Here is a 71678-nt window from a genome sequence, read left to right as displayed (position 1 = left end):
CACAAATTTCACCCACCAGTTAAACATATTCAGCAATTGGTTAGGATAAAGTTCAAGTAATATAATATAGAAGGTCAAAAAGAATGATTTTTTTTTGGAGATTCACTTTTATACCCAATATAGGGGCCCAAATTATAAATTTTTTAAAAAAACCTATATAAAATAGACTTTAGAAACACACCCAAAACTCATGTACAACATAACAAAGAGGCTTTTAACTTCTTATAAATTACAAAACTGCCATCAATTTCTTAAAATAAGCCCGACCCCAAAACCTCATAAAAATACCCAAAACACTCACTAGGGCATCACAATAACTTAATAATCAAAATTAAATTCATTAGGGCCAACTGTCATTTTTTGGGTTTATTTATAGAAATTAAATGGTGTAGGGTTTATTTATATTATTAGTGCTAAGAATGGATATATGATTAAATATCTCTTATCTTTTCATATAGAAAAAAAATTAAATGTAAAGTGTTGTATACAAATAATTCTAGCTAAGTTAGGCCATGGGATGTCTCCTTCTCATCTTTGGGAATTTGGTCTCCCTTTTTTCGTCGCTTCTGCTTTTTATTTCGACATCTCTTGGGCATTCGTGTTTTAGAGATTTTGGTTTGCAATCTTATTTTTCATTAAAAAAAAAATCATAAAAGTATACTAAATTAGTCAATTAACATTTGATCTTGTCGTAGGAGATCTTGAATTTAAATTCCATAAAGTCACAAGTAGTATGTCATATTATTGAGAGATTATGTGAATACAATGATGGATTCTTCTAAAAATCGCACATTTTGGGTTTTTTTGACAACCATGCTTGTTAGTATATATCCTCGACTGTGTGCTTATTTTTGGGCTCTGATTGTATTAAAGGGCCGTTGCAATTCAAATATCCCTCTTTTTTCAAAAAAATAAAATTATAATATGAAAAAGGGTTCTTTCTTCACCTATTAAATTGTTTTTTGGACAGCTCTTTTTTTATGTTGTGTGTTTACTTTTGGAATAAAATTAAATTTAAGGAATTTCAATTTTTTAAGGTTAAATTGTTCAAAAAATTAAATTATGACGTTATTTAAAAAGATTAATGAAGAAAAGTTTTCCATAAAAAAAAAATTAGACTTAAACCATTCTTAAACAATTTAATAAAGTTGCAGACTTAAAATTTAAGTCCGGAGGGTTGTGAGAAAAAAAAATTTGAGTCCAGGCAAAACCCAAATAGTCACTTTTTGGAGGGGGAAAATTTGGGTTTAGCCCCTCGTGGGTTGGAGAAGGCCTAAGGAACCGGGTTTCCATTGTGAGAAATTGACTATCGAGCAATAACTTTTTTAAAATTTTTAAAATTTTAAAGTTTAAGTTTTTTAAAAATGTTTTTGTACTGATTTAAAATATATATTAAAGGGAGTTGGCCAGTTAGTTCATGGGTGGGTCTCACATTGGCCACGTCAGCAGTTAACGGTTGACCAAACGGTCAACTTAACGAAGGGCTTAAATTAGTCAGGTTTTAAAATATTGGGTTATAAATTGATGAAATTGAAACCACGGGACCCATATTGAGAATGACTCCAAAACTTTAGGGGGTCTTTTGTCGTTAGCCCAATAATTTTTGTATAGGACATGTAGAAATATTTTATTTTTATTTTAAAAAACTAGTTGAGTAAGTTGGAGAGGTCCAAACCACATATCCTATGTATATTGGATGGTACACCAGCCCGGAACATACAAAAATTTCTCCTTAAGATGGGAGAGAAACGGATGAGAGAGAGGTGTATCCCACATTAAAAATCCCCTTAAATTCCTAGTTCTAGAAGTCATTCACATTTGGTGTTCTAAATTTTAAGTGGAATATTTGGGCCACATTTAGATCCATTTACTAAAAATAAACCCAAACAATATGATTTGAATTTGGACCTCTCAAATCTAATCCCTTAGAACTTAAGGCCTCATTTGGTGGTCCGGCTAATTGAATTGGAGTTGAGTTCAATTGAGTCCTTATGAGTCCCACCTCTTAGGTGGGGTGAGACTGTTATCCAATTTCATAAGTCCAGTCACTTCGCACCAAACGACGATTGTGATGCTCAATTAGCACCAAGGTGCCCAATTCGTTATATTAATATGAGTTATTTACACTAACACCCTATCGGGTTTTCAGCTTTTTCACAAAACCCTCCTGAGGTTTCAGAAATTATACGAACACCTCATGAGGTTTTAAATTCTTTTCACAAAACTCATTTTCGTTGATTCTTCATTCAAAGATTGATGATTTTATATATATCCAAATGACAAAGTTAGCCTTTGACATTTGTAGGGGCTTTCTCTTTCCGACAGCTGCAGATTGAGCTGGGCTGCTGTAAAGAGCCTAATGTGTGAAAGTACCCCTTGTGTCTGAGTTCAAGAACTAGGCTCCAAGAATATTTCGAAAGGGGAGTGGAACCTTAGGAAATACCCTGGTTGTCTTCACCAACAAAAATGACAATGGCTTACAGGTAGATCTTTAGCTTGGCATGAAGAGCTTGTGGCATGGAAGCAAAGTGGTCATGAGTTTAGCACTTAAAGAGAGAGAGCTGTGAGTTCCTATGAGAGACAAGGGATATAAGGGAAAGATGAAGGGATTCTAAGAAGGTTTGATGAAGAAGGAGAAAGATGGGGAAGATGAAGGGATTCTAAGAAGGTTTGATGAAAAGGGAGAAAGATGGGGAAGAATGATGGGTGGCTTAAGTAATTTCCGGCAGTTTGAGAAAACTTTGTCAAGCTCTGGAACAGCTTGCCAGAGGAGGCCAGAGGAGAAAATGGGAGGAGATTGAGGAATAGGGCACGAAATTGCTGGGTTTCAGAGATGAGAGATGATGCTTGCTCTCTGGATGTGGGTGTCTGTTGTTGGGTAGAAGATGCCTTATTTATAGCCGCTGGAAGCTCCTCCTTTCCAAGAAACCCTAATGGTTTCTATCTAATTTGGCCAAGCTTTTCCCTTCCTTTCTTCTCTCTCCCTTTGACTTATCTTATTCTGGTAAAATCCTCTCTGCCCAATCACACAAAAACATGGATTTTTGGGGGCTTTATGCTTTTCCCGCAGCTGCTTCAATGGGGGACTCCTGTTCCCAACCACCTCCTTCCTTTCTTTCTTTCCTCCTTCCATGGCCAGATCTGATGGGGGAAAGAAATGGGTATGCACGCTGGTTTGGAGGAAGTCTCCCTGATTCTAGCTAAAGTATGATTAAGCCATGGTGTGTGGTCATAACCTTGTGTTCCTAATTCCCTAATTTGATCATTTGTTGTCTAACCTAAAATTAAGCATTAGGAACCCATTAAGCATAGAAGAACATTTTAAACAACCAAATATGTATCTAATCCCTGTTGTCGAATGTCCATACATACTCTTCCTATTCATAGTTCAATTCGAATTAAAGCATGGTGTCTACTCTTAATTCAAACCAAGATAGCTAACATGCAAGCCTAAATGGTGATCAATCATTCAAACTAGCATATTAACTTATAAGCATAATGAATAAGAACAAAAACCATAATTGAAACTTGGAAACTAATCAAACTTGAAACTAAAGAAAAGAATTTACATAACAATGAAAATTAAGTAGAACTTGGAAAAACTTAAGGAGAATTTCAGCACAAAGATCTCATTATAACAATTGAAAACTAGAAAGAGAAACTAAGAGAATTTGAGGGAGAGAAGGGAAGGGAGCTCTAGAGAAGTGTTTGAGAGCTCCCCCCCTTGGGGTGTTATTACAAGCTTAGAGAACTTCCCTATTTATAGGCCTAGGGGAAGTGAAAATCAGAATTCAATAAGACTAATGCATACAACACTTGAATTATAAAATCTGAAATGGTTGATGCACTTGTATTAGAAAATCTGAAATGGGTGATGCACTTGTATTAGAAAATCTTGAATTGGTTGATGCACTTCACCACTAAATCCCACCAGCAGCCCTAGCTCATCTTCATGTCACCATGACCAAGCTTCCAACCAGAAATGATAGCTCATACCTAACTCACCATGACCAAGCATCCAACCAGCACATGCTGAGGTCAGCATGACCAGCAACTTCAAGGGCTTACAACTTGGGCTTCTCTTAATCAAATTAGGACTTTAAGCACTCTAAATTGAAGTTCAGAATGTCTTCTTTCCAGCCATATGTTATTTGAGCCAATCCAAGGTCGGAGGAAGAAGTTAAGGCCGAAACAAATTGCTAACTCATTTTCCGCGCTGATAAGATCCATCCTGAGCATGGTTCTGTGTTTGCTAGGTAACGGACTCCAGAGTTATCCAATGGGGCTGAATGTTGGATATGTTATAGTACACACCAATTGGAGCAACTTTCATGAAGAATGTGGCCTCATCCGAGCTATGTAGGTTGCTGAAACATAGCTTGCAATATGACCTACGGAACTGGACTGGCAGGGGGCTGTAGCCATAATGAATTTGTCTTTAAGCTCTTCATCAATTCATCCAAATTAGGCCTTAACATGCTTGAATTGCATGAATTATGTTCTCCAAAGCCATCATTGTTACCTAAAGCTCAATTAACTGAAAGATAAACACAAAAAGGATTAAAAGCACAAGTTTAACTAAAAAACATAACCAAATCATAAGCTAGAAGGGTAAGAAATAATATACAATTATGAACCGATCAAATACCCCCAAACCTAGATTTTGCTAGTCCTCGAGCAAAACAACACAAAACAAAGTTAAAAACAAAACTAGAAGTTAACTAAACCACTTTCGTAGGTAACTCGATTGCATTTAGCATATGCAACAAGCCTTTAAACCTCTAGGCATCCCTAGTAGGAGGAGTTGTGTCTCCTGAGGGTTTAACAGATACGATACCCACAAACGTTTTACTGACTCTGTAAAACAAAGTAATTAGAAAACTTAAAGATTGTTAGTCCTTAAGCAAAACCAAAAACAAAAACAAACACAAAAACACAAAGAACTTAAAACAATTTTTCCGAACATTTTCTGAAGAGAAATGACTCATGCACATGACTTAAACGTTTTAACAATAAAAGCTCAATTTTTAGACATTATTTACAAAGCGGCAAAGTTCTAAACACAATATGCTCAAAGTGTAGTAGTGTGATAGCCAAATGCAACAAATTCCCCAATCTTAGTTTTCACACAATTTCAAAAATCATACAAAGCATAAGTTCAACTTCAAATCTCACCAAAGTTGTCCTCTCACAAATGAATCACTCAGAAGAGGGCTATAATGCACACTCAGTTATAAACATGAGAATAGAGTTAAACCATAAGGGACTTAACTCGCAATAGAAATATGAAGAACTTGCATTAATATGATCTCAAGAAGGATGTCAAACACTTAAAAGTAGAAAAATGAATGCAATTCAACCACATGACATTTAAGATCAATTTAGGTCTTTAACATGGGTTGTAATGGGGCCAAGGGTGTAAGGTGAGTAAGAAATGAAGGATATGGATAATACAAAGTCCAAGGAACTCGCAATGCAAGAGCATAAAATAATTGTTTACAAGACTTCAAATCATCACGATTAGATTTTTTTTCTTTTACCTGATCAAAACTCCTTATACCCTTCATTTACATTGATTCACTCCTTTCCTGAACAACCACCAATTTATTTTGAAGGCCCAAAAATGAAATTTCATTCAACCACCACTTAATCACAACTTTTCTCTTTTCTTTCACCAATTGTGTGAATTTTTTTTTTCTTCGAAATTCCCAAACTTAGTATGAAAAACACATCCCAATTAAAGCTCATGAGTTCTTTAGAAAGGTAAATATTTGTTTTTCAGGCTAAGGCGAGGAAATATAATTGGTTAAATGAAAGAAAAGGTTTACATGTAGGCTCAAAATGGTTAACAATGGAAAATCATGCTTAAGCATGCATAAGGTTAGCTTGAAAGGCACAAACGATCCAAAGAGGGCCTTAATATCACTTCTTAAATGTCGTGAAGTCAAATTGCATAAGAATGAATGACTTTTAAGTGTTCAACCAAATCAATAAATAATGAGATCAAACAACAACTTTGATGACAAGAAAATAAGAGTATGTATATAACACTCATGAATTGAAGTACAAGGCTCAAAAGCTCACTTTATATGGTTATATAAGTCTAATTTGTGCTTGATACAATTCTTTGGGTCATGCAAATCCTTTAATTGGAAAATTATGAAACAAATGGCAAGTGTAAAGAAGGTTTCAAACATATCATGCTAGAACAATGCCAAATTTTTTTTTATTTTTTAATAAAGAAAAAAAAACACTAAAATAAAATGAAATCCAATTTTTATTTAAGTCATGCAAACATTTATCACTATCTCATCATAAGTGTTCGGAAAGTGACTCAAAACAAAAACAAAACAAAACAATACTTAAAATAAAAACAAGCAAAAAAATAAATATAATTTTTTTTTTCAATTATTTTTTTTTTTTAATTTTAAGAAAAACCAAATTTACTTGCTAAACTCCAATACCCCCAAACCTAGAAATGAACATTGTCCTCAATGTTTAAAAATTAGCCACAACCAATGTCATAACAACAAATGAAGGGTATTAAAGCAAATAAAAATCACAAAACATACAAAAATAAAATAAAACAATTACAAAATAAAAATTACAAAACAAACAATCAAATAAAATAAAATAAAATAAATAAATAAAAAAACACGAAACAGTAAAACACTCAAAACAGTAAGCCCTAACAGATAGTCTTACACAAACTGAAACCCAAACAATTGAAAGCCCAACCCAAAATGAAATTAACCCAACAACGGTAAAACCCGACCCAACATGAAATCTGAAGCCCACACGTTTAAATTTAATTTTTTTCTTAAAAAGATAAAACGTGAATTATGAGCGCAAAGCGGGATTTCTAAAAAGAGGGAATGTGGTCCCTGATGTCGTTTCATGGATAGTCACGGGCAGAAAGCAGGAGCCACGTGTCGACGCATAGAGGCGCCGCAGATCCACAAGCGAAAATTACGGGCTCATGGAAAGGCGCGACAACTTTGCTGAACGCGTCCGTTCAGACAAAGCAAGTCGTGACAAATGTGTTGGAAACGGTTGGAAAGTGAGAAGGTTGTGGGACTCGAGGAACGCTGGATATTCAGAAAACGCTTAGACGCTGCAACTGCTAGGGTTTGTTTGTCAAAGACTACATCTATAAGAAGGAAAAAGAAGGGAAAAAAAACAAAAAACAAAAAACACACAAACTCAGAAACACAAAAGAGAAAAGAAGCAAGAAAAAGAAAAAAAAAGTGAGAAATCAAATGGCTTCTTCCTACCCCTTTTCGTTAGATCTCAACCTAGCTCCACCGACTCAGACACGAGGCCAAGCAGTAGCACCAGTATGGATGCCCTACTTTGCCTCCGCACGGGGGCCTGTGACTGTCAATGACTCAATACTCCTGGACAACGATGTTGCCATTGGAGTTTGCAGAAATTTAGTGACTCCCAAAGATATACGTGTGTTCGGGACAAGGGATGACAACCGGGTCACGAGTGATGCCCTGGCACTGAGCGTGCAGAGTACAGCATGTGTCGCAAGTTTGGGTCATCGCCTACTTGCGAAGTCCCATGAGGTAGAGGTGCTTAAAGCTCAGTTGGCGGCGGAGCGAAGTTTGGTTGAAGACTGTCAGAGTGCTATAAAAAGCTTGAAAATGGAGAGGTCAAGGATTGTGGAGGTGAATCGACACCAGCTAGAAGTATTGCGAGACGAGAATAAAAATCTATCAAAGATGGTAGAGTTGTACTCTCGCGACATGAGAAAGCAACTGGAGGACCTAGACCGACCGGGTAAACGCAAGCAAGCGGATCGCGAGAGTAGTTACGCTCAAGCTAAGATTGCGATCTTTGGGAGCTCAAGTGATGAGCCCCAAGAGGCTGTGCGTGAAGCCCCGGAAGAGGACAGCCAGAGGGCCAAACTCAAAGCTCCTATGGTCGAGACACCGAGCGCCAAGAAGAAATGATTTCAGTTTTTATTTATTATTTAATTTTAAAGTGTATGTGTGTTTTTTTTTTTCTTTAATTGGGAAATAAAAACGTTAGCTATCTCAAAGAAACGATTGACCCTAAATGTAAAGAACGACAATCAAACAAAAACACGAAGACCCAAACAAGATTTTTTATTTTTATTTTTTTATTTTTAGTTAAGTAAATACACAAATAACTGCTTCTTCTTTTAAGAGAAAAACTTAAGGATGACCAGTTAAGGGCCTCAGAAAACACAGCCAGGGGTTCCGGGAAGGTTGGAGGGGTCACAATGGTCCCGCTTAAAACCCTAACTTCTTAGACACCGAAGGTGTCGCCTTAAAGAACTCCTAGACACTGTATAGACTGCGGTTGCTCACTGGAGTTACCAAAAATTTAGCTCCTTCAAAGAATATCCTATGAGTTTTAAATTATACTACCTAATTAAATAAAAAAAACAAAATAAATAAATAAATAAATAAACTGAAATAAACACGCAATTCAAACAAGAATTTAAAAGAAGAGTTGGGATTCTTGCACCAGGTGTCCAAGACGCATCTTTAATTTTGTCTCTTCTTCCAACTACATTATTAAGAAACCTGTCAAACAAGAAGAAAATAATTGAAAATAAAATAAAATAAAATAAAAACTGAAAAAGAAAAAACACAAACATCAGAAAACAGGGAGGCAAAAGTAAGTGAAAGTGTAAACATGCTCCCTTTTAAAAAAAAACGTGCTCGCAATTTGCGCCAGAAATGAAGGGATCCGAGAGAAAAGAGCACAGGATAGCACCCTCGAGATCCGAAGTGCTTTCGGCTCCCTCATCTGCATAAGTCTATTTAAACTCATCTCGGTGAAGTAGAAGAGCACCCCGCATTTCTTCCTGCAAATTTAGAGAAAACATCAAAAAATCCAAAAACAAAACAATGGCATCCTCATGCACTCACCTTGATGATCTTAGCCTTGAACTGTCCCTTGCACCACCGAATGCGCAGATAAGGGCTCCTCAAAACCATGTCTTCCCAAACTCCACATATCATCACGGTACGGCCTCAAACTTTGCTGAGGTAATACCGAACTTTTCTGAGGCAATGCCGAACAGAGCAGCGCTGCTTGGAGGCATGATTGGCAGCAAGCTCACACCGACAGATCATCTGCATGTAGCACAGAGGTCTGACAAAGCAGCGGTGGAGGAGTCCAATAATTTAACTGTTCTCCATGCGGTCTCGGCTACCAATTTGGGTATGCGATTGCTGGCGAGAACACGGGAGTGTGCCGCGATGAGCGAGGAAATAACTTCCTTGAAGGCTATGGTGGCGGACTTGCAGAAGCGGCTCTACTGTGCCAATCAGCATGTGGAAGCACTGCAGAGAAAAAATGAGGACCATGTGGAGCTGCTGCAGATTCTGCAAGTAAGAGACAATAGAGGCATGCCATGAAGATGAAGATGAAGATGAAGAAGTTGTTTTTATTTTTAATTTACTTGAATGTTTTTTTTGTTTTTTGTTTTTTTTGTTTTTTTTTTGTTTTACTTTTTTTTTTCTTTGTTTGTAATGTTTGAAATGAAATAAAAATGTGTTTTTAACACTCAGAAATAAACTAACTAACCACACCACGTAAATAAATAAACTAACCTAACAAAACAAAAAAAAGAACATAAAAGAAAACAAAGAACTTCCAAATTGATTTTTTTTTTTAATTTATTATTATTTACAACTAACTGACCACACAAATAAAAAAAAAACAACAAAGAAGTTCCAAATTGCAATTTACAAGGAAAATTAAATAAAAACTCAAATTTCAATTTTTTTTAAAACTTTTTAATTTTTTAATTTTTTAATTTTTGTTTTGTTTTGTTTTTTTTTTTTGAAAAAAAACACACAAATATACAAGCAACTCATGGATGACCAGTTAAGGGCCTCAGAAAACACAGCCAGTGGATCCGGGAAGGTTGGAGGGGTCACAAAGGTCCCACTTAAAACCCAAACTTCTTAGACACCGAAGGTGTCGCCTAAAGAACTCCTAGACACTGTATTGACGGAGACGCTCACTGGAGTTACCACGAGTCAGCTAATATAAAAAATCTTTTTTAATTTTTTTTTAATAAAAGAAATAGAAAATTAAAATTACTGAAGTAATAACAAAACAACTAAAGAGAAAGGATTGAAATACTCCCCCTTGAAGCGATTAGGTCGAGCATGATGCATTTGGAGGTCGCGACTTCTCCCACTGCTCCACACTCCCCATTCTTATGATTGAGGTTGCCATCTCTCTCCATTTTTATTAAGCTATCATAAATTGCTAAAACGAACACAAAAAACTTGAAACAGAATTAAAGGATTACGAAATATAAAAAAAAACTAAAAATGAAAAGGAAAAATCAACACATGTCCAATTCCATGCTTCAAAGCAACAAGCACCAATGGGTTGTGTAAGCTGGGACTTAAACCCAGTTCTCTTGCTTGTTGGGCAATTGTCCTTTTCTGTTGGACTACAAACACAACTTGTCCATTAATGTCATTAACTTTAAAACTTGAAATTGTCCAGTTAAGAAAAAAAAAATAAAGTAGGAAAGCCAAATAGAATCAAACAATGTTACCGATCCCCGGCAACGGCGCCAAAAACTTGTTGCGTAGATTTAGCTCCACCAAAATGGATTAAGCTGCATCCTCAACTTGTGATACTCGCAAGTGCACGAACCGTTGGTAGTATAGCATATGTAAGTGCGAGGTCGATTCCACAGGGATTGGTGATTGAATGATCCAATTTAGTTTCCCTACACAAAATAGAAACAAAAACAAAGAACATAAAACAAGGAAGAAAGAAATAAGTAACTCAAGCAAATAAGTTCCCAAGTTCAAATTAGATTAATGGATTGATTCTAGCTAAAGTATGATTAAGCCATGGTGTGTGGTCATAACCTTGTGTTCCTAATTCCCTAATTTGATCATTTGTTGTCTAACCTAAAATTAAGCATTAGGAACCCATTAAGCATAGAAGAACATTTTAAACAACCAAATATGTATCTAATCCCTGTTGTCGAATGTCCATACATACTCTTCCTATTCATAGTTCAATTCGAATTAAAGCATGGTGTCTACTCTTAATTCAAACCAAGATAGCTAACATGCAAGCCTAAATGGTGATCAATCATTCAAACTAGCATATTAACTTATAAGCATAATGAATAAGAACAAAAACCATAATTGAAACTTGGAAACTAATCAAACTTGAAACTAAAGAAAAGAATTTACATAACAATGAAAATTAAGTAGAACTTGGAAAAACTTAAGGAGAATTTCAGCACAAAGATCTCATTATAACAATTGAAAACTAGAAAGAGAAACTAAGAGAATTTGAGGGAGAGAAGGGAAGGGAGCTCTAGAGAAGTGTTTGAGAGCTCCCCCCCTTGGGGTGTTATTACAAGCTTAGAGAACTTCCCTATTTATAGGCCTAGGGGAAGTGAAAATCAGAATTCAATAAGACTAATGCATACAACACTTGAATTATAAAATCTGAAATGGTTGATGCACTTGTATTAGAAAATCTGAAATGGGTGATGCACTTGTATTAGAAAATCTTGAATTGGTTGATGCACTTCACCACTAAATCCCACCAGCAGCCCTAGCTCATCTTCATGTCACCATGACCAAGCTTCCAACCAGAAATGATAGCTCATACCTAACTCACCATGACCAAGCATCCAACCAGCACATGCTGAGGTCAGCATGACCAGCAACTTCAAGGGCTTACAACTTGGGCTTCTCTTAATCAAATTAGGACTTTAAGCACTCTAAATTGAAGTTCAGAATGTCTTCTTTCCAGCCATATGTTATTTGAGCCAATCCAAGGTCGGAGGAAGAAGTTAAGGCCGAAACAAATTGCTAACTCATTTTCCGCGCTGATAAGATCCATCCTGAGCATGGTTCTGTGTTTGCTAGGTAACGGACTCCAGAGTTATCCAATGGGGCTGAATGTTGGATATGTTATAGTACACACCAATTGGAGCAACTTTCATGAAGAATGTGGCCTCATCCGAGCTATGTAGGTTGCTGAAACATAGCTTGCAATATGACCTACGGAACTGGACTGGCAGGGGGCTGTAGCCATAATGAATTTGTCTTTAAGCTCTTCATCAATTCATCCAAATTAGGCCTTAACATGCTTGAATTGCATGAATTATGTTCTCCAAAGCCATCATTGTTACCTAAAGCTCAATTAACTGAAAGATAAACACAAAAAGGATTAAAAGCACAAGTTTAACTAAAAAACATAACCAAATCATAAGCTAGAAGGGTAAGAAATAATATACAATTATGAACCGATCACTCCCCTCCTGGTAGTATGCACACCAATAACCCCTGGTTCTTTAGATGTTTTTGCTTGAAATTCGTTCCCCCCCATGTGCTGGAGCCTCCCAGCAGCTCTGCATACGTGGACCTCCTAGCTCTCTTCGTGGCTTTTGTTCTCCAGCCAAGTGCTGGGGCTTTTGCAGCTCCTTATTTTAGTTGTATGGGCCTTCTAGGACAACAAGTTAGTTTATCAAGTAAGTGGGCTAACTTCATCAAGTGTTGGGCTATTTGGTTGAGGTGATGGGCTATTTTGGTTGGGGTGATGGGCTATTTTCTCTTTTATGCTCACCCACATGTTTGGACCTAAAAATGGGCTTGAGTTCCGATGCTCCCAAGCAACCAGGAACTTCCATTTCTCGGCCCATCAATGGGCCTTATGACAACTTATTACCATCCATACCACAACCCACTCAAGCAAGCTCCGGGCATTTGCGTGGTTTGGGCCCACTTAAGCTTGTAGCATGGCTAGGTGTAATAATAATGATTTTTGTTTGGCATTGCATGTCGCTTGGCGTGCTTGAATTTTGTCGCCTTTAAAAGGGTTATGATGCTTGACAGGATAATTAGCATGGGCTTGTAGAGCTAGTGCATTTTATAGGCTCTAGTGTGGCGGATTACATATTTATTTGACATGACACGTGGATCGCAACTCGTGTGAGCGTGGATGACGAACTTTCGCGTGCATGAATAGAGTTTCTTCTTAGTAAGGTATCGTACTGGGCCCAGAATACATTTTGACTTAGCCTTGGATTTTTTGGGCCTCAACAACATTAGATTGCTCATGCATTCATTGAGCTTGATTTTGTCATTTTGCACATATTTTTTAAAATGAAATCATCAAGTTTTGGACAAACAATCAATAAAAAGGATTTTTTTTATTATTAAACAATTTGAAATATTAAGGGGATGTTAGTGTAAATAACTCTATTAATATTGAGTTTCACTTTTGCATCACTTTTGCATCTACATCATATATAGAAGCCTAATTTAAAATATTGAAATATTTTCGATGGGTATCAACTTACCTAACTCACAATTGCGTGGGTCCATCCATACTATTTAGCAAAATAAAAACAAAAAGAAGAAAAAGAAGAAACTATAGTGCGAAGACAAAAACATGAGCTAAGAGAGAGAAAGATAGTATTTTTCAATTGAACAGATATGGATTCATACACCACGTGTACCAAAAAGAATCATACACATCACTCTCTACAAATCTAGAAGCCTTGTAGGCGTGGATTACGTTTTTAGTCAACATTTTGCATATATTGTTGTCATGACTAATGTTTTAAATTATGTTGGATTGTTACTTCAATCATTCGTGTTGACAAAAATCAATCTAATTAAGCGTCCAAATTCACCATTGTATTTTATGTTCATATAGAGAATAAAGAGAGATGTAAGAATTTTACGGTGCTAGGCAATCTAAAAGAAGAACAGTCATATCATCACTCCATGATCCATCCAATATTTATCGCATGTTATATTATATGTGTTTCAGAGCATCTTCATTTATGCTCTTTATTTTTTAGCCGAAATTTAACTAAAAACACTAGAAATCTTATGCTCTCTAATATTGCATATTATATATTATATATCTATTTAAGTTCAGTAAAACAAAGCTAATCGTATATAGTTAAATACATGGACATAATTTAGCTAAAAAAGTTAATCACAATTTAGTATGTATAAAAATACTAAACCATTGCTATAGGACTGTTCTTGCTCTGCATAGGACAAAAACGATACTTGAGAGAATACATCAATTTCAAATCCTAAGACTTAGTTTTGTCCAGTCCTAGTCGCCGCAGGAGCAGGTGGAATGCGATAGTCGTGTTATATATATGGTCATAAAAGCAACGGGGCTCAATCGTTTTCTCTGGCGGCCAGATTTTTTGGGTCTGAAAGAAGTATGGCCAGTTTTTTTGGGTCTGAAAGAAGTAGGTGCAAACGTACGATAAAGCATAACAACAGCACTACTACTAGAAGTAGGACAGCAAAAGAAAACGTAGTCTCAGAGACGAAACAAACGTGTCAAGAAGTCCACACAGCAGCTACCATATTAGTCAATCCTTGGGGGCATGGTAAACCATCCTTGTCTAGAATATGCATTAGAAAGGATGGGGTCGGTTCACCAGTTTCTTCATTGGTTTCTAAACCTAATGTGGACGGGTTGAAGTTCAGGGTTGGTTGCTGATAAAAAAGAATAAAGATAAGAAACATTTTTCAAAAGTAATTATTGAAAGTTCAATACGAGAGACAAAAAAATAGAAGATGGAGAATAAGAATATTACGAATTATGGAAGATGGAATCATACACATCAATCAGCTGTCAATCTAGAAGCCTTTCATAATCACTCATGTTCGTGTATAATTATAATATATCATTAAATGTATATTTTTTTTAATTTGATTTAATATGGGTATAATTAGAAAATTATACAAATTTTGTTTTTCATTCCTACTCAAAACAAACACGGGAAAGGAAATAAACTGATATCTCTCAGTTACTTTCCCAACATTACTAAACATGAGAAATTAATCTTCAATTTCCCATTCCTTGGGAAATAACATGGGAAGTGATTTTCCCTCAAATCCGTTCCGTAAACCGAATGGGTAGTAAGTAGTTTACAAAGGGGCTATTTTAGCCAATTTTGCTTAAATTTAGTACAAATTTATGTTTATAAATTTAAATATATGGACATATTTTGTACAAAGAGTTAATCAAGTTTTAGTATGTATGGTACTTGTCAGAGCCACTCTCCCACTTTTCGAAACTTTGTTGAATAATATAAATCTCACATGGAAACTTGACTAAATTAATGAAAGCTTGTTAATTTACTTTTTATCTATATGCTATTTTTTATTAATACACTAATAGGAAGCTTGTTAATTTAAGTATGTGGCCCCCTTTCAAAAAATCAGTACGTGAAAAACTGAAAAGTATTTAACTTTAATAGAAAAGTGTTGAATATTTATGTATTTTTCAAACTGATATTTATATTTTTGCATCTGCAATCTAACAATTCTAGCAACGTGCACACTGACTAAGGCCTGTCTAAGCAGAAGTGTTCCTGCTGCATAGACAAACACGAGACTTGGGAAGACATCAATTTCAAATACAGAGACACTGATTCTAGAAGGGGGGGCTCATAGAATTTCCACGAGCACCAACCGACAAGAATCAATTAGGGCGCATTATGTTTGATTTGTCCCACCGATAAAAAAACGATGCATGTGCTTTATGATTTAGGAAGCTTCCCAATGAGTTTATTCCATTTAGGTCAGTCGACTAATACAGTATGTTTCTTCTTTTACATTTGAGTTTGATTCTATTCTTTCGTAAATTAGAGTAATTTAGAATACTCCTTTATCAAAAAATCAAAAAATTGTTTAGGGTTTAGGACCAACCATGGAATTTATCAAGTTAATTTCTCCATCCAAGACTTGAGACTTCGACACCTGTGAACAACAAATATTATAAATAAATAATAAATAAATTATTATCCCCGAAATATTCACGTCCTTAAGCTAAAGCTACCATTCATATTTCTTGTGTACATTTTTTTTTTCTTAGGATAAAATGCATATAACCACAAACCACTATAGAAAGCTTAAGCCTAAAGCTACTGTTCATATTTCTTGTGTCCTTTTATTTTCTTCATAAAAATTTCTTCGGAGAAAATGCCTATGACCACTATAAAAAGTAGCATGTAAATGCTTCCTTTTGCAAAGCCATCAGTTTTCTCTCAAAGCAAGTGATAGTAAAAGAAAAATATCGCATAATCCCAGTCTTAGTGAAATGGGCTCCCGATCACCTCCTAAGCTTCCTACCATCAATTTTTCCATTGAAGACTTGAAGCCTGGCTCAAGTTCTTGGCTGTCCACCTCCAAACAAGTCCGGTATGCACTCGAAGAATACGGCTGTTTCGTGGCGTTTTATGATAAAGTTTCTGCACAACTTGTAGACAAAATCTTTGGCCAGACCAAAGATCTGTTTGAGGTTCCAATTGAAAACAAAATAAAGAACACAAGTGAGGAACCATATCGTGGGTATATTGGGCCAAACCCTCTCATGTCTCTCTATGAAGGCTTGGCCATCGACAATGTCACGTCCCCACAAGAAACTCATAAATTCAGACAACTTATGTGGCCCGATGGCAAGAACAACTTTTGGTAATTCCCCTTTTTATACTATTAAATGTTAAAGCGTAATATTCTCTTGTCGTACTTATATTCTATATGTTGCCGGATTCTTACTCGAAATTGGTTTAAATTTACACTGCAACATATACATTTGACTGACAACTTAAATCTCGAAATATCGTTACTCATTTAACAAAATCCTTAAATTTTTTATAACACGCACTTAATTTCTATTTTCTTGTTTTGGACAGTGAGATCATAGATTCATTTGCCGAGTTATTAGTAGGCTTGGAGCACACAGTGGAACAAATGCTGTTTGAAAGCTTTGAGGCAGCAAAGCAGTACGAGTCTGTTGCTAGCTACAACAGTCAACTTCTTAGGTTCCTCAAATATAATACAGTAAAGGAAACTGATGCCACCTTAAGGTTTGCGAGCCATACAGACAAGAACTTTGCCACCATTGTTGTTCAGCACGATGTTGGTGGGTTGGAGGTCCAAACAAAGGAAGGTGATTGGATTAGCATTGAGTCGGCACCTTCACAGTTCTTGTTCATGGCCGGGGACGGATTGCAGGTGGGTCCCATACTTTATTTTTAATTACAAAATACTACGTACCTAAGATAGCTAAGGGGCACGTTTGATAACCATTTCAATTTTAATTTTTAGTTTTCACTTTTTGTGCTAGAGTATAGAGGAAAAAGATGGAGAATGGAAGTGAGAATAATGAGAGTGGAGATGAGATTGAGAGAGAAGAAGAGAGGGAGGAGTAACAAAAGTGAAAACAAAAACTAAAAACTGAAATCTATTTGAAATTGTTTTCACTTTCAAGTTTTTGTTTTTACTTTTGTTACTCCTCCTTCCCATCCTTCCTTTTCATCAACTTTGCAATCTCATCCTCACTCCCATTTCGCTCTAATTTTCCTCTATATTTTAGCACAAAAAATGAAAACTAAAAATTAAAATTGAAATGGTTATCAAACAAGCCCTAAATTGGTTAATTACTTTTTTTAAAAATTAAACCGGATCTTTAGATGTTCTCTCTATATATATATGTCCAAGTTGGGCTTTGCTTCAAATTAAAGAGCATCAAAATAAACTAATAAATAATTTGCTCCATACATATATGTATTCGTGCTTGTTGATATATATACAAGGGCAATTTTCTAAACCTTAAACAAAATTTTGCTCATCATACCACGATATAATATTTTCTTTTTGGACTTGGTTTAATTAGGTATGGAGTAACGACAGAATAAAAGCTTGCCACCATCGAGTGAAGGATTGTGGGGACAAGATAAGATACTCACTTGGGATGTTTACATTCAACAATGGGGTGTTGCAAGTACCGCAAGAACTAGTGGATGACAGCCACCCACTGCTCTATAACCCATTTGATAGTCGAGGGTTTATAAGGTTTTATACAACGGCTGAGGCCAAAAATGCAAAGTCTCCTATCAAGGCCTATTGCGGTGTTGGTCTTGAAATTTAGCAAATTCTACAGTTTAAAGTGGCGGTATGGTGAAATAAGTGTATGTGGAATTTGGTGGCTTCTTCCTTTCCAAGGAGAATACTCCAAAGGCAATGTTGTAATTATATGTTAGTTCAACTTTAATTTTCTTCAACTATGAGAATTATTGCATGATAAACTTAGCGGCGGCTCTGAGATTTTAGGGGTCCTGTACCAAAATAATAAGAGAGCCTCCTAAAATATATAAAGTCTTGAACGAAAAATTATAAAAAAGAGGGGAATGCTAGCAACCTTCTCTCTATCCTTCTCTTTCGGATCTTCACCCTTTACCCCATTACATGTGTCATTTTCTTTACACTTAAAACAATGCCATTACACTACTACATTTTACAGTTTGCGCGACGAAGAATAATTGATCGCGCAAAGCTCGAAGAAGTCGCACAAATAACAGCGCGACAGATATGTCGTCGTGCAAAATCCGTTGCACAATGATGGTGAAGAAAGACTTTGCGCAACAGATTTTTTTTTTGTCGTCGCGCAAAGTCCTTCGTTGCACCAACAGTTCAGGGACGACATATTTTCCGTCGCGCAAACGAACAGGCAGTCGTTGTAAGCATGGTCTTAAATATCGATAATATCCCCGATATTATCCCGATAATATCTGATTTTTGGGGGTCCGATATTTTAACAACTAACCATATAGTTATCGTCAATATATCGATATTATCCCGATATTATCCCGATAATATCGGAAAGATATTTTCAACACTTTTATGAATGATTTGGTCAATATATCGAGATATTATCGATAATATCCCGATATGAAACTCAAAAAATGTAGAGAACTGAAGTAGCTCATTGAACTGATTTGGGTACTCTACGGAAAGCATGTCTCCTAGAGTAATACAAAAGTAGCTCATTGAGCTAATAAACAAAGCATGTCTAGCCGACAAAATGCTCACATGCTTTTACAAAATGGATAAAATATAAAACTTAGCTTTGGATTCCTGGCTTGGTTTACAAAATGGATAAAATATAAAACTCACCAACGTTTTTTCAACTTACATTACTTACCCTACCATTCAACCACTCACCTGCTTTTACTTACCCTACCATGGCAGTAGGCGGGCAGGACCAGGAATTGGTGCCATAGGGAAGAACTATACTCGTAGAAAAAGAGGCGAGGGGACATTGTCAAGTCAAGAAGATGACTCGTTATCTATAATTTCATGTAAAAAGTGATTTTGCGCAAAAATAAGTAATGAATTTTTTTATTTTTTTTTTCTGAAAAATTTTTTTTGGTTTTTTTATTTTTATAATTAAATGAAATTACAATAAAAAAAATGTAATGAAGAGAATTTTTTTTTATTTATAACATAATATAAATGTATAGTACAAGAGAAATGTTTAAAACGTAATTAAGAAAGTAAAAAACTAATCAAACAATGTTTGAAAATCAACTTGGTCATCTGGCAAATGCGGCTTGGAGGTCTGGATATTGTGGACAGGGGCAGAGGTTTGGTGGCCATGCTCGGGTTGGATGGGCTCAGAGGTGGACGGGGGAACAAAAGACGGTACGTGAATGCCGGAATGGGTGAGGGACTGTAGAAACTGATCCATCTGGGACATCCGGGCTTCAAGCTGGGCCACCTTTGCTGTCAAAGCACTATTTGACTGCGACGATGAATGGGGTCTAGGGTCCCGCCGCCGGGCATTCCCCATCCCTCGACAATATGTCCCTAGCCACCTCCCGAGAGTCTGATCCAAGGTTTCCGTCAAGATCTGAAACCCCGCATCCTGTGGAGGAGCCATGGACTCGAGCGTCGTATCGGGAGGAAGCTGGGAGGCGGACTCCTAAAGAACCAACTGGCACTTCTCCATCATGGTCGTCTGTTTAACATAACATAAAATATTAATTAAAACATTCATATAATAACCATGAAACTTGAATGCGTAAGATAATAATTAAAATTAAAGGCTACTTACATGAAGGGACTCCGCCAACTCATTCCCAGGTGGAACATAAACATCGCCAAAGGCGTCAATCTTTGGGAATTTGGACCCCCCCTAAATTGAACAAGAGAACAAATTAATATTAATGACATATTAAAAATTAAATAAAAACGACTTTATTATTACCCGCCACCACGCCTCCATCATATAGGTGAAGGGCCTGGAACCTGAATGGTGGAGAAGAGTTTTCTTCTCCCTATTGCCCTTATTTGCTTTGGCCATCTTCTGTTATACAAAAAATAAAACGTATTAGTTGAAATTCAAATGAAATATAAAAAATTAAATAAACATTAGTAAGAAACGTGTAATAATTTTCAACTTAGTATAAAAAAATACCACATAATCGGGCCCCTGAAAATGACCACAGAGCCACTCCCAACTATCATCCCGCCCCTCAAGCTCCTTCGGGCAACCCTCCTGAAGAGCGACCTGCGGATCATCATATGCCTGAAAATGGTGGTGTAGGTCGCTCTTCGACTGCTTGTACCTCTCAGCAAAGAGTCTGTTGATGTACGCCAACAACTCGTCGTCGAGGTTCTCTAAATTGTAGTTCATCTGCAATAAATTAATTACATACATTAAGTTTTAGAAATATATAAAATTTGAAGGGAAAACAATTAAAAGGTAGGATATATATCGACAGCTGTCCACGCACCTCCATCTACACCTCGTCTATACGAGTGTTGGTCACCCGAGTGACCTTCGCCGTCTTCAACTGGCGACAAGGTCCCCGGGTGTTCTTCTTGGCTGCAAAGAAATATAAAATTAACGTTAAATAACAAATCGTACTAAAATCTTGGTACGAAACATCTGTAGTTGAAGGAAATCTTTACCTGCTTGAGACTCCGACGCACCAACAGCGGAGGTCGAAGTGGTGTCGGTCGTGTTGGGAGGGCGATGACGCCTCCTGGCGCTAACAGGTTGCGCCACTGATGACTCTGATGACGCCGGTGCATGGGAGATGCTGGAAAAAACTAGCATGTCGTGCAACTGTGTTGGAGCAGTGGCAGCTGACGTCGTAGTCGGTGGAGGCATATGTGAAGTCGTCACCGTCTTATGACTTCTGATAAGGTCTGACATCTGCACAATTGATAAGCTCTTAAAATTAAAACATCCTTGGCCAAAAAAAATTTAAAAAAAAAAAAAAAAACCTCAACAACTAATCAAGAACAAATTCAAAATTAAACATATTCATTCACCAATACCAACAATTGAAATGCAAAAACTCAAGATTAAAATGTTCCAATATCATGTAGCAATAAATAAAAAAAGCAATCAAGAAAACTTTTTTCGAATTGAGTTTTACTTGAAGGCATGAAAGTATAAACGAGACACCGAAATTAGATTTATTAAGTATGGTTTGGAGAGGGTAATAAGGGAAAAGGGGCAATGACATTGGCCCAAATGCATTTACTAGCAGTCTTTTATGGTTTTCAAGTTTTGGGAGCACAAAAGAAAGTGATTTTGATGCATATCAATAATCTTGATTCATTAGCTTCAATATATGTCAACTTGTATAAAACTAAAAGCACATTTTTGAAAGCAAACAAAACAGAAACATATATTCTTATATAAAAAAAACAAAAACATGTATTCTTTATAAAAAAAATAAAAAAAATAGAAGCACATAATATAGAAAAATCAAATTGCTGCCCAAATTTTCAAGAGTCGGTATGTGATTAAAAAAAAAAAGTTGAATAGATAAACCTCCTAATGAAAATCATAAAAAACAAGTAAACTATAGCATGTTTATTAAACAAGCTACCAAAGTTGTTGGCATATACACAGTGTAGAGATACGAGCACGATACACGGACCACAAAAATCATATATTCATCTCAACAAAGCAAAAAAAAAAAAAATTGTTTAGTAGCACATATTTTAAAGCCCTCGAAAAGTAATCGAAATACAAAAAACAGAATATTGTGCTCCAATCAAATCTGAAATCTAACAGCAATACACTTACAAAATCACAAATCCAACACCACAATGCAATTTCAACACTTCCAATCAAATTTGAAATCAAAAATAAAAATCCAATACAAAAAGGAAATTGAAACATAGGCTTCCTAACCAACCATCAGACTAAGCAATTTATTAAACACTTACAAAATAAATATAGAAATTGAAACAGCAAAACAAATATACAAAAATCCAAATATACAAATATACAATTCCAAACTTAATCCACAAATTTCAGAAATAAAAATTCACAGTTGAAATTATTAATCGAGGCTAGAGTTGGGAATTTTACTGAGTGGGTTTCGAGGGAGACCGGAGAGCACGCAAGTCCGGTGGTGGCGAGCGAGAGAGAGAGAGAGGGGCCGTCGTCTGACAGGGATGAGAGGAGACGGAGGAGCGAGGGACTGAGAGGGATGAGAGGGGACGGAGGAGAGAGGGACTGAGAGGGATGAGAGGGGATGAAGGAGAGAGAGCGGCTGCGACTTTTAGGGTTCGAAGGATGAGAGAGGTTGAAGACATAACAAAACTGTGCGTTTTAAAAAAAAAATGTTTGTGGACTTGCGCGACGAATACAAAATCTGTCGCGCAAAGTTAAAATATCACACTTTGCGCGACGGAGAAAAATAACGGCGTCGCTCAAAGACTTTTTAATAGGCGGGATATGAACCGCCAAAATTTTGAGGACTTGCGCGACAAAATATATTTCCCACGTCGCCCACACCCTAAACCCTGGAGAATTGTAACATAGCGCGACGGAAAAGTGATAAGTTCGTCGCGCAGGTCTTTTTTAAAGTTATAAAAAGTGAACAGTATAAAAGCATGGAAATATTAGTGAATATATTGTTTTAATGGGCCTACGCATTCTACGATACTAGTTTCACCGATCCAACCGTCAAACTTGTTTGTTTATACTTAGAGATCGTACATGCCAAAAATTGAAAAAAAATATACATTCATAGATGATGTAACGGGACCAAAATTTTCGACGGTTATAAACTAAAAATCACGATTTAACAGTTTTTTTAATTCCGATTTTGATGATTTTTTACGGGTGCACTCCTTTACCATATATGAATACAATGACTGAATTTGATCTTCATTTAAAAATATTTACACTAGTGGATACCACAAAATCTTATGTTATATTTAACAAAAGTATACAAAAACTCTTCATTTTTGTGAATATATAGTTTTGATGACATACGCATTCTACGAAACTAGTTTCAACGATCCAACCGACAAACTTGTTTGTTTATACTTAGAGATGGTACATGCCAAAAATTGGAAAAAATATACATTCATAGATGATGTAACGGGACCAAAATTTTCGACGGTTATAAACGAAAAATCACAATTTAACAGTTATTTTAACTCCAATTTTGATGATTTTTTTACGTCTACACACCTTGACCCGATATGAATACAATGACTGAAATTGATGTTCATTTTAAAATATTTACAGTAATGGATACTCCGTTTAATTTCTTAATTGTTATGCATACAAAATAAAAAACAAAAAAAACATTGGTTTAGGGGACGAAATATTAGTTTCGTCTATGACAAGTTTGCGCGACGATTTCTACTAAAAGTTAATCTAATTCGTCGCGCAAACTCATACAAATACTATAAAACTCATACAAATACTGTAAAAAATTAATTTTTTAAATTAATTTTGTGAAGACTTTGCGCGACAAACATCGTCAAAGAGTTATATTATTGCGTCGCGCAAAGTCATACAGAAATTGAAAAAAACAAATTATTTATATTATTTACTTTTAAAGACTTTGCACGACGAGATTGTTTTATTCGTCGCTCAAACAGTGTATGAGCGACGAAACTCTCTTACTTCGTTGGGCAAGGGTTATTTCTATTACATCAGAGTTTTTTTTGCAAATAATCCACAAGTGTTTGTCAAATAGTGGAAATAATTGTAACCAATTGCATTTTCAAATGCAAATGTATGAAAATCTACATTCTTGCAAGCGAACGTGATGTGTTTCAAAGCTTCAAGTTGTGTTTTAAAGTTGAAGGAACAAATCTTTAGTTTCAGAATATATTTCTTGCATTTGTCTTCCCAGTTCTCTCCAGCTAGATAAACATGCGTTTCTGTTCAGTTTCTATGTGATTTGGTGGTGACCAATGTACTCGGATTGAAAGTGTAATATTTTGACCTGAAAATGCAATTGGTTACAATTTTTTCTATTATTTCACAATAATTGCAGATTTTTTGGGAAAAAATTCCTGCGAGACGAATAACGTCGTCGCGCAAACAGTCTATGTGCGACGAATATATCTTTACTCGTCGCACAAGGGTTATTTCTATTTTGAATATTTTTTTTGCATATTTTTTGGGATACCCCTTGCGCGACGACAGATCTCGTCGCGCATAAAAGTGCTTGAGCGACGCCAATATATTATTCGTCGTGCAATGGTTTTTTTCTATTATTTGAAAATGTTTATGCTTTTTTTTGTTATATATATTTTTATTTTACTATATTTCTAAAATTCACGAGATTCATTTGTACTTTTTTCATAATTTGCATTTACGCCATAATTAAATGTAAAAGAATTTAATTAAAAAAGTATGAATGACTTGATTTTATTGCTCTTTACATTAAACTTCTCAGTAAGTATAGCCAAATGTATTTAACTCCGTTTTATTTCTCCACATATATATAAATGGAAATTAGATATAACAAGTACATATATTCAAAAAAAGCATAGTTGCCAATATATTTACACTAACATAATTACATTTACTAAAACATAGTAAGTCACAAATAAATTGCATTATTCATCATCTGAATTATAATAACCTTCGTTATCGTCGCTATCATCACTTTCAATCTCCCAATCCTCCTCCTCCTCCTCCTCCATAACTACATCACTGTCGTTGTTCGGGCCCACTGCAACATTGTATCGCGGAGGATCAACGAGGTCAATTGTAATTGATTGAATCAGTATTTCAATTGAGGAAACTCCTTGTATCTGAAACGGTTCTTGTATAACATTTGTATCTCGAAGTGTTTCCGCATCATTTTCCATTGAACATTCTAAACGTTGGTCAGTGACGTTGTCGACGTCGTTGTCAGTTGGGTCTAGTTCTGGTATAGCATACACGTTCCTCTGATCCATCTTCTGAACAACTTTCCAACCGCTTCCGGGTTTAGGGTCATCCAGATACACAATCTGTGTTGCCATGTTTGCCAAAATGTAAGGGTCGTCATCATACCGAGTTCTATTGATGTTCACCAAGAGTAAGCCATGGTCGATTTTAACACTTCCCTGCCTATTTGGATTCGTATCAAACCATCGACACTTAAACATGATCACTTGGTAGCGGTCTTTGTAAAGCAATTGCACGACAATTGTGAGTTTTCCATAGAAATCTAGATCTGTACTTTCGCCTCCACCGACATGGACACCGCTGTTTTGCATGCACAACTTGTCATCTCGTGCAATCCTCAAAAACTTGACGCCGTTAACATGACAAACCGAGAACAATTCAGCGCTAATTGGGCCGAATGCCAAGTTATATAACTCTTCACTGTAAGTGGGAGAATTCGATGATTTCAACTTATTCACCTAATTTTATACAAAAACATTCACATGTTAGTTTTAGCAAATTAAATACTACTGTTTGTACCATATCTGACCCTACACTCATACTGTGACACGTGGAATGGTAAGCTCTCCCAATCGCCTCGATGAGTGAACATTCAGCATCGGCTACCGATCAACATGCAAAGCCTACAATCGGCATGCATCGGCGATTCTGTAGAGCGAACCTCGAAGGCCCCGCCTAGATATCCACAGACTCGTGTCGACCTCAGAAGACCCTCCCACGAGTCCCACATCGAAACTAAGTGCTAAGAGCATCCCAAATGCCCTCTATAAATAAGCCCATTCACTATAGACAAGGGGTAAGACTTTCAGCTTGACTTTTATGCTAAATACATCGTCAGTATAAAAGCTCTTAGAAAGAAACTTACTTCGGCATCCGAGGGTCTTAGGCTGGTACCACACCGGTGCCATAGACCTCACGAGCCTCGGCTCTTCTTGATTCAGGATCGCCATCCCAGGAAGGAAGGAACCTGCGTCAACCACTTAATCGATCCCAGGATTGTCCACATCACTTGTAAGTTGCACATATCTCCATCTGTTCAGTTTTGGTGCTAACAACTACAATATATATGTCAAATACAAAAGACTTATAACTTACATATTCCAAAAACCAATGTGGAAACAATTCACGGTGTTTCTTGGCATACAAATGTGATGAATGTTTTCGCTTCATCATCTCTTCATGCTCAGCTAAGTATGCCATTATCTCATCACAATTGTTCAGTACAAACCAATGCGCTACCTCCATGTCATTTCTCGAAAACGACTCTCCTCGTACAGGATCTCCAAAGGGTTGTGCACTTTGGGCAAAAACAGAAAGTTTCTCATTTCTCATACCTCCTTCATTATTGCGCTGAGGACGATGGAAAGCCGTGTCCACATCTTTTAAATACATTCCACAGAAAGTAAGCGACTCATACTAAACCCAAGCCTCTATAATTGATCATTCGGGCTTCGCCCTGTTGCGGACACTTTTTTTCAGCTTTCCGAGAAGCCTGCCAAAATAAAACAATACAAATTAGCATGCGTGGGATAATGATGCATAAACAAATTATGAGCATGATATACCTTTCTATTGGATACATCCAGCTATAGTTGACAGGACCAGCAAGCAACGCCTCTTCTGGCAAGTGAACCATCACATGGATCATACTTGTGAAGAAACATGGAGGGAATATCATCTCAAACTTGCATAGGACTTGGACAATGTCATCGCACAACTGATGAATGTCTGTCTTTCACAACGTCTTTGCCGTCAGTTGGGAAAAAAATCTAGACAACAACATGATTGGCTTCACAACATCTTCCGACAACAAGTGTCGAATACCCACAGGAAGTAGGCGTTGCATAAACACATGGCAGTCATGGCTCTTTAGTCTAGTAAATTTAACCCCGTCAACATTCACGCAACGTGCGATATTAGAAGCATACCCGTCAGGAAACTTTACTGACAATACAAACTTGATAAACTCTTTTTTGTCATTCGGTTTCATGGAGAAAAATGCAAGATCCCTTCTAGCTTTATCACTGTCTCTATTCATCCATAAACCCCTTCGTATGCCCATTCTTTCCAAATCAAGACGAGCTTTGATCGTGTCCTTTGTCTTGCCCTCGATATCTAGAATCGTGCCTATCAATGTGTCGAAGACATTTTTCTCAACATGCATAACGTCCAGATTGTGCCTCAATTTTAGTTTCGACCAATATGAGAGCTCATAGAACATAGACTTATGCGTCCAGTTCAAATGTGTAGAAGGTCTGATCCGACTTACTGTTTTCCCGAACGAAGCAAAATTCAAACGGTTAAGTTGTTCCAAGATCTAATCACCGGACGATTCTCTAGGTCTTGCGCGACGCTCTTTGTTCCAGTCAAACTCTTTATCCTTTTCCCGCCACTCGTGGTCCCATGGCAACCATCTTCGATGCCCAAGGTAACAAACTTTTCCAGCGTGCCAACCAGAAGTTACATCTTCCTTGCATACAGGGCATGCCATATAACCCTTTGTGCTCCACCCGGAAACCATTGCATATGCGGGAAAATCATTCACAGTCCACATAACTGCTGCTAGCAAAGTGAACATCTTCCCAGTGAATTTATCGTACGTGCGCACACTATTTGTCCATAAATCTTTGAGCTCATCAACAAACGGTCTTAAGTACACATCGATTTACCTGCCAGGATCCTCAGTTATCAAAACAGTCATCATCATGTACTCTTTTTTCATGCATTTCCTAGGCGGCAAATTATATGGCAATATGAAAATCGGCCAAGTGCTATGGTGTTGATTTAGAACCCGGTACGGATTGAATCCGTCAGTGGCAAGTCCTAACCTAACATTTTGGGGATCAACAGCAAACTCGGGGAACGTTCGATCGAACTCTTTCCATGCCTCCCCATCTACAGGATGCCGCATCACATCGTCGTCTACTCGTTTTTTCTCATGCCATCTCATGTCTGTGGCAGTATACAATCCCTGAAACCTTGGTTTTAGGGGCAGATAACGCATGACTTTTTGTGGAATCTTAGTTATTCTATTCTGAGAGGTCTGTTTGAATCTCGACTCATTGCATATAGGGCATGTATCCAATGTTTCATACTCTTTGTAGAATAACATGCAATTATTTTTGCAATCGTGGATTTTTTCATAACCCAATCCAAGACAACTCAACATCTTCTGCGCCTGTCTGTGATCTTTCGGCAAATAATTGTTCATCGGAAGCATTCTCTTGAGAACCCCAAAAAAGTAATCGAAACACAAGTTCGACATACAATACTTTATTTTTCCGTACATTAGCTTCACAATCGCCGTTAGAACGGAAAAGCTCTCGCACCCTGGGTATAACTCTTGGTTGGCATTTCTTAACAGTTTTTCATACTGTTTGAACTCTGCACTGTCCATTGGTGTAGGCACGTCATTTTCCCCTTCCTGATTGCTGCTGGTCGATGCAAATGGAAAAACATCATTTATAATATCCATGACTTGTAAATTAGGATCTACAATAGGCTCAACATTGTCCACTCTTGTGGCCCTTGAAGACGAAGCAATGTCTAATTGTTCCCCGTAATGGTTCCAAGTGATGTATGTCTCAATCATTCCATTCCTTACTAAATGAAATCGAACATTTTCAATTTTCTCCCACAACATGTTGTTACACCTCCTACAAGGACACCGGATTCTAGTTGCACCTGGGTTGTGTGTCCGTGCAAAGTCAATAAAATCCTCGATTCCATCCAAGTATTCGTCTGCGCACCTATTCGGATTCTGTATCCACCTCCTGCTCATTATTCCCGGAACCACAATCACAATACAACAATCATGTTGTATTCGTACAAATTCATAATGTCACCTTATGCCTCCAGTAAGGGCCTTATCTCATTCAGGAATGTATAGTCATGTCACGTAATTTACGGCTACATGAGATTAGATTTTGACATGGATGAATTTTGGCAGCATCTCGATACAGTTCTTGAGGTGTACCGTAGGTATAAAATACTTATGTACCACCCGAAGAATGTAAAGAGATGACACCGAAATCTCCACAATCGATACCTAATCCTGTAGCCGTAAATTACGTTACATGACTATTGTTTAGGCGTGGTAGAAATCCACCTAACTTGGGCAATTTCTGAAAGCACAAAAATTGGCCGGGCAGACAAGGATATGCGGCCGGGCTTCTCAATTGCAGAATTGGGCAGCCGTTGAAATTTAGTGGCCGTAGCAATTCGGGCTGCACAAATTTGCAGCCGGATGGAGCTAGGAAAGATTGGCACGAGAAGAATAGCGGTTGGGCTAGGAACAGAGAGGGCACGGCCGGATGAAGTAAGGGCTCTGAGTCGCGGGGCACGGCCAGGCTAGAGTTGGAGATTCGGTTGGGCTTCTTAGTTACGGAAGTGAGCGGCCGGGCATCAATGGAGAACGAAGCCGGGCTGGGAGATCAAAATTGCGGCCGGATTGTTGTTGCCCAAAGAGAAGCGGCCGGGGTTGCCCAAGGAGATGCGCCCGGGTTTTATCGAATGGTTGAATGCGCCTGGAGCTTTGTTTGGTCTCCAAAACTAGGCTAAAAGGGGTTTTGAGTTGGAGGATTGACTGACTTATATATATATATATTATATACATACGAACTATAAAACCCAAGCTGTTGGCCCAGACCAAGGTATATATTCATGCATGCGGCCAACCAACTTCAATAATAGGGGGCCCATATGTGTAAATATATATATAAATGAATATAAAGTTTGAATTAGGCAGACCAATGTTAGAGCTTCACGAATTCGGAAATTATGAAGGGCATCATCATGCCATTCCAAAGATTGAAGTTCTAAGCCACCAATTTCAAGCCCAAGATTCTCGGAAGATTATATGCATGTGACAAAGGCCTCACAAGGAAGGAATTTGATAATAACTCCGAATGTTCCAAAACAAGGAAGAATCAAGCATTTCAATCAATGCAATCCTACGGATTTAGGGGGCCTTTGGAAGGAAAGAAATTTTAAAGGAGTTGACCTTTGGCCATTCAATGGCCAGCCCATGGGCTGACAAATGCCATATATAAACCTCATCAAACGAAGACAAAGAGAGACAACATCAGACAAACAAACTTATCTTTCATCTCGCACTTTTCTTTTCCTAGACGTAGGATTTTACTTTTCATGCACCTAGTATAGCGAGTTCTTCATTTTCTTAGTGTAAGTTTAAATTCTCGTTCAATTTATATTGTCTTGTCATTTAAATTCAAGTTTATTTCAATTGCTTTACCTTTCATTGTTATCGCACTTCAATTAAGTTTAATTTCAAGTTCATTTTACTTTATCGTTCTTATCGCTTTCATTTCGTTCTTGTTTTATTTATTGCTTTGATTCATTTTATCGCACTTTAATTCTCGTCTTTATGTTATTTATCTTTCGCACTTTACTTTACGCATTTGTCTTTAAATTATATTTAAGTTTAAGCACCTTTACTTTACGCACTTATTCTCCGTTTCATTACATTTCACCTTCAATCTTCATCTCCACCCACTCCACATCATTTGGTTGCTCACATAAAGCCTTAACCCTGAGGTAGTGAAAGAACCTAGGTCGTGAGGAGGTTCCTTGCTCGGCCGAACAATCATTTGATTAAAGTCAAATTTCGGACACAATGCATCCATCTACTCACATTCCATTCAAACCCAAATTCGGGGCTTGGTGGTGGCACGCCCTGCACTCAAAAAAGAAGAAGGACCAAAAGTTCCTTTCGTCGGGCGCCCCGGCCGAAAAGAGGAAAACAACTATGCATTCCCAAACTGTCAAAATAATGGGATAATTCAAGAATTAATTGGACCGCAGTCACGCTTTACGCATCCATGCGCGAAATCCAACTAACCTCGAACGGGAAACTAAGTTTTACTAAAAACAAAATGTACAAAGTTAATTTCAATTAACTTCGTACATCAACGTGCATAACTGAACAACATAATATAAATATAATTTCACAATACAATATAAACATAATGTAATTAATTTTATATTTTTATATTATGAAAAGACGAAAATACCTTCTCAATCATTCTTCACCAATCGCTAATTACATATAATATCCCTATATACAACAAAATTAATGGCGTTAGTACGAATTTACAGTAATACTTTTACACTAACGACAAAAAATCCATATCCAATGAACGAAGCTTTTGCGCGACAGATAACTTTATTCGTCGCGTGAAGTCATGATGTCCTTGCATGATGAAAACTATAAATGCGTCGCACCTTTTTTGTTGCGCAAACGTCTTTGTCGTCCCGCAAAATTTTTTTATCCGGCGCGCATGGATGTGCCGACATCCATTTTTGCGCGACGTCGTAAAATGATTTCGTCGCGCATAGTTCCGTCCCGCAAGTATTTGGAGCGTTTTTCTCACGCGACACCATTTTTATTCGTCGCATTTCACTATGCGCGACCAATTTTATCATCGCGCAATTATTTGGTGCCAAATACGATAACCCTGTGTTTTTTTTCCCGCGTGTTCTTTGCACGACGATCCCGTGTTGTTGTTGTGCAATATAACTTAGCGCGACTATAAATATTGTCGTGCAAAGTTTACCGCCAAATACACGGTTACGCGCCTTTTTTTCGTAGCTATATGCGACGATATTTTTTTTGTCGGGCTAAGTTAGTTTGCGCGGCGCAACGAATTTTTTTGTCGCACTTTTTTGCGCTAAGCTTTTTTTTCTTCCTCGTGCATGGTTCTTTTTTGTGACGAAGAATCCTTCGCCGCGCAAAATACCGTCGCGCAAATAATAAAATGTAGTAGTGTTAATACATCAAACAACCTAACTTTTGTTTTCTATATGTACCCTTATTTGATGTATTGACTTTAATGTTTACTTCCATTTATTAAATTTTTTACAGCCTTCTTAATACTTTGTAAAAAATTATTGTATTATTTATTAAATATTAAAAAAATCAAAGTAAAAAACCTATCTCAAGTCATCCCCACCTTCTTCCCTATTATACTTTAAGCCATAACAAAAACTAAAACGATGAACAAAGAACAAGAATCACAAACAATTTAAGGGTTCCTCCAGTATAGGAGTACCTCCCTGAGCAATGAAACCTTGTATTAAACCCAATGAAAGAGAACTAATAAACTCTCAATAGCAAATTAAAGGATGCAAGATGCAATTGAAGATGAGCAACGCGCCGAAGAATTAATGAACATGAGAGCATTAAGACCAGATTTGATGGCAAACAGTGAAGAGGTTGAGAGTGAATCTGAAAATGAGACAATTCAAAGCTGAAGTATTTTTTATTTGGAAGACTTTAATTCTAATTTGTATCAGACTTTGTTTTTGCATAAATTTGGATTGGACTTGAATAGACTATTTTCTTGGAATGGACTTGAATAGACTATTCCTTTGGACGGGACTTGAATAGACTATTTGTACGAGACTTTTGTATCATACTATACTTTTAATTGTAATTTCATACTTTAAATGAAAATCATCTATTTTTGTTAAGTTTTTATTTTTTTTGTACTTTCAAAAATAGCCCATTTTGGCCCGGCTCGATGTGATCCATGAAGCCCAGCCCATGGGGCAGGCTCGGGCTTTAATTTTAAGATAAAAGCCTAGCCCAACTCAGTCCTATATTTCCTTCCGCTTTTTAAAGCCCGGCCCAGCCCTACCCAAGCCCAGTACCTTTTGGGTTGGGTTGGCCCAACCCGGCCCATTGACGAGGCCTAGGGGTGACAGTTTAGTATCAGAGCATTTGGTTTTCGTTAAGAGAACTCTAGGTTTCAGAGTAATGAATCCTCTGAACCATACTCTTGAGTGGTTAAGTGTGAACAATGAATTTAGAGAGGAATTGATCCTTTGAATGTAGTTGATTTGTTTCAGTTGGGGATGGTCTTCAAATTTGAGCTTAGTTCTAAAGACAGAAAAGGTACATTACATTGCTACCTTCTTGTTGTTGTTTTTTCCTTTGTTGATAATGTTTTCTTGTGGGTACAACATTTTTATCCATGAAACAAAGCATGTAAATAGCTGCCCTCATTATATTGATTACTAGCTTTCTTGTTTATGTAGTTTGACATAAAAAAAACGGGAGTCTAGGGGCTTTCTTGTTTAGGTTTCATGAATTTGTGGTTTTTTTTCCCTGGCGATTCCCATTTTTGTTTTTGTTTTTTGGATAAATCTGACTGGAACTGGCTACGGGATCCCATTTCATTTCGTCTATTGTCTTAACATATTTTTTTATTGTTTTTTAATGAACAATATATTGCATTGAATCAACAATAGCGTACGCTTGCGAGAACGACGGCAGTAATGATGAGTTAAAAAGAAGGAAAATGCTAGGGAGACCAACTTGGGAGACCAACTTGGGATACCAACTCTCTAATAGAGCGTGGGACCCATTGTATTGGTGGGCTCCACCTCTATTAGAGAGTTGGTACCCAAGTTGGTCTCCCAAGTTGGTCTCCCTAGCATGACCCTAAAAAGAATACATAGAGAAGCCACATAAAACGAAATCAGTGAACCAGAAACCAACAACGGAAAATTACACACGAGTTTGAAATGTCGCCGCCTGTGACCAATAAAACATATAATAAAATTAATATGTCTCCTTGCAAATAACGTCCAGTTTGAAATCTACACATGACCAACAAAACGCACAATAGATTTAATATTATTTCGCTTCGATATGCACGTTCTTAACCATTATATATTTACAGAAAAAGATGTAATGAAATTATTAGAGTATTGGCAAATTAAACTTTTTAAATTAAATGTTATTAATTTATTTGGCAATTTGAAAAGATTTGTTTGTTAATTTTTGTCTCAATAGGCTCTTCAATTTAATTAATACAATATTATTAGAAATAAAGGAAAAATACGAAAAACAATGTGAAGAAAGTCTATGTATTTATTATTTAAAAATAAAAAGTGCAGGTCTTGTCGAACGGGATTAACACAGTGGTTGTGGGCTCTTCGCCTTCCCCCTTGCATGACACCCAGGATCGAAACCTCATGGTTTCTTTCCTCCCTCCCAATGTAACCCAAAAATAAAGAAGAGCAGGTTTTTATCATTTTCAATGTAGGTTTTGTCCTTTCAAAACAAAATTAAATGTTTTGAAGAGGCAATGTCAACTTGTCAGTCCTGAAGAGACTGAAAGGGGTTGCACTTGCAGCTTTGGTGACTGAGTTTGACAAGTCTGTGTATGGAGTTTTGTTGATGTGGCTCGCCTATTTTAGCATTCAAAATTGTTGAAGAGGCTATTAGAGATACTCTTAATTCACAACTAATTTTTTTCTTTTAAAAAAAGTTTTTATTTTTAATTCGACAGAAATTGGATGGAGTTTCGAAAATCTACGGTAAAGGGGAGACTGACTATTTTTATTTAGTTTAGTATCCTTAAGAGAAAGTAGTTTGAGAGGTTAGTTATCAATCAGAAGAAAAATTGTAGTTTCCTTAAAAAACAAAAAAAAGGATATTGGTGTGCTTGAAGGTTGACCTAGTATTTATTCTGGTTTTTGTCCTAATTTCTTTTGGAAAACAAGTGATCGCATGAAAAACTAATATAAAAGGACCTTGAAACCTATCATTTTTCACATCCATCAGTTTTCTCTCCAAGCTTGTGCCAGCAACAGCTTACCAAGTAGAGAGAAAAATATTCCATAAACATCCCAGTTCTAGTGAAATGGGTTCCCTAACGAAGCCTACGCTTCCTACCATCAACTTCTCCATTGAAGACTTGAAGCCTGGCTCAGCTTCTTGGCTGTCCACCGCCAAACAAGTCCGGTTTGCCCTCGAAGAATACGGCTGTTTCGTGGCACAGTATGAGAAAATTTCTGGGGAACTTTTAAACAGCATCTTCGCCCAGGCCAAAGATTTGTTTGAGGTTCCCAAAGAAAACAAAGTACAGAACGTTGGTGAAGAACCTTATCGTGGGCATATGGGTCCAAACCCCCTTCTGCCACTCTATGAAAGCTTGTGCATTGATAATGTGACATCCCCACAGGAAACTCAAAAGTTCAAAAATCTCATGTGGCCTGAAGGAAAGACCAACTTCTGGTAATTTCAATTATATTTATCGATACCTCAACACACGATGTTCACTATCTATAGCTCGTCCATATTAGTACGACAATATAAACATTTTATCGGCCACATAAGTTTACCAAGAGAACACAACTCGTTTAATTTCTTATTTTCTTGTTTATTGTACGAACTTCAATCTAATTTTTTCTTGTCTTGGAGCAGCGAAACCACAGATTCATTTGGGCAGTTATTGGCAGATTTGGAACGCACAGTTGAACAACTGATATTCGAAAGCTATGGGATTGGAAAGCAGCAGTACGAGTCAGTTGGTAGTTCCAACGGTCACCTTCTTAGATTCATCAAATATACAGTACCAGAGGACAACGATGCCACCTTAAGGTTTCCAAGCCACACAGACATAAACTTCACCACCATTGTTGTTCAGCATGATATCCCTGGCTTGGAGGTCAAAACCAAGGAAGGCGATTGGATTGATGTTGAGTGCGCACCCTCACAATTCGTATTCATGGCGGGTGACGGATTGCAGGTGGGTCCCATATTTCAATTAACAATTTTATGCTTAATTTTTAAGTTACGAACTAATCTAATCGATCTTGACTTCTTACGAAAAGTCTCTGATATTTGTGTGCAAATTGAGGTGGTTCTTTTACTTAATTAAACTTAAGGGCATCCAAAAATACATATATAATTTGCCCTGTGTACCTGGTCAATTAAAGCATACGACTTTCATAGAACAATATTTATAATAGAATACACATATAAATAAATAAACAAGACTCTCTATATATATACCTGTCCTGCTATAAGCCTATATATAGCTTTTTTTCTATACAACCAGATCTCTTATATATATATATATATATATACAAAGAGCTTGGGATCCTTCAAATATGCTTTATTTGAGGGACACTCTTGTAGAGCCCACTCTATATTGTATCTCACTAATCTCAACCGTTTATTTTGTAGATACTTATTCAAAGATTATCTCTACAAAAAATACTTAAATCCGATATTATTTGACCACTCAGTTGAATTATTGAAATTTTAGTACATTCTTGAAGAACCGTGTTCATTGATTTTGTAGGACACAATTGGATATCGAAACGGTTTTCGATTTGTCTAATATTTTGCAAGGATGATCTATGAATGTAGACTTGAAAAAATAGATGGTTTGGAATGTTGAAAAAATATTTGTAGAGGACCCTAAAGGGTATCCTCAAATAAATAATATATATATATATATATATATATATGTATATATTATTCTCTCATCAAGATAACCGCAAGTTATTATTGTGTGAATTCCAATGTAAACGGGGAGGAAATTATGTCCGTATAGGAGAATTTCTCTCTCTCTCTCTCTCTCTCTCTCTCTCTCTCTCTCTCTCTCTCTCTATATATATATATATATATATATATGTCAATGAGATCTAATTCAGTGAAAAATGACATTGACTTAGAGACTAATAATAATTTTTTAAATTGAAGAGCATCAATAAATAAATAAACTGCTCTACAAGCGTGGTTGCTTAATTAAGCATATTGATTTTGTTATATAAAACCAAATTTGCGGTCAATTAATGTGAAAGTTCAACTTGGTGTTTGATTAAATTAATTAGGTGTGGAGCAATGACAGAGTGAAAGCTTGCCATCACCGAGTGAAGCATTGCGGAAACAAAACAAGATACTCAATTGGGCTGTTTACTTTCAACAACGGGATTTTCCAAGTGCCAGAAGAATTAGTGGACGAAAGCCACCCACTCCTCTATAACCCATTTGACAGCCGTGCCTTTATTCGAAAATATGCTACTACTCCTGAGCTAAAGAAGCAACCCTCTCCTATCAAGGCCTTCGCCGGTGTCAAAGCTTAATTTGCAGAGTTATGATGGTTTTTCTTCCAGTGCTAAATTATGGTTGCTGATGTTTATAATAATCCATAATAAATGTGTTCTCGGTTGCTTGGAATCTGTCTTAATTTCCTTGGCCTCCGGGAACTGTGTCACGTCGTGCTATTATTTCTAATGATTGGTATATTTTTATGGGATTCAATGCGATGCTAGTATATTCTAATGTATTGACTACATCTATTTTATATAAATTTTCATTGGTTAGACCGACTGCCTAATCTTTTAGGGCTTGTTTGGTACACCTTCTAACCTTAGACTGGACTAGACAAATTTTTATCCCATATTTGTTTTCACTTAGTTTTAGTTTTAAGTGGGACTGTTAATACTGGCCCCACCAAAAACACCTCCTTAGGTGTTCTTAGTGAGACCCGCATGGAGAGGGGGGACAAGCTAGTCCCAACCTAAGCGCTTGCACCAGCCAAGCCCTTGCCGCAACCATCGACCACCCAAGCGCCTTCCACAACCACCGACCACCCAAGCACCTGCAACCGATCCAAACCCCCGCCGTCACAGCCATATGCAGTGACCCCAATACAGCATCGCGGTCAGTTCCAGTCAGTTTCGGCGAGCACCGATTGGAGATAACGACTTCGCAGCTTGAACTATAGGCTGTGGACACAGCGATTGTGCAAGGGTTTAGGGGAACGATAGTGATGATTGTGCAAGAAAAGGGAGAAGTAGATCAGACAGAGTATATTCAGAAGAAGCAAAGAGAAAATTTTCGGGGAAAAAAAAAGCCAATAGAAAAAATTTCAAAAAAAAAAACCAAAGAGAAACATATACTGGGAAGAAGAGGCAAAGGAGAGAGGATGGAGAAGAAGAAGAGAAGAAGAGGAGAAGGAGAGAGAGGATGGGGGAAGAAGAAACCAGTCGCGGGAGAAAGAAGAAAAGAATGGGATACAGAGAGAGAAGAAAAGTCAAAAAAATAATATTAAATTCATTTCAATATGTTTTTAAAAATTTTAATTTTTTTATAAAAAAAATCTAGTCCTAGTCCAAACATACACCAAACGAAGGACAATTGTTATCCATTTTAGGCCAGGCCAAGCCAATCTAGGACAGTCCCTAATCATAGTCCATGTCAAGACAGTCCTTTGTACCAAACGAGCCCTTAAGGCCCAGTGGGTGGTTTTTATTATTTTTTTATTTGTTATCTTCCTCGTGTTAATAAAATCTTATCGCTTTCAAAACCAAAAACAAAGTCAAACTTTCGTGTTCTTCACTTTCAAATAGTGCTGCTATTGAGAAAAGAACACGGATTTGAAGGGAATTCATAATGTAGGAATTTCTAAAATCTCATGAAGCGGAACCAAGAATAAAAGGTAGAGATTCATATAAGTCTTATTTTAGGTTTCAATCTTTCTAGGTTTATGAAAATAGCATCCAATGACTCTCTAAGACAACTATTGCAAGAAGGATTAAGAACACATACTCTTGGAGTGAATCTTGAAACCAAGGATGGTATTCGATTGAGTAGAGGGATTGGTCCTTTTGATGTTGGATTTTCATACTTGTCTGCAAATAGGTACACAAAGGGTGCACCTCCCCAAAGAATCTTCACCAAGGATGAAGGAGAATAGGAGAATAAGGAAGCTGGAAGAGAAGATGGGTGCTAGCCTCTTCTCTCCAAGTTGGTCGGCCAAAGGGAGACTAGGGAGGGAGGTTTGATATTTTCCTCTCTTCCTAAATGTCTAACTTGAAACTCTAAGGAGTAGTGGCAGATTCAGGATTCCAAAGCCGACTGGGCGAAATTTACATTTAAAACTCGACGATATGAATTTTATTAATAAATATAGAAAAATACACCTAGTCAATAGACGTAAGAATTTTTATTTATAAAAAAATAAATTAAAAAAAATCAAAATTTACCCCTTACTTTCATAAATGTCAGTTTTTATAAAAACTTTAAAAAATAACCAAATACTCACTTAAATAGACTCAAATGTCCTCAAAATTAAAAACAAATAAAAGAAGGAATGAAGCCTAAATTCAGTGTTTGAATTTGGGTTTGGCTTGCTACCACTTCGGTGTCTTCTCTTTAATGAAAGACAGATTTGGACCAAAAACATTAAAAATAAATTTCTTTTATATAAACTATGCTTATTTTGTGCTATATTTTTTTTTCTCCCAGTAATATAATTATCAATTTGTTTTATTATAGTTGAACTGAAGTTCATTTATAGTTGGTGAATTGAATTTCAGAAGATTGAAAACGGCTTTTGGAAAGGGAAAGCTGAAGTGAGGTTGGGGAAGGTGGGGAAAGGGGATGGTGGTATGAGAAAGAGTCATTCCTCTCCTTTCTCTCCCTTTCAAACAAAGAACCATTTATCTCTTTCTCTCTCTCTCTTCTCTCTTTGAATCACAATGCAGATAGTCTGAATCGGTTTTAACTCTTAGATGCAAATTGTTTTTAACTTTAAGGGTATTTAAGTATATTTAAGTGGATTTTTTACTATATTTGAAAGTTTTATTGTTAGCAAGAACCTTCAGATTAATTGATATGTTTTTTTCTTAAAAAAACAAAAAGATGACGGATGTTGAAGAATATTAGAAAAGTTTTTGACGAACAAAAGTTGAAATTTTTGACTTGCAATAAAAGTACATCAATGCCCTTTCAAAAGAGTCAAGTGTTGAACTTTACAAATACCGAGCCGGCACCCCATTGATCAAGTTGAAGGTCAAAGAAAGACGACAGAGTATTTAATCGTGCGCTGCGCATACAACCGAGACAGAAGAGACAAAGCTATTTCAAGGTAAAGCTGATGAGCCAGCAACTTGCAATGGATTTTTATTTACGAGTTTGAATGTTCTTCTTGTCATGTAGCGGTGCGCATGTCATCTTTGTAAATAGACCGCTTCTATTTGCTTTGAAAAAAAAAAAAAAAAAGTTATATATTCATTCTTAGCATTAATAATATAAATAAACTCTACACTATTTAATTTTTATAAACAAAATAAAAAAAACCCAAAAAATAACAGCTGGCCTTATTGAATTTAATTTTTATTATTAAATTACTTTGATACCCTATTGAGTGTTTTGAGTATTTTTATGAGAAATTAATGGCAATTTTGCAATTTAATAGAAGTTAAAAACCTCTCTGTTATGTTGTAAAAAAGCTTTGGGTGTGTTCCTAAAGTCCATTTCATATAAGGTTTTTTTTTTATTTTTTTTTTTTAATAATAATTTGGACCCCTATATTGAATCTAATAGTAAATCTTCTAAAAAAAGACCGCTTCTATTTGGTTTTTTAGCCTGAAAAGTCTTAGCCGCTTCCATCTTTTTATTTCTTCATTTCATTTGGACTGCACTAATAGCTAGAAAATATATGTTTTTTCTTCAACTAAACATATATTTTTTTATAAACATTTTTTGAACGATATAAAGACTTGTTATTCATATTTTATACTTCAAACTGAATTGCATTACAATTCCAACTAAATAGCTTCTTTACCATTATATTTAGCTTGGTGTCAACCCATAAGGACTAATCACAATAGTCAGCACTAATCATATATAATAGTACGCATTGTTTTGTTAATTAGAATCTAATTAATTGCACGTTGATAAATTTAATTTTTTAAAAAACCAATAAAAAATACATACGTACATGTCTTCCATGTAATAGCAGTTTTTTTTTTTCCAAAGAAATTTTGTATGAATTTTTATCTCAGTTGAGTTTAAAGATCCATACCAAGATATTATATGAGTTCAATTAGCTGGGCTAAAGGGTATAACTACCTAGATTAGAGGTAATTTATGGATTTAATTACCTGGACCAAAGGTAATTTATGGGTTTAATTACCTGCATACTGCATACGAGGTGTATGCATAGGTACCTTACCTATTGTTAAGGTATGAAGTTTTTATGAACTCTTATTACAAATTTTGATGTCGATATACCTTGGGAAAATTTCAGAATTCAATAGATAGATTTGCAATTAAATTCAAATCAAATATGATAATTAATATCCTACAAATCAATAAATTACCAGTTTTAGGAATTCATAATTTACCTTATTTATGTTTTAGATGTATAACTGGAACAAAAAATAAAAAAATAAAAAAAAGTAAATATCAATAAATTGAAATAGGCATGTAATCTTATGTGGCGCAAAAGTCAAAGAACTTGGATCAACAACAATTTCTGTGTGGATTGCACCCAAAATCTCTCCTCATAATTGGACTTATGCCAAATTTTCTACAAAATATTCAAACTTCAACTCAATGAAATCATATACGGCATACAGTCCGAAATGTCGACGCAACAAAACTTATAATATAAAAACTTGTATTATATAATGGCGTTCCTGACCATTATATACGACGAAGCCAAAGAGAAATTTACCTGTGAGTTGATCAGGTCGACGCCTGTGACCAACATACAACATGTGATGTAATAAAATAAAATCATTAGTTCACTAACATTGACTAACAACTCATATTCTTTTCTGTCCTAATATTTTTTGGAAGACAAGTTGCATGAGGAACCACTATAAGAAGGAGCATGAAGCATATCATTTTTCATATCGATCAGTTTTCTCTCAAAGCTTTTGCTACCAACAGCTTACCATCAACTTCCCAGTTTTAGTGAAATGGGTTCCCTAACAGTGCCTACGCTCCCTACCATCAACTTCTCCATTGAAGACTTGAAGCCTGGTTCAGCTTCTTGGCTATCCACTGCCAAACAAGTCCGGTTTGCGCTCGAAGAATACGGCTCTTTCGTGGCACAGTATGAGCAAATTTCTGCAGAACTTTTAAACAACATGTTTGGCCAAGCCAAAGATTTGTTTGAGGTTCCCAAAGAAAACAAAGTCAAGAACGTTGGTGAGGAACCCTATCGTGGGCATATGGGTCCAAACCCTGGCTTGCCACTCTATGAAAGCTTGTGCATCGATAATGTGACATCCCCACAAGAAACCCAAAAGTTCAAAAATCTCATGTGGCCTGAAGGAAAGAGCAACTTCTGGTAATTTCAATTATATTCATCGATACATGGACACACGATGTTGTAGTTGGTTCATATTATTTATAGTGCCGATAATTTGATTCAATTTCATAATAAGATAATATAAACATTTTTCTAGCGACATAAGTTTACCAAGAAAACATGACTCGTTTAATATCTTACTCTCCTATTTATTGTATGTACTCTAATTTTATTTCTTCTTGTTTTGGCTATGCAGTGAAACCACAGATTCATTTGGGCAGTTATTGGCACATTTGGAACACACTGTTGAGCAACTGATGTTCGAGAGCTATGGGATTGGAAAGCAATACGAGTCAGTTGGTAGTTCGAACGGTCACCTTCTTAGATTCATCAGATATACAGTACCAGAGGACAAGGATGCCACCGTAAGGTTTCCGAGCCACACAGACATAAACTTCACCACCATTGTTGTTCAGCATGATATCGCTGGCTTGGAGGTCAGAACCAAGGAAGGTGATTGGATTAATGTTGAGTGTGCACCCTCAAAAGCACAGTTCGTATTCATGGCGGGTGATGGATTGCAGGTGGGTCAACCAATAAGTATACTTAATTTTTAATTACGAATTAATTATTTATTTGTTAAAGATTAAGCTACCTATTTATTTTTTAATTAAATACCTTATTATAAACTCCAGCAGTCGATGTTGACTTTTTACGCAAATTGATTCCTTAATTGAACTTAACAACATATAATACATAATTTGCTCTGCACCTGGCTAAATAAATAAAGAAGTCTCGCTATACATGTGCATGTTTAGTTTATAAACATATTGCTTTTATCATATACAGCCAAATTTGCATTCATCCGGAAAATTCCAGAAGTCTATTCACAACGTAACTTGTAAGAAAAAAAGATGATAGCGGATCAATTAGATTAGTCATACACTCCACCATCCTTGTATTTAGTTTAAGAATTTTCCTTATCTGCTGTTTATCGTTTGAAATTTGATTTTTTTCGTCGAGAATCTTCTTTTTAATTTCCTTTGTACTTATAGTGAAAAATAAAAACCAAATTTCCATTCCTTGACACATACATATAACATCCTTTTAAACTTGGTGCTTGATTATAATTAGGTATGGAGCAATGACAGAGTGAAAGCTTGCCACCACAGAGTGAAGCACTGTGGAAACAAGACAAGATACTCAATTGGGCTCTTTACATTCAACAATGGGATTTTCCAAGTGCCAGAAGAATTGGTGGACGAAAGCCACCCACTCCTCTATAACGCATTTGATAGCCGTGCCTTTATTCGGAAATATGCTGCTACTCCTGAGCTCAAGAAGGAAGCTTCACCTATCAAGGCCTTCGCCGGTGTCAAAGCTTAATTGCAGTATGTTATGGTCAAGGCCGGCCCTGAGAATTTGAGAGTTGTGTGCGAAACTTAAACTGAATTAAATTATTAATTTTTTTAATAGTTATGATTGTTGATTTTATAAAATAATATATAAGCCATAATAAATGTATTTGTAGTTTTCTTGGCTTCCCGACTGATGAAGGAGTGGGTAAGCATATAAAATGGGAACCACTACCCACCACATGAACGTGATGAAAGATTTAAGATTGGACATAGTCAATAAAAAATGTAATTATTAAATATAACAGCAATTTAAGTTTAAGTTTAAGGACATAGATAATAATAATAAAAATATCATGGAATGGGTCTATAATAAAATATCCCTTAAATATAATAGCATTTTAAGTTTCTGGACATGGATCTAAAGTCCTTTAAGAAATGTTGGTGTGAAAATATGAAACGTTTAAAAATATGGACCAACTTGAAATACTGCAATAGGTTGCGGGGGTTTGTGTAATTAACTCTAAAGTTTGTTTTGAGAATTAGTAGGTTGGAGGTAATATTCTCTTCCTAGTTATATTGTTAAAAAAATATTGTATCTTGTCTAGATTTGAATTTGAAGTACATGCCTTTTCACAAGTTTACATTCGCATTTTGTTGTCAAGACGTGCATATCTCGTCACGTATCCTGAGTCTTTGCATTTAAAAATCCAACATTTTTACACATTTCACATCATTTGAAGCGCTCAAATAATTCAGCTTTGATAAATATACTATTTTTTATGGATTTTCAACTGACCGTAACAAACTGACTCTCTCCCTTTCTCTGTTTGTTTTTCTTCTTTGTATGTCGATCTTGTCTTTGCTCTACTTCTTCAATTTATTTTTCAGTAATTGAAGGCGCCTACGTGTAATCCCAATATTGAAGAAAACGTGATAATCAAGCACATTATTTTGCAATACCCTTTACTGTAAAATTCAATGGTTCTATCATTTCATCCCCAGATCATTATGATAGCCAATGAATTCAAGCAATATAATTATTTATAGTTAAAAAAGAAAAAAAAAAAAAAAAAACTGAAGCAGTATAGTTTGGTATTTAAAAGCTATCGGTTTGAGGAATAGGTAGAAATGGTTGTCAATGGGTATTGGTTGAATTCTGAAACAATCAGTTGCAATAGGTTTGTGTGAAATATAAATAAGAAACATGAGATTGTAGGTACGAGAGAAGTGATCGAATACGCAAACTTATCCTAACTTAGGTGGCTAGTTCATAAGTATTGGATTATTTGGACGCTCCAAATAATGTGAAATGCGTAAAATGCTGGATTTCTAAATGCAGAGGCTCGGATCCTATGATCACTACACCGAAAATTTTTTAGGTGTACTAAAAAATGTGTCTAATTAGTACCAAAAATTAATTATACATAATTAAACATGCGGTTATATTTTTATATAAAAAAATTAATTCTATGTGGACACCCGGATGTTATTATTGTGCAGACGTTGTTTATTATGACATTTACACCGTGATAATGTGCTATAGACTAAAACTTAATCTTTTTGACTAAAAAAAATGACGTGAAGTTGAAGGTCAAGAAAGACGATATTATCATATATATTATGCATGTGGCTGATGGCTCAAAGAAAATATGCAATATAGTACTTGAGAGAACCTGTCTCTCTCAAGATAAAGCAGAGTCGACGCCTTTGACAGAAGGAAAGATATAATAAATTAATATTTCTCCTTAAGGATAATCAGAGAGAGCCCATTCAAACTTCAACTGAATTAATTGGAAAATCTAAATGAGATCATGTCGTGATGTGATCCAAACTTCAAGTGAAATAACATGTAGAAATTATATATTTTTTTCTAAGACATAAAAGAGATAAAGACTATTCTACTTAGCTCGGTGTCACTTCTTTCTTGTGGAAGTTGTGAGGAATAATATTTCCACACTAAAAGCTAAGGAGTGGAAGTTGTGAGGAATAATATTTCCACACTAAAAGCTAAGGAGAATTGAAATGAGAGTTTTAATTCACAATTAATTAGAATTCTAAGTACGCACTATTTTTGTTAATTAGAACATAATTGACAGTACATCAATAAATTTGAATTAAAGCCAAGAATTATGGTTAAGTCAGCTAATTGAAGAATTGATTAAATCAGAACTTTTCCGCTTGCAGGTGTTTCGTATCCCCAACTCCTAAACTAGTAGAGAGTTCTATCTCTCATATGATCTTCATACAGCACTGGATGCAATGGCCGATGAGTCAAACAATAGATACAAGTCAAGAATGCACCACTAGAATAATATTAGAAAAAAGTTTGCAGCAGACAAAGGTTGATCCTTTCGTTAAAACCAGACAAATGATCCTTTCAATTTTGATCAAGTTCACGGTCAAGAAGGACGATGAGTCAAAAATGATGAGCAAAAAATAATATATTCAGAAACTGCTTCAAACGAAATCAGTGAGCTAGAAACAAACAACGGAAAATTACACAAGAGTATGACATATCACGTCCAGTTTGAAATGTCTACGCCTGACCAACAGAACACATAATAAAACTAATATTATTTCGCCGCGATGTGTACGTTATATATTTTTCATAAGAAAAGTCACATGAAATGATAGAAAAGAACGTTGGTCACAAAAATGGAATTTGGTGTGCATGACCGTTGACCTAATATTTATATACTGGGTTTTGTCCTAATTTCTTTTGGAAAACAAGTGATCGCAGGAAAAACTACTATAAAAGGAGCATCAAACCTACCATTTTTCACATCCATCAGTTTTCTCTCAAAGCTTGTGCTACCAACAGCTTACCAAGTTCCATAACATCCCAGTTCTAGTGAAATGGGTTCCCTAACAACAGAGCATAAGCTTCCTACCATCAACTTCTCCATTGAAGACTTGAAGCCTGGCTCAGCTTCTTGGTTGTCCACCGCCAAACAAGTCCGGTTTGCGCTCGAAGAATACGGCTCTTTCGTGGCACAATATGATCAAATTTCTGCGGAACTTATAAACAAAATGTTTGGCCAAGCCAAAGATTTGTTTGAGGTTCCCAAAGAAAACAAAGTAAAGAACGTTGGTGACGAACCCTATCGTGGCCATATGGGTCCAAACCCTGCCTTGCCACTCTATGAAAGCTTGTGCATCGACAATGTCACATCCCCACAAGAAACCCAAAAGTTCAAAAATCTCATGTGGCCTGAGGGAAAGAGCAATTTCTGGTAATTTCAATGTTCACTATCGATAACTTATCCCTATTATTTATGGTACCGATAATTTGATTCAATTTCATAATAAGATACTATAAACATTTTTCTGGCGACATAAGTTTACCAAGAAAACATGACTCGTTTAATATCTTACTTTGTTATTTCTTATACGTACTCTAATTTTATTTCTTTTTGTTTTGGCGCATGCAGTGAAACCACAGATTCATTTGGGCAGTTATTGGCACATTTGGAACGCACTGTTGAGCAACTGATGTTCGAAAGCTATGGGATTGGAAAGCAGTACGAGTCGGTTGGTAGTTCGAACGGTCACCTTCTTAGATTCATCAGATATACAGTACCAGAGGACAAGGATGCCACCGTAAGGTTTCCGAGCCACACAGACATAAACTTCACCACCATTGTTGTTCAGCATGATATCGCTGGCTTGGAGATCAGAACCAAGGAAGGTGATTGGATTAATGTTGAGTGTGCACCCTCACAATCACAGCTCGTATTCATGGCGGGTGATGGATTGCAGGTGGGTCCCATACACTAACCAAAAAATTAATACTTAATTTTTTTAGTTAAGAATACTCTATTTATTATTTGTTAATGAATGTAGACATTTATGTGCAAGTTGTGGTTTTTTTTATTTATATTAATTAAACTTAAGAGCATAAAAAAAATACATATATAATTTGCTCTGTGTACCTGGTCAATTAAAGCATACGACTTTCGTAGAACAAAATTTATACACAGATATAAATAAATAAAAAAGACTCTGTATATACATGTTCATTCTTAGTTAAACATAAATCTCTTATATAAATGATATTGATTTGCAGACATGTAATCTTATTTATTTTTTAAATTAAACGGCAACGAGAAATAAATAAAGAAATCACTCTACGCATGTGCCTGCTTAGTTAAACATTTTGCTTTTATTATATAAAACCAAATTTGCATTAATTTGATGTGAAAATTCAACTTGGTGTTTGATTGATTAGGTGTGGAGCAATGACAGAGTGAAAGCTTGCCACCACAGAGTGAAGCATTGCGGAAACAAGACAAGATACTCAATTGGGATGTTTACATTCAACAATGGGATTTTCCAAGTGCCGGAAGAACTAGTAGACGAAAGCCACCCACTGCTCTATAACGCATTTGATAGCCGTGCCTTTATTCGAAAATATGCTACAACTCCAGAGCTCAAGAAGGAAGCGTCTCCCATCAAGGCCTTTGCCGGTGTCAAAGCTTAATTTATAGAATTATGATTGCTGATGTTTATAATAAGCCATAATAAATGTGTTCTTGGTTGCTTGGAATCTGTCTTCATTTCCTTGGCTTCCGGGAACTGTGGCACGTCGTGCCTAATCTTTTAATTCCTAGTGGGGGGTTTTTTTTTTTTTTGGGGGTACTTGTTAGTTCCTCATGTTAATAAAATATTATTGCTTAATCTTTAACAAAAAAAAAAAAAAAGAGAGAGTCAACTTTCATGTTCTTCACCTTCAAATTGTGAGCTGATTGAGCATCGATTTCGTCATTTATTGATATATTTACAACATGGAGAAAGATAATGGGGAATTATCGTCGCCTTTGTTTATTCAAAGCCGTCATGGTTGAGCCCGTGTTTTCATACCCCAACTACAACGGTGATTCATAGTCGTTGATATTACGTCTACACCACAGTACTCGTTCTAGAAGTGTCGTCTAGTCGACTTCTGCAAACAAATGACATGGGAGTTTATGTCTCTGAGCTTTTAAATATCTTGATAAAAAGAGGGAAGAATTTTATTAAATCAACAAGAATAAATAAAGAGTACAAAAAACACATATTGTAAATGAAGTCATCACAAAAAACATATATTACCAAGTCTTTAAAATGTGGATGGAAAACAGAATTATTTTTTAAATATACATTAAGAGTATTAAATGGGAAAATACTAACTAGGTTTACTACTATGTGAACACAAAATGGAAAAAAAAAAAAAAACAAAAAAAACCAAATCCAGCCCTGCCGTTGGAGCTTTGAATTTGAAGAATGCAATGCTTATTGCAATTAAGAATTGTTATTAATTAGGCTAATTTCTAGGTATATTGATTATATCAATCCTATTAAAAAAATATTCAGTATATAAATTATCAAAAAGAAGAAAATATTGATTACTTTGTGTAAATTCAAGAGTGGAAGGCTTTCATTGCAAATGTAAAGTGATGTGGATTAAATTCATTGCCCTATTTTCAGGAGGCCTTGAGAACCACGACACAGTCATCCCTATTTATTTTTCCAGATTGTTAATAGAGAGAGTGTAAGGTTTTCATTTGTACTTTTTTTTTTTTAAAAATTTTAATTTTGGCTCTTCTCTTAAACCATCAAAATTATTGGAATATTAATTAGATTCTAGGGTAGAATTAGTGTGGGTTGAAGGGCTTCCAAGTCTCCTTGTTGCAGTTCAAAAGGTAACATAATTTACATTGTTCACATGGATTAATCCATAGTTCGCTTGGATTGATCCAACGTTCATTCTTGCATGCTGCAACATATGTCTCTTAAGTCTGTTATCAGTTGTATTAATACTTTCTACAAAAGTATTAATCCATTATGCATCAGTTTTATTTATAACTTTGTTAGATTTCTTTATTCTATTGATATTTCTTATCTAACCAAAGCATGAGGTTTATTAGATTTATTAATGACTATCTTTATAAAATATTAAACCCTTATTTCTAAAGATTTCTTGATTATTATATTTTATCTTTTCTAAAAGTCTGTTTTTATTGGACTAACGTCATTTTAGTCCCTGGAGGTTTAGGGTCATTATTGAAATGGGCCCCCAGGTTTCAATTTCATCAATTTCGTACCTGACATTTCAAAAACTTACCAATTTACACTGGCTGTTACATTGACCATCAAGTCAGATGTTAAATGATGACGTGGCAGTCGTGGGTCCCACCACATAATCTAACTAGCCAGTCGAAATAGTCTAGACGAAGGGCATTTTCGGGAATTTTTTTTTGTTTTGTAAAAAAGGAAGTTAACTATTTGCTTCGTTGCACCTTATATTCAACATAAGGTGAGAGGAAGCTGGCCAGAGGAAACTAGCGAAGAAGATCTAGAAGCGATTGGATGCCCGGAATGGATGAAGAGGCGCCAATGTGTTGGTGTGGCAAGGCTGCTACAATTCGGACCTCTTGGACAAATTCGAATCCTGGGAGGCGATTTTCCATGTGTGCAGCAAAGGTACGTGAGAATAATAAGGGTTTTAAGGGTTGCCAGTTCTGGGCATGGTTTGATTCGGAAATATGTGAACGGTCAAAGGCAGTGATTCCTGGGCTTCTAAAATCGCGGAACAAGCTGGAGAAATCAGTGGCAAAGGCAAGACAAAGAGAAAAGGTCGTCTGGGTGTTGTTGGTGGCTTCGTGGGTACTGTTTGCAAGCTTCATTTTGGGAGGGATGCGTGGATCTGGAGTGAACAAAAAGAGGAGTTTCGAATTAGCTTCTGCCATGCTATGAAGTGTTTCTGGGTTGTTGGTTATTGGGGTATTTGTGTTGTTTGTGTGCTTTTGTAAGGGTTTAATTGCTATGTAAGTGTTAAGGCACACATCAAATGCATTTAGTATGTTTTTGTTTGTTAATGGGATTGTGAAGGCAACATTTGCAGTGAATTACATGTAAATTAAGTCAAAATGAAGTGAATGCCCAAAACAATGTTAAGAGAAGTTTGAAAATTTTGCCAAAACAAGCAATGCCTAAAACAATACATGTGCTAAATAAAATCAAATTATGCAAACAATAACTTATAAATTTTCCAATCAAAATGGGCTCAAAATAGCTAGATAATACATTCACAATTACATATTTCCTGTCCTATGAAATCCATTACAAAATGGCAATCAGTGGATGTATTTGCATTCACAGTGGCTGAAGCTTATGTGAATGCCATTACATCCATAAAAAAGGTCATTCATTAAGTTACACATGACCAATTGACCAAAAACAACCCCTAATCACAAGTCATTAAGTTATACAGGACCAATTTACCCTAGGGTTTAGGACCCTTTAATCACAAAAATGCCAGTCTAACAACCCCAAATTGTAATGATTCCCTTTTTCAGTTAGCTTCAATCTACAACATTTGATCCTGCAATTGATGCACAAGTTGATGAACCAGGACATGAAGTTGAGGCCACTGAAGGTTGAGAAGTGGCATGTCCTTTCTTACTTGGTTTTGGCTGCACAGATTATTCAGGATGTTAAGAGAGGATTTGGAATTTGAAGAAAATTGATAAGAACCATCATAAACAGAAGTTAGTTACCAGAGGTTTCCCTTTTTGCACACGCCTTGGAGGCTTGGATATTTTCTTTTTGGTGCTTGGACTAGCTGAAGTGGCTGATTGGGATGGATCAATAGTGGTCTACAACAACAAAATATTTGTCAGGATGCAACAAAAGTAAGTATTATTAAGGGATTGAATTGAGCAAGATTGAGTTGCTATACCGGGATATTTTCAGTACTTCTCTTCCTCTTACTTGCAGTTTTGGCCTTTGGGGGAAGATTCCTATGGCAAGTCCTCCTATTGTGCCCCTTTTTACCACATTGCCCACATTTGAGAGAGTCCTATGTGTTGGGAATACGAGACAATGCAGTTTCAGCTGTGTTGCTTGACTCTCCCATCTTCATTTTGCCCTTGTGCTCTCCCTCTTCTTTCTTTCTACATTTTCTTCGCCTTCCAGGCTGTTTAGAGTAAGAAGGAGGAAGACATGGTGGAAAGTCAGTCTTACCCCACATATCCATCCCATTCATAGGCAGTATGAGATTATCATATGTCTTCAAGTAAGTTGTGTTAATGTATGCATTTTGAGTATTTCTTTTGGCTTCCTGATCGGTGCATATTTACATATCATTTTGTACCCTTCTAGCTTATGATTTGGTTATGTTTTTGAGTTAAACTTGTGCTTTTAATCCTTTTTGTGTTTATCTTTCAGTTCATTAAGATTTAGGTAATAATGAGGGCTTTGGATAGTAAATGATGCAATCCATGCATGTTAGGGCCTAATTTGGATGAATGGATGAAGAGCTTAAAGACAAACTCAATTTTGGCTACAGTCCCCTGCCAGCTCAGTTTCGTAGGTCATATTGCAAGCTTTGTTTCAGCAACCTACATAGCTCGGATGAGGCCACATTCTTCATGAAAGTTGTTCCAATGGGTGTGTAATATAACATATCCAAAATTCAGCCCCATTGGATAAATATGGAGTCTGTTACCTAGCAAACACAGAGCCATGCTCAGGATGGATTTTATCAGCGCGCAAAATGAGTTAGCAATTTGTTTTGGCCTTAACTTCCTCCTCCGACCTTGGATTGGCCCAAATGATATATGGCTGGAAAGAAGACATTCTGAACTTCAAGTTTGAGTGCTTAAAGTCTTAATTTGATTAAGGGAAGGCCAATTCGTAAGCCCTTGAAGTTTCTGGTCATGCTGACCTCAGGATGAGCTATTATTTCTAGTTGGAAGCTTGGTCATGGTGACATGAAGATGAGCTAGGGCTGCTGGTGGGATTTATTAGTGAAGTGCATCAACCATTTCAGATTTTATAATGCAAGTGTTGTATGCATTAATGAAGTGCATCAACCATTTCAGATTTTATAAAACAAGTGTTGTATGCATTAGCCATACTTAATTCAGATTTTCAGCTTCCTTAGGCCTATATATAGTGAGGTTTCCCAAGCTTGTAAAAACACCCCAAGGGGGGGAGCTCTCAAACACTTCTCTAGAGCTCCCTTCCCTTCTCTCCCTCAAATTCTCTTAATTTTGCTTTCTAGTTCTCAATTCTAGCTTTCCTTTTGCTTCTTAGTTGTAGTTTATTTTTCTTTGTAATGTAAATTCTTTTCTTAAGTTTTCAAGTTGAATTAGTTTCCAAGTTTCAATTATGGTTTTTGTTCTTATTCATTATGCTTATAAGTTAATATGCTAGTTTGAATGATTGATCACCATTTAGGCTTGCATGTTAGCTATCTTGGTTTGAATTAAGAGTATACACCATGCTTTAATTCGAATTGAACTATGAATAGGAAGAGTATGTATGGACATTCGACAACAGGGATTAGATACATGCTTGGTTGTTTAAATTGTTCTTCTATGCTTAATGGGTTCCTAATGCTTAATTTTAGGTTAGACAACAAATGATCAAATTAGGGAATTAGGAACACAAGGTTATGACCACACACCATGGCTTAATCATACTTTAGCTAGAATCAATCCGTTAATCTAATTGAACTTGGGAACTTATTTGCTTGAGGTATTTCCTTTTTCTTGTTTTATTTATTTCTTTTTTTTCATTTCTATTTTGTGTAGGAGAAATGAATGGGATCATTCAATCACCAATCCTCGTGGGATCGACCTCGCACTTACATACGCTATACTACCGAACGGCTCGTGCACTTGCGAGTATCACAAGTTGAGGATGCAACTGAATCCATTTTGGTGCAGCTGTATCTACGCAACACTTCCCTTGACAATTTTGTAATAGGATTTCTATTGTTTTTATCAAACTCAAGTTTAGATTAAGAATATCTTCTCTAGGTGTTCTTAACTAACAACTATCCTATGGAGGTTCAAGCAAATTGACAAAGGTAAATTGTGCATTGCATCACATAACATTAAATTGATTTCATAAAATGATGACTAGTCATCTGTTTCTCGTATGACTAGTCATCCTTGTTTTGTAGGATTACCAGCTTTTTTGTCCTATTCTCCATTCCCTCTCTGCTACCATGTGTCGGTTCTGACCTAAGGAATTTTGTGTAAAAACCTCTGCATTCCTCTTTTGGTAGCTGTGACTTTGGTAGGCAAGTTTTGGAAAGTTTCCTTGGAAACTATCGCTTCTTCCTCAAGAGCCACCTTCATATTTTTCATCTTTGAGTTTTCCAAATTGTTTCTTTTTGAAAACTGCATTTGAAAAATGAAAATCTGTATCTAGGTAATTAAAACACTCTCTCATTTATATCTAAGTCAGATTCAAGACTGATTTCTTCAAGAGTATGGTTTCTTGAAGAAATTGGTCATTCTCCTTTGAATCCAAATTTTGGTTTCAGTCTGAGTTAGAGCTTGCAAGCTAGTGCCATGGGATGAAAGAGCTGGAGAAGGAGCTGCCATTGCCATGAAGAACTGAGCTTGAAGCTTTGCTAAGTTGGAGAAGAAGATTGCACAAAGGAGGTATAGCTCATCTTCCTAAATAGATCTAGGTTTTTCTTGAGCTTGCTTGTGTTCCTTTGTAAGAATCTTTTTCTACTTAGTGGATTGCCTGGTCGGTTGATGACCCCCAGTTTTTCCCAATGGTGGGTTTCTGGGTGAACAAATTTCTGGTTTGCATATCTGAATTTTCTGGGTTTGTGTTCTTGACAGTTGACTAGTCATCACATGTATTTCTGGGTTCGTGTTCTTACAGTTGACTAGTCATCTTTTTCTGCTGTCTGATGCTTACTTGATTATGATGCTTTCACACACTTTCACCATAGTTGTTGCTAGCACAGGGGATGCCTAGATTGACGGGTCCTTCTGAGTGCCTAGGTTGTCACTAGTAATTCTCTAGGCTTGCAGGTACATATTGATATGCTCTGTGTATGTTCTTGGTTGTGATTATTCATGTCTGACAGTTGACTAGTCATAAGAGTATTGGTCAAGGTCTAAAGTGTGTGAAGTTTGTCTTGTTTTTGTTTGAGTGTCATTTAATTTACCCCTCGTCACCTAAGTGCCAATTTCAAGTTGTTGTCAAATAGCAGTCATCCACAAAATCCATGACATTAAGACCCCCTTTATAATTTATGGCTGAAATAGCATGAACACAAGGCCATCCCTGCAAATCCCATGCTCTACAAGAACAACTCCTTAATTCCAAGTCCACAATATATTGTGCATGGCCACCAGCTGACACTTGGAATTTACCTCCACCTGACCACATTGCCACACAAGCACCTGCCTTGGCTTTATTTGCCTCCACCTTTTTAACAATTCTTGGGCAGATAGGGTTGTTCCATTTTTCCATTTTATCCCTTCTTCCCTGTATTCTCTTCATCAGCTTACATCTAATATACTCCAACATTGTAAGAATAGGTCTATCCCTACATTCCAAGATGGTACCATTGAAGGACTCACACAGATTATTCAACACCATGTCACACTTCAAATGAGTGCTGAAGTGTGATTTTGACCAATGCCTTGGAGGTTTATCTAGAGTGGTGAGCCATTCATATGCATCCTTGGATAGTTTTTTAAGTTCTTCCATGGCCCTTGTAAAGTGGGGGATAGTGGTTGCATATGATGCTTCCCAAAACTTGTCTCTCAAGCTTTTTGCTTTGAACAATATCCTATAATTGCTAAAAAGATGTCTTGCACAGAACCTATGGTCACAATTAGGGACCACTTGCTGAAAAGCAAGCAATAAACCTTTTTGTTTGTTGGATATAAAGGTGAAGCCAAATTGATTAACAATCTCACAATCCTTAACCAATAGCTCCAGAAACCAAATCCAAGATTCCTTGCACTTTGATTCCACAACTGCGTATGCAATCACTCAGGTTTCATTGTTGCCGTCTATACCCACTGTAGTTAACAATTGCCTTGCATAAACACTCTTCAAAAAGCACCCATCTAAACCTATAATGGGCCTGCATCCAACTTTGAACCCTTCCTTAGCAGCTCCTAAACAAACATACAACCTTTGAAATTGTGGTTTCCCCAACTTTTCTTTGAAATCACACTTAACCATTGCTATGGTTCCTGGATTAGTGTTCCTTAATTCCTGACAATAATCCCATATTCTTGAATATTGTTCATTAAAAGTGCCCTCAATCAACTTTAGCGCCTTCTCTTTTGCCCTATACACTTGTTGTTTTGACACCCCTGTATTATAATCCTTCTCAACAGTCTCCTTGAATGAGCTAACAGGCCACTTAGGATTGGTCTTTAATGTCTCAACATATTTCTTGCTTATCCAAGTTGACTTGACAGTAGGGTTCTCCCATAACTGTGTGCATGTGTGCTCACGTACATATGTCTTCACTTGCAATGTGTTCTCATGTTGCATTTTTTAAGCATATATCATCCACTCACAATCTGGGTCTCCACAAACTGCCTTCAACTTCAAAGCCTCACTCCTAATAAATACAACATCCCTTTTCTGCAAGATGACATGTTCTCTGACAGCTGCCCTAAAGACCTTACAATCAGTAAACAACATGCCAATCTCAAACTTTGGATCTGCCATGTCAGTTGCAGCATTGAACTCTAGCCAATTCTTATCACCTTCATGGTCAGAATTACAGTTGGCATAATCCTTACACTCAGAATCTTCAGAATCCAATTCAACATCTGTAGGCCAATCAGGAGAAGCCTAATTCCCAGTTTCTTTCACCCCTGTCCATTCAGTTTGGTCATCCACCCATTTTTCAAAAGAAGCATCATCTTCATCTTCATCTCCATCTTCACTAAAGTTCTTGGAAATCACATAATCAGAGTCCTCACTATCAACAGAATCATCATCAAAATCTTCAAAGTCTGCAGCAGTTGCATATCTTCTTCCACTTCTCAACTTCATAGAATGGCTTTTGGACTTGGTCCTAATGCCCTCAACAGTTCCTTCCACAGCTTCTTTGTCGTTCTGTTGAACATTATTTTTCCTCCTCAATCCCTTGCATCTATTTTTTACCAAAAGCAGACTTGACCCTATGTGACATGTCATCCGTCACTTTATGTTTGCCTTTGCCTTTGCCAGAAGAACCCTCATTATTGACAGTGGTATTGACAGTAGCCTTTTCTTTGCCTTTTGTAGAAGCTTCATCAGTCAAGCCTTCTTCATTCAACTCTTTGCCTTCTCCACCTGCTTGTTCATTAAACCCTTCTTGATTCAACTCTTTGCCTTGTCCACTTGCTTTTTCATTAAACCCTTCTTCATTCAACCATTCTTCATTCAACTCTTCTATTACAACACTTGTTTTTTTCACCTTTCCCACCTGGGATACTACCCCACCCATTGGAACAATGGCACCATAATTGTCATCAAGTTCCTCAATCACTACCCCAGTGTTGGTCCCAAAATCATCATCTAAATTTATAAATATGTTTGAAGCCACTTGACTGTAAAACTGCTCTTGACTGCATGCCAACACATGTTCTAGGAATATATTTATCAACCTAGTGTCTGGCACAAATGTTAGCATGTCTTAAGCATCTTTATCCTCACTCAACTTAACTAGGCCACCATCAAAATGACCACTTGGAATATTGTACCAGTAGTTAATGATACCTTCGTACCCTAACTCCTTTACCATGCCATCTATCTCAGTCATTGACATTCTATGCTTATCACAATAATCAAACCAATCAACAGACCCATTCACATAATAGTTAACTCTTAGTTCACCATTGTGGTACATTTCAATAGAAAATCCATCCTCATCCCCTACATGTCAAAAGACACACATAAATTTTAGTCCCTAACAAAAATACATTCAAGGCTGTTTACACATACAAAAAGACAGAAATCATTTTACCACACAAAAAGACACAAAAGCCAAACTTTTCATGCCAGTACACACATACACAAAAGGAAAGCATTACTGTCATTGTAGGACCATATACAAAAGCCAATTAAATTGACACAGTAATAGTAAGACACACCTAACTCGAAACTCACAATCAACATCCATTATAAAAATCCTTGTTTCCAATAGCCAAGTTTCACTCGAAAAACACCATCTACCAAGAATCTTAGCATAGTAACCCATACGTACCGTATTAAGGTTGTCCATATCCTTTGGGACAAAGTGCCCAACTCATATTCTTCAGTGTTTTCCCAAACCCCCGTTTGCAGTTTGATTTTTGCACAAGATGAAGATTCTTTCAAGATTTTGAAGAAACCCTCTCTCAGTCTCAGTCTCTCTCGAAAACTCAGAAACAACAAATTTTTTCCTTTGTTTTGTTCGATTTCATTGTCCAAGCCTTGGATATTGGAACAAGATCCTTGGAAGGCGAGCCCATTGCAAACATTTAACTTCCTTTAAAAAAAAAAATTCCTGGAAATGCCCTTCGTCTGGACTATTTCGACTGGCTAGTTAGATTATGTGGTGGGACCCACGACTGCCACGTCATCATTTAGCGTCTGACGTGATGGTCAATGTAATGGCCGGTGTAAATTGGTAAGTTTTTGAAATGTCAGGTACGAAATTGATGAAAGTGAAACCTGGGGGCCTATTTTGATAATGACCCTAAACCTCCAGGGACTAAAATGACGTTAGTCCTTTTTTATTTCATGTCATACCTTTGAGAATGTCACTTTATGTCAAAGCATGGATGAGTTGTCTGCTCATTACTTCCTTTCTTGAGCAAATCATCTGGCTATATTTAATATATCTTGCTTTAGACTTTGGCCTATGAATTGAATACTTTTATTCAACACCCATGTGAGAAAACTTTTTCCACATTTTAATAAAAAGTTGTGGCCCCTTGTTCCAAGCCATCAAAACAATATGGCTTATTTTATTTCATCTTTATTAAAAGCATGTAAGAAAACATTCTCCACTCTTGAACACTTGAGGGTTATGTGGATGATTGCATACACATAAACACTTCCCCAAGTTGATTTATACTCTTTACGGCTGAATGTTTTTCATTGCTTGATGTTGTTAATATTATGTTAACTCGCAATTGTACGGGGCAATTAGTAGTATAGCAAGACAAGTACGAGGTCGTACCCACGAAGACTGAGAAGTTAAAACTAGTTATGTACTTAGATTACCAAATTCAAGAAAGTAGGAGGTTATGTCTAAAACAGAATTTAAAGTAAGAGTGGTTGTGATTGTTGAACAAAAGAAGCAAAATGAAATTGCAAACAAAAACAAGTAAACAAATGTAACAAAGAGTGGTTTTAAAGTTGGAAAACAGATTTGGAGACTAGGGCATTCAAATCACCATAACAATTCAATTCTGGGTTGTAAGGAGTCAAGTAACAAGTCTAATTCATATTCAAAGATTGATTCTAGCTAAAGTATGATTAGGCCATGATGTCTAGTTCTAACCTTGTGTTCCTAATTCCCTAATTTGATCATTTGTTGTCTAACCTAAATTAAGCATTAGGAACCCATTAAGCATAGAAGAATAATTTAAACAACCAAGCATGTATCTAATCCCTGTTGTCGAATGTCCATACATACTCTTCCTATTCATAGTTCAATTTGAATCAAAGCATGATGTCTGCTCTTGATTCAAACCAAGATAGCTAACATACAAGTTCTAATGGTGATCAATCATTCAAACAAGTATATTAACTGATAAGCATAATGAATAAAAACATGAATCATGAATCAAACTTGAAACTTGAAACTTCAAACTTATAAACCCAGAATATTCATGTTAGGTTACATCGAAGCCCTAGTTATGAAATTAGCTGGTCATAATGGAAAAGAAACTTAGATAGAAATGAGAAAACATAAGGAATGCAATAAGAGTAGAAAAACCCCTTTTCTGAAGTTCTTGTGGTGTCCAAGACTTCTTCAAGTGCTTCTCCACGTCTAATGCTTCTCCAAGAGCTTCCTGATCGGTTCATAATTGTATATCATTTTGTACCCTTCTAGCTTATGATTTGGTTATGTTTTTGAGTTAAACTTGTGCTTTTAATCCTTTTTGTGTTTATCTTTCAGTTCATTGAGCTTTAGGTAATAATGAGGGCTTTGGATAGTAAATGATGCAATCCATGCATGTTAGGGCCTAATTTGGATGAATGGATGAAGAGCTTAAAGACAAACTCAATTTTGGCTACAGTCCCCTGCCAGCCCAGTTTCGTAGGTCATATTGCAAGCTTTGTTTCAGCAACCTACATAGCTCGGATGAGGCCACATTCTTCATGAAGGTTGTTCCAATGGGTGTATACTATAACATATCCGAAATTCAGCCCCATTGGATAATTGTGGAGTCTGTTACCTAGCAAACACAGAGCCATGCTCAGGATGGATTTTATCAGCGCGCAAAATGAGTTAGCAATTTGTTTTGGCTTTAACTTCCTCCTCCGACCTTGGATTGGCCCAAATGATATATGGCTGGAAAGAAGACATTCTGAACTTCAAGTTTGAGTGCTTAAAGTCTTAATTTGCTTAAGGGAAGCCCAATTCGTAAGCCCTTGAAGTTGCTGGTCATGCTGACCTCAGGATGAGCTATTATTTCTGGTTGGAAGCTTGGTCATGGTGACATGAAGATGAGCTAGGGCTGCTGGTGGGATTTATTAGTGAAGTGCATCAACCATTTCAGATTTTATAATGGAAGTGTTGTATGCATTAGTGAAGTGCATCAACCATTTCAGATTTTATAAAACAAAGTGTTGTATGCATTAGCCATACTTAATTCAGATTTTCAGCTTCCTTAGGCCTATATATAGTGAGGTTTCCCAAGCTTGTAAACAGACCCCAAGGGGGGGAGCTCTCAAACACTTCTCTAGAGCTCCCTTCCCTTCTCTCCCTCAAATTCTCTTAGTTTCATTTTCTAGTTTTCAATTGTTATAATGAGATCTTTGTGCTGAAATTTTCCTTTAAGTCTTTCCAGTTCTACTTTAATTTTCATTGTTATGTAAATTCTTTTCTTTAGTTTCAAGTTTGATTAGTTTCCAAGTTTCAATTATGGTTTTTGTTCTTATTCATTATGCTTATAAGTTAATATGCTAGTTTGAATGATTGATCACCATTTAGGCTTGCATGTTAGCTATCTTGGTTTGAATTAAGAGTAGACACCATGCTTTAATTCGAATTGAACTATGAATAGGAAGAGTATGTATGGACATTCGACAACAGGGATTAGATACATGCTTGGTTGTTTAAATTGTTCTTCTATGCTTAATGGGTTCCTAATGCTTAATTTTAGGTTAGACAACAAATGATCAAATTAGGGAATTAGGAACACAAGGTTATGACCAAACACCATGGCTTAATCATACATTAGCTAGAATCAATCCGTTAATCTAATTGAACTTGGGAACTTATCTACTTGAGTTAGTTATTTTCTTTCTTTCTTGTTTTATTTATTTCCTTTCTTTTTCATTTATGCTTTGTGTAGGGAAAATGAATTGAATCATTCAATCACCAATCCTCGTGGGATCGACCTCGCACTTACATACGCTATACTACCGAACGGCTCGTGCACTTGCGAGTATCACAAGTTGAGGATGCAACTGAATCCATTTTGGTGCAGCTGTATCTACACAACAAGTTTTTGGCGCCGTTGCCGGGGATTGGCAACATAGTTTGGTTCTATTTCTTTTCCCTACTTGTTTTATTTTTATTTTTCATTTTCATGTTCTTCTAAACAATTTCAAGTTTTAAAGTTAATGATGTTAATGGACCAGTTGTGTTTGTAGTCCAACAGAAAAGGACAATTGCCCAACAAGCAAGAGAACTGGGTTTAAGTCCCAGCTTACACAACCCATTGATGCTTGTTGCTTTGAAGCATGGAATTGGATGTGTGTTGATATTCCTTTTCAATTTAGTTTTTATTTCCTAATCCTTTTAATTCCATTTCAAGTTTGTGTGTTTGTTTTAGAAATTTATGACAGGTTAATAAAGAGGGAGAAAGAAGGCAATTTCAAAGATGGGAAGTGTGGAGTAGTGGGAGAAGTCGCGACCTCCAAGTGCATCACATTCGACCTAATCGCTTCAAGGGGGAGCATTTCAATCCTTTCTCTTCTTTGAATTATGTTTATTTCCGTCATTGTTTTTACCTTTTGGTCCGCGTTGAGTTCTTTGTTTTTCTATGCTGAATCCAACCATATAAAGAACGTAAAATTTGGACTTACGGTTGGAAAGTTATAGCCTAAAAACTGAACAGAGGTCGAAGCTGAAAAACATAGAAACGAATCTGTCCAAATGGTGATAAATAGGTGATAGAAAGTGCTGTTTGTTTTTTTTCTTTGGTTTCTTGGTTTGTTTCTTTTAGTACAACAATTTATTTCGTTTGTTTGAGTTTGTTTAGAGTACTTAGTTCATTTTCGTTTATGGTTTGTTGTTTCATTTATCTTAATTTGTTTTTGTTTCTTTTTCTTACGAGAATATCTTTAAAAAATTTATTTAAAAAAAAAAAATTATTTTTCATATGAGCTAACTTTTGGTAACTCCAGTAAGCACTTCCGTCAATACAGTGTCTAGGAGTTCTTTAGGCGACACCTTCGGTGTCTAAGAAGTTTGGGTTTTAAGCGGGACCATTGTGACCCCTCCAACCTTCCCGGATCCCCTGGCTGTGTTTTCTGAGGCCCTTAACTGGTCATCCGTGAGTTGCTTGTATATTCGTGTGTTTTTAAATTAAGTTTTATTTATTTATTTATTTTCTTTGTTTTCTTTTCTGTATAGTCTTTGTTTTTGTTTTGTTAAGTTAGTTTATTTATTTATTTACGTGGTATGGTTAGTTAGTTTATTTCTGAGTGTTAAAACACATTTTTATTTCAAACGCTGCATTAAAAACAAAAAACAAAAAAAAAACAAAAAAAAACAAAAAAAAAAACTTCTTCTTCTTCTTCATCTTCATCATCATCATGGCTTGCCTCTATTTTCTCTTACTTGCAGAATCTGCAGCAGCTCGACATGGTCCTCATTTTTCTTCTGCAGTGCTTCCACGTGCTGATTGGCACAGTAGAGCCGCTTCTGCAAGTCCGCCACCATAGCCTTCAAGGAAGCTATTTCCTCGCTCATCGCGGCACACTCCCTTGTCCTCGCTAGTAGGCGCATGCCCAAATTGGTAGCGGAGACCGCGTGGAGCACAGTTAAATTGTGGGACTCCTCCACCGCTGCCTTGTCAGACCTCTGTGCCACATGCAGATGATCTGTCGGAGTGAGCTTGCTGCTAATCATGCCTCCTAGCAGCACTGCTCTGTTCGGCCGTGCCTCAGAAAAGTTCGGTATTGCCTCAGCAAAGTTTGAGGCCGTACCATGATGATATGTGGAGTTTGGGAAGACACGGTTTGGAGGAGCCCTTATCTGGGCATTCGGAGGTGCAAGGGACAGCTCAAGGTCGAGATCATCAAGGTGAGTGCATGAGGATGCCATTTTTTTTGTTTCTGGATTTTTTTGATGTTTTTCCTTGAGTTTGCAGGAAGAAATGCTGGGTATCATCCGCTTGTAGAGGCGTGCTTTAAATAGACATATGCTGATGAAGGTGCCAACACCATTTCGGATTTCCCGGGCATGCTCGACCTAATCGCTTCAAGGGGGAGCACCTTTACTTTTACTTTACTTTTCTTTTTTCCGTGTTTTCTGGTGTTTAATGTTTTTGCCCGTTACTTTCATTTTCTAGAGCTTTGTGTTTTTGCTTTTCCCTTTCGGCTATCATCTTTATCTTATTTTAGTTAGGGAAATGTGTTTTCTTTTCCGTTTGTCGTCTTTATTTTATTTAAGTTTGGGAAGTGTGCTTTCTTTTCCGTTTTTTTTTTTTTTTTTTTTTTTTTTTCTTTTTCTTCTGCAACTTTACTATTTTATTTCCGAAACAAAATAACGAAAATACAAAAACAACAAAATAAAATAAAAACAACAATAATGCAGTAGGAAATCATTTCTTCTCGGTGCTTGGTGTCTCGACCATTGGAGCTTTGAGTTTGGCCCTCTGGCTGTCCTCTTCCGGGGCTTCACGCACAGCTTCTTGGGGCTCATCACTTGAGCTCCCAAAGATCGCAATCTTAGCTTGAGCGTAACTACTCTCGCGATCTGCTTGTTTGCGTTTACCCGGTCGGTCTAGGTCCTCCAGCTGTTTTCGCATGTCGCGAGAGTACAACTCTACCATCTTTGATAGGTTTCTATTCTCGTCCCGCAATACTTCTAGCTGGTGTCGATTCACCTCCACTATCCTTGACCTCTCCCTTTTCAAGCTTTTTATAGCAGTCTGACACTCCTCAACCATACTTCGCTCCGCCGCCAACTGACCTTTCAGCACCTCTACCTCATGGGACTTCGCAAGTAGGCGATGACCCAAACTTGCGACTGTTGCCGTACTCTGCACGCTCAGTGCTAGGGCATCGCTCACGACCCGGTTGTCATCCCTTGTCCCCAGAACACGTATATCTTTAGGAGTCACTAAATTTCTAGCCACTCCAATAGCAACATCGTTGTCCAGGAGTATTGAGTCAGTTACTGTCACAGGCCCCCGTGCGGAAGCAAAGTAGGGCATCCATACTGGTGCCGCTGCTTGGCCTCGTGTCTGAGTCGGTGGAGCTAGGTTGAGATCCAACGAAAATGGGTAGTTAGAGGCCATTTGATTTCTCACTCTCTTTTCTTCTTTCTTTCTTTTCTCTTTTGTGTGTTTCTGAGTTTGTGTTTTTTTTACCCTTTCTTTTTACCTTTTATAGACTTAGTCTGCTAACCCTAGCCGCTGCGGTTCTGAGTTCTGTGCGGCCCTTACGGCTTCTCTCTATATGTCGCCGCACCCGTTTCCCAACCCCCCTTAATTGCATTTTCACCTTTCACCACCTTCTAGTGAAAAAGTCGTCCCGCTTCACCCAAGAAGCCAATAATTCTGGCTTGGGGGATGTGACAGCTGCTTCTGCGCGGCGACACGTCCCTCACCCCTTTCACCCGTGACTTCCCAGGAACCAAGGCATCAGGGACCACATTCTCTCTTTTCAGAAATCCCGCATTTGCGCTCCCAATTCACGTTTCAAATAAAATTTCAAAAAAATTTCAAAAATTAAAAAATTAAAAAATTAAAATTGAAACGTGTGGGCTTCAGATTTCATTTTGGGTCGGTTTTTCACCTTGTTTGGGTTTCAAGGTGGGTTAATTTAATTGTGGGCTTTGGGCTTCAAAATTTTTTTGGGTTTCGGAATTGTGTGATTAGGGTTTACTGTTTCATTTTTTTGTTTGTTTGTTTGTTTGTTTTGTAATTTTTATTTTATAATTATTTTGTTTTTGTTTTCTTTTGTGATTTTGTGATTTTTTTTTATTTGCTTTAATACCTTTCATTTGTTGTTATGACATTGTTTGTGGCTAATTTTTAAACATTGAGGACAATGTTCATTTCTAGGTTTGGGGGTATTGGAGTTTAGCATGTAAAATTGGTTTTTCCTTAATTTAATTTAAATTTTTTTTTATTTGCTTGTTTTTATTTTTATTTTATTTTGTTAAGTCTTGCTTTAATTTTGATTTTGATTTTGATTTTGATTTTGATTTTATTCACTTTCCGAACACATTTGATGAGATTGTGATAAATGTTTGCATGACTTAAATGAAAATTGAATTTTATTTATTATTTATTTTTTTTCCTTGTAAATTTTTATTGTAAAAAAAAAAAAAAATTAATTAATTGATTAATTTGGCATCGTTCTAGCATGATATGTTCGAAACCTTCTTTGCACTTGCCATTTGTTTCATAATTCTCCAATTAAAGGATTTGCATAACCCAAAGAATTGTATCAAGCATAAATTAGACTTATATAACCATAAATGTGAGCTTTTGAGCCTTGTGCTTCATTTCATGAGTGTTATACACATACTCTTATTTTCTTGTCATCAAAGTTGTTGTTTGATCTCATTATTCATTGATTTGGTTGAATACTTAAAAGTCATTCATTCTTTTGCAATTCGATTTCATGACATTTAAGAAATGATATTAGGCCCTCTTTGGATCGTTTGTACCTTTCAAGCTAACCTTATGCATGCTTAAGCATGATTTTCCATTGTTAACCATTTTGAGCCTACATGTAAACCTTTTCTTTCATTTACCAATTATATTTCCTCGCCTTAGCCTGAAAAACAAATATTTACCTTTCTAAGGAACTCATGAGCTTTAATTGGGATGTGTTTTTCATACTAAGTTTAGGAATTGGTGTTACATTTTGAAGGAAAAAAAAAATCACACCATTGGTGAAAGAAAAGAGAAAAGTTGTGATTAAGTGGTGGTTGAATGAAATTTCATTTTTGGGTTTCATTTTTGGGCCTTCAAAATAAATTGGTGTTTAAGGAAAGGAGTATGAATCATTGTAAATGAAGGTATAAGGAGTTTTGATCGCGTAAAAGAAAAAATCTAATCGTGATGATTCGAAGTCTTGTAAACAATTGTTTTATGCTCTTATATTTTGAGTTTCTTGGACTTTGTTTTATCCATACCCTTCATTTCTTACTCAACTTACACCCTTGGCCCCATTACAACCTATGCTAAAGACCTAAATTGATCTTAAATGTCATGTGGTTGAATTGCATTCATTTTTCTACTTTTAAGTGTTTGGCATCCTTCTTGAGATCATATTAATGCAAGTCCTTCATCTTTTTATTTCGAGTTAAGTCCTTATGGTTTAACTCTAACCTCATGTTTATAACTGAGTATTGCATTGTAGCCCTCTTCCGAGTGATTCATTTGTGAGAGGACAACTTTGGTGAGATTTGAAGTTGCATTTGTGCTTGGTATGATTTTTGAAATTGTGTGGAAACTAAGATTGGGGAATTTGTTGCATTTGGCTATCACACTACTACACTTTGAGCATATTATGTTTTGAACTTTGCCGCTTTGTGAATAATGTCTAAAATGGAGCTTTTATTGTCAAAACGTTTAAGTCATGTGCATGAGTCATTTCTCTTCACAAAATGTTCGGAAAGATTGTTTTGAGTTTTTATTTTGATTTTGTTTTTTTTGTTTTTTGTGTTTTGTGTTTTGTTTTTATTTTTATGTTTGTTTTTGGTTTTGGTTTTGCTTAAGAACTAACAAATCTAATAAGTTTTCTAACCATTTTGTTTTGTAGAGTTAGAAAAACGTTTGTGGGTATCGTAACTGTTAAACCCTCAGGAGACACAACTCCTCCTACTAGGGATGCCTAGAGGTTTAAAGGCTTGTTGCATTCGCTCAATGCAATCGAGTTACCTACGAAAGTGGTCTAGTTAACTTCTTGTTTTGTTTTTAACTTTGTTTTGTGTTGTTTTGCTCGAGGACTAGCAAAATCTAGGTTTGGGGGTATTTGATCGGTTCATAATTGTATATCATTTTGTACCCTTCTAGCTTATGATTTGGTTATGTTTTTTAGTTAAACTTGTGCTTTTAATCCTTTTTGTGTTTATCTTTCAGTTCATTGAGCTTTAGGTAATAATGAGGGCTTTGGATAGTAAATGATGCAATCCATGCATGTTAGGGCCTAATTTGGATGAATGGATGAAGAGCTTAAAGACAAACTCAATTTTGGCTACAGTCCCCTGCCAGCCCAGTTTCGTAGGTCATATTGCAAGCTTTGTTTCAGCAACCTACATAGCTCGGATGAGGCCACATTCTTCATGAAGGTTGTTCCAATGGGTGTATACTATAACATATCCGAAATTCAGCCCCATTGGATAATTGTGGAGTCTGTTACCTAGCAAACACAGAGCCATGCTCAGGATGGATTTTATCAGCGCGCAAAATGAGTTAGCAATTTGTTTTGGCCTTAACTTCCTCCTCCGACCTTGGATTGGCCCAAATGATATATGGCTGGAAAGAAGACATTCTGAACTTCAAGTTTGAGTGCTTAAAGTCTTAATTTGCTTAAGGGAAGCCCAATTCGTAAGCCCTTGAAGTTGCTGGTCATGCTGACCTCAGGATGAGCTATTATTTCTGGTTGGAAGCTTGGTCATGGTGACATGAAGATGAGCTAGGGCTGCTGGTGGGATTTATTAGTGAAGTGCATCAACCATTTCAGATTTTATAATGGAAGTGTTGTATGCATTAGTGAAGTGCATCAACCATTTCAGATTTTATAAAACAAAGTGTTGTATGCATTAGCCATACTTAATTCAGATTTTCAGCTTCCTTAGGCCTATATATAGTGAGGTTTCCCAAGCTTGTAAACAGACCCCAAGGGGGGGAGCTCTCAAACACTTCTCTAGAGCTCCCTTCCCTTCTCTCCCTCAAATTCTCTTAGTTTCATTTTCTAGTTTTCAATTGTTATAATGAGATCTTTGTGCTGAAATTTTCCTTTAAGTCTTTCCAGTTCTACTTTAATTTTCATTGTTATGTAAATTCTTTTCTTTAGTTTCAAGTTTGATTAGTTTCCAAGTTTCAATTATGGTTTTTGTTCTTATTCATTATGCTTATAAGTTAATATGCTAGTTTGAATGATTGATCACCATTTAGGCTTGCATGTTAGCTATCTTGGTTTGAATTAAGAGTAGACACCATGCTTTAATTCGAATTGAACTATGAATAGGAAGAGTATGTATGGACATTCGACAACAGGGATTAGATACATGCTTGGTTGTTTAAATTGTTCTTCTATGCTTAATGGGTTCCTAATGCTTAATTTTAGGTTAGACAACAAATGATCAAATTAGGGAATTAGGAACACAAGGTTATGACCAAACACCATGGCTTAATCATACATTAGCTAGAATCAATCCGTTAATCTAATTGAACTTGGGAACTTATCTACTTGAGTTAGTTATTTTCTTTCTTTCTTGTTTTATTTATTTCCTTTCTTTTTCATTTATGCTTTGTGTAGGGAAAATGAATTGAATCATTCAATCACCAATCCTCGTGGGATCGACCTCGCACTTACATACGCTATACTACCGAACGGCTCGTGCACTTGCGAGTATCACAAGTTGAGGATGCAACTGAATCCATTTTGGTGCAGCTGTATCTACACAACACTTCCCCATGTCTAGAATGATGTATGACAGCTAGTAGGTGATTTGGGATGAGTTTGGGTGAGTGGTGATGGCTAAGAAAGAGGAAATTCGTAGGGAAATGGAAGGGAGGTTTTCTGGAGCTATTTTGGTGATTTGGGACAGTTTAGAGTATTGGGTTGATGGGAGTGTATGAGGATGATTTCTGGATGTGTTGATGGAATGATGGAAGTGTGGAGGATGGCTGAAGTGAATTTTGTAGCTTGAAGACTTCTCTATTTATAGGGCTAAGAGGGAGGAACATCATGATGAAATCCAACACCACCATTCCTCCTTTAATACAATCCATAACTCCCACTTTATCTTGTCTATGTTAGTGTGGTTGGAATCAATCACATCTCATACTTCTTTTGCTGCACCTCAAGCTTTCTTCACATGGGTGTTCAAAGGTGTTCAATTGTGGCTGCCTTTTGCTGCCAACCCATGTGGGTTTTCTTTTGGTTGCTGGAAATAAAAGATTCTTCTGAACCAGGCTTGGTGTAGGAAGGCCTGAGGTTTCAATATGTATCCAATGGGGCTCCAATTTGGATATGTCATAATTGACACCCATTGGAACAACTTGTATGAAGAATACATTCCCATCTGAGCAGTACAAGTGTACGTTTTGGGCCTTGCAAGTTGACTGCCGAAAAATAGACTGGAATGTATGGTGTGCATTTTGATGAGCCCACGGATTGGGCTTGACTTCATCAATTGATCCGTTTTAGTAGTCCATCTTGAAGTTTAGAATCTCTTCTTTCCAACCACATATAAATTGGGCCAATACAAGTTGGGAGGAGGAAGTTAAGGCCGAAACAAATTGCTAACTCAGTCTGCTCGTTTTTGCACCATTTTGCATCTTTTCCTATCCAAAGCCACCATTGCTACCTAAGGCCCAATGAACTGAATGATAAACAGAAAAGGGATTAAAAGCACAAGTTTAACTCAATAACATAACAAAATCATGAGCTAGAGGGGTGCAAACTGATATACAATTATGAACTGATCACTTGAGTTCATTATTATTTGTTCAGCTAGTTTATGTTACTTGTGAGTATATGATTGATTGTATACATATAGCTTTCTCCAAGTAAACATTTACAAGATTTTGGCTAAACATTTTTTTTTGTTTCATTGTTGTTATTTTGATTTAAACTATATGCTTCAAGTTCACTACTTCTAGTTTAATCATCACAACACTTAGGTTTCATTTGTCTAGCTCAATCATACTTTGTGATTGAGATAGATGAATATGTGAAACCATAACTCACTTCATACATCAAACTACATGCAACTTGAGCTTGGTGCTCTTGAGAGAATTTGCTGCTAAGAGATAAAGAAAAGTGCTTGCAAGGTTGGAATGTAGCTGCCTATAGGTGATAAATGAGCTAAGTCTTCTTTCGTTTTTCTTGTATATCTTAATTGAGTAGATTGGATCTCTCCTGGCTTGGTGCCCCCGGTTTTTCACCTTGTTGGGTTTTCTGGGTCAACAATTCTTGGGTATTATTTACATTCCGTTGTTACTAGTTTTAATTTATTAATCACAAAATTATTTGTGTTTGTGCTTGTGTGTCTTTAAAGAACTTAATTTTTAGGTTTTTGTCCTATAGCCTACTTCAAACACCCCCCCCCCCCCCCCCCTTTTTTTTTCCAAACAATAAGTTTTTATTCATCAAGAAAGGATGTCTACATTGGTTGCCAGTGTTGGAGAGAGCCAATTTGGGGGAAACTTGTTCCAATCACAACCACCATCAAAAGTGGCTGCAAACTTTGCTACCAAATGAGCTGCCAAATTACAACAGTGAGGAACAAAAGAAAACAGAACATAACTACACTCCTTAACTAAGCTAATCATGTCATGGAAGATACCATCAAGAATCATGTCCAGGCCAGGCTGCTACCATGTTGGAGGGCCTCAATCATTATTTTTAGAATCATATTCAAGAAAAATACTCTACCAGCCACATTGAAAACCCGCCGCCAGTCCTACCCGAATAGCCTCAACTTTAGCTCCTAAAGCAGATGCACAAAGGAATTCCCCTTCAGCTCCGGACCACAAGTACCAGCCATACCAGTCACGCACAACCCAGCCTAAGCCACCCTTCTTTGACCTCGCCGCCCAAGCCCTATCGCAATTAATCTTCAAGAAACTGTCGGGAGGTCGCAGCCAAGAAAGTGGTATGCCATTAGCCACCATAGATTGGTCCCTCACCGTTGGCTGTTGATACTCATTCACAGTAGCCTTGAGAAATTCACCACATTGCGTGTTAAGCTGTTGTAGAGCCTACACCGGATTGATGGCTACTTCTTTGAAAACTCTCTCATTCCTGCATTTCCACAACCTCCGTAGGCCAAAAGCCACAAAACTCATTATATCAAAGCAATCTGGTGTCGTATTATATTTTTTTAAATAGAGGCTACTCCAGCATGTAAGAAAATCGTCGCCTTGTATCAAGTCAACATCAAGTTGTAGGGGTCCAGCAAACCAGAAAACTCGCACAAAATCGCACTGAAAAAAAGGGTGCACAACCATCTCATCCTGAACAAAGCAGCATGGGCACATTGGATCAATTCTAAAACCCCGTAGTTGAAGATTGCATTTAAAAGCCAAGAAATTCCTGCTACACTTCCAAATAAAATGTTTGAGTTTGGCAGGGACCTACAAGGTCCATATAAATCTCCAAAAAAATTTTGTTTCCCTAACCATACTTGGTGTGCCCCCTTCTTGTTAGTCTAATAGCCCGTTTTTATCCAACTTCAAGGCCACTATATAACCGGATTTCACAGAATACATACCAGTTTTGGAGAAGTGCCACACTAGCCTATCTTCACAGTTCCGTTAACTAATTGGCATCGCAAGGATAGCTTTAGCTTTGTGCTCAGGGAAAAGGTTACACACCTGCTCAACATCCCACCACTGACTAAATGGATCAATGAGTGTTGACATGCACTCTAGTGTGGGTTGCGTTTCCATGATTTTTTTTAATGTGTGAGGACTGTTTAGCCATAGATCCTAATACACCTTGATTGATGCTGCATTCCCCACATGCCAACAGTCACTTGCCCTTAAGACTCACCTCCTTTGTAAAAGGCTACGCCACCCCCATGAAAGGCTAGCTCCTAACCCAACCTCAATGAAAGAACCAAATGGAAAGTATTTGGCCTGGAGTACTTGGTGAAGAAGAGAATTAGGTTGCACTATGTGCCTCCACCCTATGGAAAAAGAAACTTGGGTTGAGAAAGAAGATGGAGCAAATAGGCAAGAAAAGATAAGGACTCATGGTTCTATTATGTAATGTTGGTTGATTATATAATTACATGGTCGTTGACCAATACCATGATAATTACAGTAGGTAATTGATGCTAAGCTAAAATAAAGGCATACAAAAGGTATGTGAATAAGAGAGAATAAGTAATTGGGCAATCAGCTGTGATTTGGTAATAATTGGAGAACTGACTTCCCAGAATCACGCCCATCATGGCATGAATCATGACTGGTCGTGTGGGCAGGTGCTAGTTGTATGGTGGTGTTCTCTTCATCCCCATTCAAGCGAAATGGCA

General features: G+C 36.6%; 6 protein-coding genes across 6 annotated transcripts; 5 read left to right on the top strand and 1 right to left on the bottom strand.

Annotated features, from left to right (window-relative positions):
* Positions 1-15932: 15932 nt before the first annotated feature.
* On the top strand, positions 15933-18211 carry LOC110750738 (deoxypodophyllotoxin synthase-like). The gene is made up of 3 exons (XM_021951106.2): positions 15933-16487; positions 16709-17030; positions 17692-18211. Exons 1-3 carry the CDS (start codon positions 16114-16116, stop codon positions 17944-17946), a joined length of 951 nt encoding a protein of 316 aa, XP_021806798.1. The 5' UTR covers positions 15933-16113; the 3' UTR covers positions 17947-18211.
* A 16414-nt stretch (positions 18212-34625) lies between these two features.
* Positions 34626-37152, top strand: LOC110750641 (deoxypodophyllotoxin synthase-like). The gene is made up of 3 exons (XM_021951004.2): positions 34626-35071; positions 35261-35585; positions 36679-37152. Exons 1-3 carry the CDS (start codon positions 34698-34700, stop codon positions 36928-36930), a joined length of 951 nt encoding a protein of 316 aa, XP_021806696.1. The 5' UTR covers positions 34626-34697; the 3' UTR covers positions 36931-37152.
* A 4333-nt stretch (positions 37153-41485) lies between these two features.
* LOC110750462 (deoxypodophyllotoxin synthase-like) lies at positions 41486-43436 on the top strand. Its single transcript, XM_021950805.2, has 3 exons — positions 41486-41933; positions 42151-42478; positions 43029-43436. The coding sequence occupies exons 1-3, from the start codon at positions 41560-41562 to the stop codon at positions 43278-43280; spliced, it is 954 nt and encodes a 317-aa protein (XP_021806497.1). The 5' UTR covers positions 41486-41559; the 3' UTR covers positions 43281-43436.
* Positions 43437-46024: 2588 nt separating this feature from the next.
* Positions 46025-47978, top strand: LOC110750486 (deoxypodophyllotoxin synthase-like). The gene is made up of 3 exons (XM_021950833.2): positions 46025-46485; positions 46684-47011; positions 47481-47978. The coding sequence occupies exons 1-3, from the start codon at positions 46109-46111 to the stop codon at positions 47730-47732; spliced, it is 957 nt and encodes a 318-aa protein (XP_021806525.1). The 5' UTR covers positions 46025-46108; the 3' UTR covers positions 47733-47978.
* A 1631-nt stretch (positions 47979-49609) lies between these two features.
* LOC110750511 (uncharacterized) lies at positions 49610-49987 on the top strand. Its single transcript, XM_021950850.1, has one exon. It carries the CDS (start codon positions 49610-49612, stop codon positions 49985-49987), a length of 378 nt encoding a protein of 125 aa, XP_021806542.1.
* Positions 49988-54235: 4248 nt separating this feature from the next.
* LOC148294890 (uncharacterized) lies at positions 54236-54760 on the bottom strand. The gene has a single exon (XM_088252290.1). The coding sequence runs from the start codon at positions 54758-54760 to the stop codon at positions 54236-54238; it is 525 nt and encodes a 174-aa protein (XP_088108416.1).
* Positions 54761-71678: the final 16918 nt, after the last annotated feature.

This window comes from Prunus avium, chromosome 4 (genome assembly GCF_965620075.1).
Source record: "Prunus avium chromosome 4, drPruAviu1.hap1.1, whole genome shotgun sequence".
Classification (NCBI taxonomy): Eukaryota; Viridiplantae; Streptophyta; class Magnoliopsida; order Rosales; family Rosaceae; genus Prunus; species Prunus avium.
The sequence above is the reverse complement of the archived record's forward strand: the minus strand, read 5'-3'. Positions and strand labels throughout refer to the sequence as shown.

What these genes read in the sequence shown, in the direction of transcription:
- LOC110750641 (XM_021951004.2), top strand. Translation starts at nt 34,698, where the DNA reads ATGGGTTCCCTAACGAAGCCTACGCTTCCTACCATCAACTTCTCCATT. An exon ending in GAAGGAAAGACCAACTTCTG is followed by an intron (nt 35,072 to 35,260) that starts GTAATTTCAATT and finishes GTCTTGGAGCAG; the next exon opens with CGAAACCACAGATTCATTTG. An exon ending in TGGCGGGTGACGGATTGCAG is followed by an intron (nt 35,586 to 36,678) that starts GTGGGTCCCATA and finishes TAAATTAATTAG; the next exon opens with GTGTGGAGCAATGACAGAGT.
- LOC110750462 (XM_021950805.2), top strand. Translation starts at nt 41,560, where the DNA reads ATGGGTTCCCTAACAGTGCCTACGCTCCCTACCATCAACTTCTCCATT. An exon ending in GAAGGAAAGAGCAACTTCTG is followed by an intron (nt 41,934 to 42,150) that starts GTAATTTCAATT and finishes TTGGCTATGCAG; the next exon opens with TGAAACCACAGATTCATTTG. An exon ending in TGGCGGGTGATGGATTGCAG is followed by an intron (nt 42,479 to 43,028) that starts GTGGGTCAACCA and finishes GATTATAATTAG; the next exon opens with GTATGGAGCAATGACAGAGT.
- LOC148294890 (XM_088252290.1), bottom strand. Translation starts at nt 54,760, where the DNA reads ATGGAAGAACTTAAAAAACTATCCAAGGATGCATATGAATGGCTCACC.
- LOC110750738 (XM_021951106.2), top strand. Translation starts at nt 16,114, where the DNA reads ATGGGCTCCCGATCACCTCCTAAGCTTCCTACCATCAATTTTTCCATT. An exon ending in GATGGCAAGAACAACTTTTG is followed by an intron (nt 16,488 to 16,708) that starts GTAATTCCCCTT and finishes TGTTTTGGACAG; the next exon opens with TGAGATCATAGATTCATTTG. An exon ending in TGGCCGGGGACGGATTGCAG is followed by an intron (nt 17,031 to 17,691) that starts GTGGGTCCCATA and finishes TGGTTTAATTAG; the next exon opens with GTATGGAGTAACGACAGAAT.
- LOC110750486 (XM_021950833.2), top strand. Translation starts at nt 46,109, where the DNA reads ATGGGTTCCCTAACAACAGAGCATAAGCTTCCTACCATCAACTTCTCC. An exon ending in GAGGGAAAGAGCAATTTCTG is followed by an intron (nt 46,486 to 46,683) that starts GTAATTTCAATG and finishes TGGCGCATGCAG; the next exon opens with TGAAACCACAGATTCATTTG. An exon ending in TGGCGGGTGATGGATTGCAG is followed by an intron (nt 47,012 to 47,480) that starts GTGGGTCCCATA and finishes TTGATTGATTAG; the next exon opens with GTGTGGAGCAATGACAGAGT.
- LOC110750511 (XM_021950850.1), top strand. Translation starts at nt 49,610, where the DNA reads ATGGATGAAGAGGCGCCAATGTGTTGGTGTGGCAAGGCTGCTACAATT.